This window comes from Periplaneta americana, chromosome 10, assembly GCF_040183065.1.
Source record: "Periplaneta americana isolate PAMFEO1 chromosome 10, P.americana_PAMFEO1_priV1, whole genome shotgun sequence".
Lineage (NCBI taxonomy): Eukaryota > Metazoa > Arthropoda > Insecta > Blattodea > Blattidae > Periplaneta > Periplaneta americana.
The window spans coordinates 116,967,586-117,039,674 of NC_091126.1; positions in this window are offsets into that span (position 1 = coordinate 116,967,586).

Genomic DNA, 72,089 nt, shown 5'->3' on the forward strand with positions numbered 1-72,089 from the left:
TATTACCGACCACTATGCAGTTATTGCATTATTCGAAATTGGAATTAAAAACTCTAATACATCTCAGTATCCTCTCCATATAAAAAGAAACATAAATTACAATAAGCTAATTTCGCTTATAGAAAAAGAAAATTGGGATTCCGTGCTTAACTGTGAAAATGCTGAATTATGCTTTCAAGTATTCCAAAATTTAATATCTAATTATATAGACATAAGCACAGATGTATCTTACTTTAAAGTATCTTCTAAATTAAGAAAAATAGAACCCTGGATCACCACAGGTATCATTAAGTCAATCCGTATAAGAGACAAATTAGCCAGAAATATTAGAAAAGAACCTGATAATATAAATCTAATAAATTATTACAAAAAATACAGAAATACCTTAACTCTTATTATAAGAAACATGAAAACTCAGTATTATCAATCTCAATTTCAGAAGTATCGAAATAATCCTAGGAAATTTTGGCAAACTATTAATGAAGCCACAGACGTAAATGTGAACCAAAATAGTATCATATCAGAGATTTTAAATGAAGAGGGAGAAATATTTAAAAACAAAAAAGACATAGCTAATGAATTTAATAAATATTTCTCAAAAGTAGGACATAGCATTGCATCGAACATCAACAAATCGGCATTTAACACGAAAAATTATTGCAGTGGCCATAATAAGCACGCATCTTCCTCCATGTTTTTATCACCAGTAACCGAAGAAGAAATTTATAATATTGTTAAATCCTTAAAAAATAATGTCTCACCGGGAATCGACAAAATTACAAATAACACATTAAAGATTATCATTAAACATATATTAAAACCGCTTGTTTATGTATTCAATCTATGTCTCACCCAAGGAGTTTTCCCAGAATCTCTGAAAAATGCTGTAGTTGTACCGGTCCATAAGTCAGGGGAAAGAAAAAGTCTGAATAACTATAGACCTATATCCTTGCTCTCTAGCTTCTCAAAGATATTAGAAAAATGTTTAAAAAACAGATTAGTAAATTACTTAGAGAAAAATGAAATTCTCTCCAAACATCAGTATGGCTTCAGAAATAAATTATCTACGGATGACGCAATTATTGAAGTCACTGGTAAAATTATGCAGGAGTTGGATAACGGTTCTAAATGTTTAGGGATTTTCTTAGATTTAAGGAAAGCTTTTGACACGGTGAACAATCGTTTACTTCTGGACAAATTATTTGATATAGGAGTCAGGGGTATTGCGCATAAGTTATTTCAATCATACTTAAACAAAAGAACTCAGGTAACCAAAATTGATGATAATATCAGTGAAAATGTAAATATTGATATAGGTGTCCCTCAGGGAACAATTTTAGGTCCTATTCTATTTTTAATATATATTAATGATTTATTAAACATTGATTTGAAAGTACATAATGGCTCCTGTTATTCTTACGCTGATGATACGGTGGTGATTTTCAGTGGTTTAACTTGGGAGGACACTTATAAACATGCCAATGTAGGTATAAATTTTATCAAAAACTGGCTTGATGCAAATTTGCTATCTCTAAATATAACTAAAACTACTTTGGTGCCATTTTCTTTAACAGTCTCTGGATTGAACAAATTGAAATCACTTTCTCATTTAAAATTAATAATCCACAACTCATTTTGTAAACTGTCTACAACCTGTAAATGCCCTTGCCTGAAAGAATCTGTAGATGTGAAATACCTGGGAATTATTGTTGATCAGCACTTGAAATGGGATAGACAAATCACCTTTTTATGTAACAGGATACGTAAAACAATTTACAAATTTGTAAACCTTCGCCATTACTTGCCTACTCACGTATTACGTTTGGTTTATTTGGCTCTAGTTGAATCTGTTATCCAATATGGTATAATTGGATGGGGAGGCATTACAAAAACTGCTCTTTTTCCTCTAATTATGTTGCAAAAACGTATAATCAAAATTTGTTTGAAAAGGCGACTGGATTATCCAACAAATTTGATCCATTCTGAATTGAATGTTTTTAGAATTGACCAAATTTATGAATACTCTTTAATGAAATTCTATCATAAAAATAGAACGAAATTTGTAGCTCAGCCACATGCTCATAATACGAGACGAAATGAAATTCTTAAATTAGTTGAACCTAAATATTTCACATCTGCTGCTTTACTACACAGTACAAATTATGGTCCACGGCTATATAATTCGATAATAAAATTTCATCCAGAATTGACTACTTTAAGCAATGAAATTTTCAGATCCAGAATTAAAAAATTTATATGACAGACTTCCCTGTATATATATTATGTACCATGTATTGTAAAACAAGTTTATTTCTATCCTAAGTGTATTTTTCTATTTTATCTTGGTTACTATCTCAACATGACCTGCACTAATTATACTACTAATACTAATTTAATATTAATCCATCAATCTAAACATCGTCTCTTTTTTCACTCAGTTATTATTAGTATTATTATTTACTAATTTTATTACAATCTTTATGTGAGCTTTTTTCTTAAGTATTTTGTCTACAAAGTATGTGTATCTATGTAACGGAACTGTCCCCGAACACGAGCTTTGCTCTTTCGGGGTATTTTAATGTAACGTTTTTATGTATATGTTATTATTAAATAAATAAATAAATAAATAAATAAATTAAAAAATGTTATTGTATGTTACACACATCGCAACATTATAAAATTATTATATTCTTGATCCGTTTTTTTTATGATTCTGAGTACTTTGTCCCCTTAGCTACAAAACAGGGTGCACGAAGGATCACAATGATTTTTTTTGCAGCAGATACATCAAACCGCAAGAATATGTACTTTAATGCGGATGCATGCAAAAAGACACTGCACTATATACCGACCACAGCATTCATACTAGAACTGGGGACGGAGCGAGTAGACTGTTGAGTTACTGTCCACACTTCACGAGATGATCTCTGCGAGGGGGAATGTCCTTGCGGGGTAAGAGACGAGGGTAAGGAAATGTACAATAACTCAGTGCGTCTAAAAGAGCAGGTAGATGAGGGTGGTGCCATTGACTGGCTGGGACAAAGTTCAGTGACACTCGACCTTAAAACGTTGGTTTTGCAAGCATTTTATAGTCCCGACGCTGTTATTTCCGGCGTGACTCCGCCTCTTTGTTTACGTCTTAGAAAGTGAAGGCTCTATAAAGTCTAGGTAGGTAGTATCGTTCGCCATTTTTGTTCTTACGTAGCCGAGCTACCATACGAGGAATCTATTTGCCACACCGTTAAAATTTATCATGTCGTAGCTCCTATGATAATAAATCAAACGCAATATAATTAAGCAAATAATTGAGCGGCAAATAACGTCTTCGTGTGCTTTCTGCGAACGCCAACGAAAGAACTAAAATGGCGGGCGATATTAAGTATTTATCGAGCCTTAAGAAATGAATCAGCGAATCACAAGACGCACACGTTTAAATGTAGCCGACCTGCAACGCGATTGGCTGCCGGAAATTAGAGCGACGGGACTATAGTTACTGTTGAGATTTTATTGTATGATGTTGGTGTTGTGAATACTGTGGATAACAAGTGTAGTTTACATTAAAACATCTTAAGTCAGATTTTAATTTCTTAAGTTAACTTAAAAATCGTGTCAGATTGGCTGCATTACGCTTTAATTAGGCAATTATTTTAAATTAATAATTTAGTTAGACAATGAGTTACGAAGTTGTTTAGTCAGTGAAATATTTAGTTAAGTAGTTTTAAAGCGAAGTAGAGTTCTGTTTGATTTGAATAATGTCACATACAAGTGGCCATAATGTTTAAAAAGTGTAAAAATGGAAAAACTATGCATAGTGAAGCACGACAAAGTATAGCGAATGTAATAGAGATGTGTGATGAAGAAGCAAGGCAGAAGAGATTATTGTGTCCTTTGATGAATGCTACAGAAAGGGCTGCTAAATACGCAGGTATTTATTTATTTTTTGTAATTTAATACTAATTTCATTTACACTGACTTAATAAAATTCTCATAATGTCAACATTACATTATTGAAACTTACAATAACTTCAGTTAACCACGGGCGTGACTTCGAGAGGGGAACAAATTTTGAAACTTTAGTTAGCTCAAAAGTATACATGAAGCTTTAATATTTCATGTGTGCTTTTAATTTCTATATATTATATATATATTATATATTATATTATATATTATATATATTTCTATATATTTCTATATATTATATATATTAAAAACAATCTTAATAAATTAAACAATTAAATTAATAAACTACCACCACGACCACGACCACCACCACCACCACCACCACCACCTACCTACCACCTACCACTACTACTACTACTACTACTACTACTACTACTACTACTACTATATTGTAAACTAAACATAATATTTACATTGACTGGTGTAGTATAACACTGTCACTGAATAATTGCTTTCCGTAATCAACTTAATTATATATATTAAATGTATAATTTGTAGCCTGTATGAATTAATAATCCGGATACAAAGTTAATGTTTTACTGAGGGACAATGTTTTCACTGTAGTTGATAGCGAAAGTTTAGAGCACACAAACCCGGTTCTGTCTCGATGTTTGGTTGTGAGAGTGGGGGAAAACCTTGCATTCCTTGAACACAATATAATATTTTATTACTCAGTCAATGACAAATCAATGTAAAATAATGACCTATTTTATGGCCATTAAGTTTATATACATGAATTACAAAATTGCGAACGTTTTCGCCTATTCAAGCATCCTCAGCCAGAGTTATACAATATCTCAATGTCACATACGTAGCTATTGGTGGTGAGTACTATTTGAATTAATGATGTACAAGACATCTCCATTATTAAAATGTAATATTACAGGTAGTAAACTTAAATAATGTTAAAAATGTTAAAACCATTCAGTAAATAAACTTCATAATATGTGGAACTCTTGTTCAGTCCAATGAGTGGTGAATATATGTCGTTTAAAATGTGACAACTGCAGTCCTAATAGCAGCACGTCGTCTCACGTCTACATAATTTACATTAAACACAGGATCTTTATAGTAATCCATACAATTGCTAACTAGGAAGTTGTCACATTTTAAACGACATATATTCACCACTCATTGGACTGAACAAGAGTTCCACATATTATGAAGTTTAATTACTAAATGGTTTTAACATTTTTAACATTATTTAAGTTTACTACCTGTAATATTACATTTTAATAATGGAGATGTCTTGTACATCATTAATTCAAATAGTACTCATCACCAATAGCTACGTATGTGACATTGAGATATTGTATAACTCTGCCTGAGGATGCCTGAATAGGCGAAAACGTTCGCAATTTTGTAATTCATGTATATAAACTTAATGACCATAAAATAGGTCATTATTTTACATTGATTTGTCATTGACTGAGTAATAAAATATTATATCGTGTTCATTTGTAGAAATTGACAATTTGAATATTCCATCATGCTTTCTAAGCTTGCATTCCTTGCTCGGATCATCTCGTGAAATGTGGACAGTACTCGGTTCTATCGGTTTATGTGCTTGGCAGCGGAGCACCGAAGTTACTCGTTTAACCGTAGCCGTTACCGGTCAGTTCATACAGATTTCACGTGTTTTACTTAATTCTAGCAGACAACAACGTAGGTACTGTTGTATTTAAATATTTTCTGCTGCAGGACAAATTATTTCCTTATCCCCAAGGCGGGCTTAAAGGCCTCTAGTATTGAAGAGGATTTCATCCTATTATATGATCTGTCAAGTGGGCCTAATGAACACTGACAGTCTCAACATATTACTGTAAAAAAATAATAATAATAATAATAATAATAATATTAAAGTCCAGGATAACAGAATTGAACGGGTTACATAAGCTATTAGGAGAAAATCCACAAAAAATTACGGAAAACGCGGGAATTTTACTTGAACCAAGTAAGGAGATACGTGTGAAAGTAAATCCCGAAAAGTATATGATTATGTCTCGTGACCACAATATTGTACGAAATGGAAATACAAAAGTTGGAAATTTACCTTTGAAGAGCTGGAAAAATTCAAATATCGTGGAGCAACAGTAACAAATATAAATGACACTCGGGAGGAAATTAAATGCAGAATAAATAAGGGAAATCATTTTTATTATTCGGTTCAGAAGCTTTTATCATCCAGTCTGCTCTCAGAAAAGCTGAAAGTTAGAATTTATAAAACAATTATATTACCGGTTCTTCTATATGGTTTTGAAACTTGGACTCTGACTTTGAGAGAGGAACAGAGGTTAAGATGCTTAGGAAAATATTTGGGGCTAATAGGGATGAAGTTACAGGAGAACAGAGAAAGTTACACAACGCAGAACTGCATGCATCTTATTTTTCACCTGACATAATTAGGAACATTAAATCCAGACGTTTGAGATAGGGAGGGCATGTAGCACATAATGGCGAATCCAGAAATGCATATAGAGTGTTAGTTGAGAGGCCGGAGGAAATAAGACCGTTAGGGGAAGCCGAGACGTAAATGGGAGGATAATATTGAAATTATTTGAGGGAGGTGGGATATGATTATAGAGACTCGATTAATCTTGCTCAGGACAGGGACCGATGGCGGGTTTATGTGAGGGCGGCAATGAACCTCCGGATTCCTTAAAAGCCATAAGTATTATTATTATTATTATTATTATTATTATATTAGAACGTTGATTAAAATTAAAATATTTTTAAAAAGGAAGTGCATTATATTTTTCTTCTGCTTGTGTTTATTGGATTTGTGTTACCTCATCAGTCATCATTTTATTTGTATTTATTTCTACGAATTATGTTACCTAATTAATTTATCAACAGTAATCTCACTAGATGTTTTGATTTTATCGATAAGTCTGTGAGTGGAACACGAGCAGATTTATCTAGAGAAAATAAAAACTCGAGTGGGATTTAATTGACTATTACACGATTAGAAGGAAGTATATAAAGATTAGAAGTAACGAAGTACTCCAATACAATTAAATATTAACTGACTTACGAAAATACAACTGTCTTCAAATGTATTATTGTACCATCTCAACATTACAAATATTACGCTAGATGCATGCTAGATGGTAGTAGTGAGCAATGCCTTCTCGTCGAGAAGTTCTCGATCTATACATGATGGCAATGTTACTAGTCAAGAAGGCTTTGTTGATTCAGTTTCATTTTTATTAAGACAGTTGCATTCCACTTCAATTATCCGAATCCCAGTAATCAACGTCACTTGATAGATGATTTTCAATAAATCTTAATATTAAACAATCTCTGATACGTGACTATCCATAATATCATACAGCAGAAGCTATAACATAACCTAACTAATATACACAAGTGTTAGAAAAGTTTTAATTAACGACGGTGACAAAAAATAAACATGAATAATTTTTAAAGGAATAATTATTGAATGTAAAATTTTCAAATTTGAATGTGGTTGGTGGTTCAATTGATGTTATATTGGACGCGTGCGTAATAGAAGTGGAACTCGTTGATGTAGGCCTACATGGTGTATTCAACTTATTCAGGATTTCCGAATGGTGCTCTTCATTTATTTGTAAATCGGATTTCAGAAGATGCATAGGTATGAGCAGTGAATTTTATTAATTCTTGTTCTTCAATGCCAATGCGAGTCATATTTGAAACTGCTGTGTATCGACTGAAGTGGTTTGTAATTATATATATATATATATATATTTTTTTTTTTGGCGTCCAAACCAGCGCAGTTTCAAATGTTGGCAAACAAAGAAACAAATGCTAGGGACACGATTAAATTAAACAAATGCTAGGGACGCGATAAAATTGTGCGATAAGCAGCCATGATTGGTTGAAATACGTCCTTTCGTACCGTTTTATTGGTCAAAAGTAGTATGACGTAGTAAGAGTGTAATAGTCAATAATATTACTCTTCACCAAAGAGACCATGCTTGTATTGAAGGCTAGTAATGTCATAAAATAAATAAACATTATGTTCTTCAGTTTAAAATTCCACGTTTTGTTGAATATTTTATCCACTTTCCTTAGTAGTAAATAATTCTGTGTGTTATTTTTAAGTGTTTTAGGCAGCTCTTCATGGAGCCCGTTTCTTTCTATCTTCTTTTTTACTTAGCTGCAGCGTTTAACGTCCACCTCACATGTTAATTTATTAGCTGTTAGTATTATAAATTATTTTATCAATTTTATTTCGTCTGTCATATATAACACTGGAAGGTAAATAGGCCTTTCATACAAAGTAACTCCGCAAATAGTTGTAATCACGCAAATGAAATTTGCAACCGCCATTTTGCAATGAAGAGAAGCACTTGTTTCTTTTCAATTGGCAAAGCGAAAGCGCTTTACTACAGCGCTTTTAAAACACGCTTGGTTTCACTTTCAAAGTACGTTCTAAAATCGACTCAATCTATCTAAATTTTAAATCTGCCGCCACAAATTTGTACTCGGTTCAACCGAGTAATAACGTCAATGTAACTGCTCCGAAGCGAACCGCTCCGTCCCCAGCCCTAGTTCACACTAATTCACAGACGTTCTGTACTCACTCTGTGACTCATGAGTAAAGTAATACATATCGGTACTTTTAGATTATGACGTGAATGATATTACATGAACAATTTGGCGAGACGACGGCAGAATGCTTGTCCTTTAGTTCTTAGAGCCCAAGATTTGTGTTCAGAGCCCTGTTTCACAACGTTTACAATTCTTATAAACTGTAAATTTTGTTTGTAAATTGTAACTTCTGTTTCAAAATCAGAGTTTCTCATTTTCAATTTTACAAAGAAGTTAAATCTTTGCAAAATAAATTTTGCATATTTCACATGTTTTTTGTTTCACATTGAAGGCGTAATCTTAGGGCCTACAACTGTGTAAATGTTACTTGTAAAGGTAGCAAACCTAAAATTGAAGTACACCCCCGAACAACGCTGTATAGAATATTTTCCGTTTTTTACAGTAGAGACATAAAACAATATTATCATAAAAATAAACAATAATTTAATCCGTATATCAAGGTAACAGAGCATTACAACATCACAATACATATGAGCTCTTAATCAGCTGTCTACTACTGAATGTTTTAAATTTGAAGTAGTTTTATAAGGAATATCAGGGGAACAACGGTATATGTTACTCAGTGGAACAATGCTGTATGTTTTCTATTGATGGACACTTACTAATAAGACATGGATTTGTGATCTTATAAACATTAAAAACAAAGAAAAGGCACAAAATAACATAATGCATATAACACTTTACCGTAATTACTTTTTACATCTTTATTACACAACTTTTAACAATATATCACTTCGGAAAAACGTATTATTTGTCTTTCTTGTGTTACATTTTATATTACCTTGTTAACATGTTTCAGCCTGCTATCGGCCATCTTCAGAATTGGTTGTTGCTGGTCTTGGCGCCTATTGTTTGTGTTTCCTGTTGGGGTGTGTTTGTGTAGTGTAATGGGGAATCAAAGAGTATGTGTTTTCTAAAATTGAGTTTTGTGTTGAGAATTTCGTTTGGATGTTTTTTTTTTTTTGTGTCTGTATATTTCGTGTTGTTATAGTGTGTTTAGTTTCTGGCTTTTTGGTTGGATGTGTAGAATTTCCATGTCTGTGTTAATATCTCTGTAGGTGTGATTAGCATTTGTGATGTGTTCTGCAGATGTGGAAGTGCTTTGTAATTGTGTTATGGCTGTGATGTGTTCTTTGTAACGTGTTTGAAATATTCTGCCTGTCTGCCCTATGTACAAGTTGCTGCAGGTGTTGCATTTGAGTTTGTATACGCCTGTGTGGTTGTATTTGTGTGTTTGTGTTGTTTGTGTGTTGGGATGTTTTTAGAGTAATTTGTGTTCTGTATATGATGTAGTAATTTAATTTCTTGAATGAGGTTGCTATTTTGTGTGTGTTTTTGTTTTCGTATGTTAGTGTGATGTATTTTTGTATTCTTGTGTTTGTGTTGTATTCTTTCACCTAAGCTATTGACTGGTCATTATAAGTAAGTATGTGACATTCCTCATATAATGCAACTTCCATTTCCAGTGTCATAATATAACACCCTTCTTTTCTGAATTTTTCTGTGCCACAAAACCTAGGCTGAGAATAAAATAATATGGTATTCTATTACAATTCCAAATTATTAACTTTAACCTCCTCAGTCCCGAGAATAAGTTTGAATTTTATTTTTTTTTTTTGGCATTTATTCATTTTATTAACCAAAATACATAGTTAAACACAGACAAAATATTAAAAAAAAAATTTGACCCTCATTTGTAACAAAACTTTAGTGTATCCTGTAGGAGACATTAGGTTTAAATGACAACCGACACTTATTTTGACACATGTTATTTTTTCGTAGTAAATCTGTAATTTCGAAGGCAAAATAATGTTAACTGAACATTAATTAATGTTAATTGTTAGACATATGAACAACAAAGTATTAATTGATGACTTAACAGTTTTATGAGTTATCATAATCAGAGTTTCTGAAAAGAAAACTTCATAGTTCATGGAACAATTTAAAACATTGTCTTCTTGAATGCAGAGAAATATTTTGCAAGCAGTACACCTTATTCTGGCAGAGTTGGCATTGCAGCCCGGCATTCTACATCGGTTCTTGGTGGATGGTGTTGGTATCTCTGGAAGGTGCAAAATCCCTTTTGTTCTTAGATGAGCCGATGGTATTGGAATTTTCGCATTGTATCTTACTTTCTTAGGTGAAGGCTCACTGGGCTCATATTCAGAAGTATCCTCCTGTTCAAGTGATACGTGTAGAAGATAGTCTTCTAGCTCCATTCGGAAACCCAAGTAATCCAATACATCTTTCTTTGGCGTTTCCAAGACCATCTGATGTCTTCTGTATTCAATCCAACTACTTGCGATTGCGAAGTCGATGAAATGCATTATTACCCTAATAGTCCACTTCTTCGTTCTTGCAGCAATCCTGTAGTAACTGATCAGCCTGTCTAAGAAATCAACGCCTCCCATGAAGGCATTGTAGCTTTTGACAGCAGCAGGACGATTCACTACGATGTATTCTTTATCCTTCTTAGACCAACGGCGGCATTTGTCCTGAGGATCTTTTCCTTCAAATGATGACGCCAAAACGACTGGTTTGTTATCAAACCATTTTATTAGACAAATTTGCCCATGATTGCGCACTTTTTCATCGATGGAACCTCGTCCCTCAGCTTTCATTTGGGCATCTGATTTGAAATTTGCATTAGATGGAATGTTGACCTTCTTAAGAGCTCCTGTACCCTGACAGTGAGCCTTATAGTGAAGAATATCCAATAACGCAATTGAAGTGAAGTATCGGTCCATGTACAAAGTACCTACAGCCTGGAGGAAGATTCTTTGTTAGTATCAGGACCACTTTCCCACCAATGTCTAAATTTTGTGTATCAGAATCAGGATCCGTATTGATTGTGTCTCCTTGTCCTCCATCAATAAAAAAAATCTAATGGAAGACCATCAGGGGTAGTGGCGACGAAACATTTAAGCCCACATGGATTTGGCTTTCCTTTCACGAATTGTCTTGCTGGAGCATGGTCATAAAAAGGTATCATCTGCTCATCAATTGAAACAAATGATGACCTTTCATTCAGTAAACAAGCAGTTTGAATACATTTGAGAAGAGGCCTTACTTTCCAAAATTTGTCTACTGATTTCTATTCATTAGAAACGATTAAATCATCCCTCAATTTCAGATTATTTCTTATCAAAAAATATCTATCTCTACACATATTGTCGGCAATTGCAGGAACTCTGGTTTTGTCTGCCCAGTACATTCGAATTCTTGGGTATTTCAAATAGCTCATAATTATTGTTATGGCCAAAAATATTTTTGTTTCGCTTTCTGTAAGACTTAAATTCCTTCCATTGTCTCTAAGATATTTCTGGTTTGTGTGTTCAGTCAAACATTTTATTAGATCATTAGGAATATACCTATGGAAATAATCCTGAGGCTGTAATGCGATTGCAATTGGATTATTTTCTTGAAAAGCTGGAGCTGGAGGTAAAGGGCAAAATTCTCCTGTTTTGACATTCTTCCAATATGTTCTTCTACTAGAATTAGTTTCTGGAACAGGGGAACCTGACTCTGTGACTAGAGAAGGCTGTTCCGGAGAAAATAATTTATTCTGAGTTTTCCTTTGTGAAGTTCTGACAGGTTTTCAGAATTTCTTGAAGGACCTGAAGAATTAAAAGACTCCAGTAATGTGGTATTCTGGGGTAATGGTGTGAAATGAGAAGTCATGCTGCCGCAAAGAAATGATGGTGTGGAAGAATTTGAAGCCATGTCATTTTCATCTTCAGAAGATGAGGATGAAACTATGTCCTTTGGTACGCAAGAGGGATAACGCAAATCGTCGTCATCAGAAAATATGTCACAATCTGAGACATTTCCATTGAAATGTGCATCAACAAAGTCTGCTATGTGAGGATCATCTGCAATGTAGAAACGAAAGTGTAGGGAAAATATTGCCTTGTAGTTGACTACAACTGAAGGAAACAACAATTTCTGCATCAGTCACGCAATAATAGGAAACCCATGAATATGTCACCAGTTTCATTGATGATGATGATGATGATGATAATAATAAGCATAATAATAATAATAATAATAATAACAACATCCACACAGAAGTTGTCAACCAGTTGTTATGCAACATTCCTTTCTAGGCACAGTGTTAATTTCCCAGTGCTGTACAATATAACACTATTGTTGAGAATATCTCTATCTTTATATTGTTACTATGTCTATTATTATAATTTTTGCAATTTCTGTTATATATGTTTCAGTCTTCAGATGATATTTGCAAGAAAATTAATATTTGGTGTATGAATTATGAAACTCGGATTTTTATTAATACATAATTATAATTATAACTTATTATTATTATTATTATTATTATTTATTGTTGTTCTTGTTGTTGATACTAAAATTAACCTAATTCTTGTGCAATTTCATAAGGAAACATCAACAAAACCGGAAATCATCATATTTCTGGGAAATAATTATTTACTAGCTCAGAACCTGTCGTCTCCCTGAGGAGACACTACAATGAATACTTAATAATTGGCTAAATAAACAGTGATGCAATAAAAGTAATATTATGTACATAAAAGCCAGTGTTTTGAGATAACTAATTGATATATTTAATTATATTCATAAACCAAGTGACAGAAATATCTTAGCTTACCTGCACGAATGTGTTCCTTTGACTTCACTCTTGATCCCGCCATTTTCATTACAATGTCACCAATCTCTAATTCGCTCCAGGATAGCAAACATAACTTCAAAATATGGCGTCATCTGTTGGCAAACGCTTGTACAATTTCGAAAACAATATCAACATTTCTTCTTAGATTACCGCGAACTTAAAATACATGTTGTTAGTGTCTCCTACAGGAGACGCCAGGACTGAGGAGGTTAAAATAACTATTAATAAAATAGGGTTAGGTCATTTCTATGTGGCCTACATACTGCTGATCCATTATACGAGTATTAAAATTATGATCCATCCTTCATTGTACGTTTAGTAGCCTATCAGTCATAATATTTGAAAAGAACTTAAAAATAGCACATAATTTGTAGGAACACGAATATAACAAATAGCGATCAGGCGACCGGAAATTTTGTGTACTGCAGTAGGAATCACTGTACAGCGTTGTTCCACTCACCTTATTTGGAAGGGTTTTTCCAGGCACCTCTTTGCCTTTCCGGCTTTTGTATGGCTTTCCAGAATCCCGTAGCGTCTTCCGTTTGATATCATTCCACTCAGACATGTTAATTTTGCGTTTTCTCGACATATTGAGACGTTTTAGATCGCATGCATACTGCCTGGGTCCACCATCTTGTTTGCTATACATCATTGTTCCACTGAAGTTGTTCAAATGTCTGACTATTACTGCCACTTGGGGATGGATATTCGACATTCCAGTGTGTTTTCCATGTGTAGGGTGTGCTATACATCGATGATCCATTAAAAACTCAAATTCTTAAAAAATGTGCTATACAGCGTTGTTCGGGGGCGTACTTCAATTGTTCTCACATGTCTAAAGTTTGTTTGTTCCATACAACAATACATGCCTAAAATAATTAATGAATGCATATTCACTAAATTTATTTCACGGGAAACTAGACACTATTAACAGTTAAACTAAAGCAATTCTGATGTTATTTAATACAAGATCTTAGTGGCTCAGGTAAAGATAATGAATTTCATCACAGAAGACATTTTCCTGCAAAGAACTAATCATTACAGTATACGGATATAACGCAAAGATTGAAATGGTTCCCGATTCAATGAAAGCAATGTTGCAAAGTTAATATATGTGATATACAACATTCAACACGGAAAAGTGGAGTTTAACCTCAAAACAAATTTGTATTGCTTTGCATTTAATGTCAGTTCCATACAATAGCAGATAATCATGAGCAGGCCCAGATTTTTTTTTGCTGAAAATTTGTTAAATATTTCGTGAAAAAAAATATATATAGCCTATATCGTAGGAGAGATGGAGACAGGTTGGCTACAGAGGCACTTGGCACACCGGTTTTATTTCTGTAGTTACGCGATGGCTTGAAGCAGCACTCAGACAACATGGCCCCTAACTTATAAAGCACGCTACACGGAAGCGTCAGACCTTTGTAGCAAGCGGTAGAAGAAGGAAGCCATAAAGTTGTTTTTGCAACAAGATAAGTTAATTTTCACCATTGAGTCATTCCACGTCAAATAGCACAAAATTATACAAATTTTGACCTTCATATTTCTGATTGCGTTTATAAATTTTTTTACCAACTCTATAGGTCTAATAAACCAACAAGAGCATTTTTATTTCCTCAAAAGTGCACACGTTTTTAAAATATTACATGTTAAAATTCGCTAAAAATGTCGCACAATGCAACATTTAAAGCGTCATATTTCTGAGGATATTGATGTTAAATTTTTTTTTGAAAAATGAATTTAAAAGCTTAAAGTACTGTCTTTTGTTAAATATTGACTAACTAATTTCAATATAACAATTACAAATATTTTTTTAATGATTCAAATTAAAAGTGAGATATCAATGTGAAATGGCAGTATTAAAAATCTAAAAAAAAAAAAAAAAAATGCCTACTAAGTGCACTGAAGTATTCTTAATAATCCCAGAATAAATCACAATGGGATCTCCAATAGTTTAATGGAAATTTCATTACTTACGAAACAACGTGTAGCGATCGGTGCAGCAGCAGTGGACGGGAAGCGTTGAAGCGCGCTGGGAGGTTTATCGGCGTTGGATGATCGAGTGAACGTTGCAACATTACACCCAGTATGGATCAAGTCACTCGAGGAAACACTGCTAATTTACTTATTATGTTATCTTCAAATATTTGTACATTATGCTTTTCAAAAGTTTTTTTTTAATTCACACTACACTTCAAATTTTCATTCGTCTACCTTCTTTCCCGAAAGAAAATTGTTTTACTAAATCTTCAGTTTTTGACAACAGAATGAAAGAATGTAATTTTAATGTACCAATTATTGGTTTTAGATTGTGGTATCTGGTATGCAAATTTTCAGTGTGGTTTTTGTGCTTATTCAATGGACAAAATATAAATGACACGTTAGAAATGTTTTTTGTGACCAATCAAACGATATTTTTTTGGTGTTGTTATAGGATCTTGTATAGGCTGGCTCTCGTGGCAAGTCTTTTAACAGTTCCTCCAATGCCCTCACATGGACCTTTACGGTTGCAAAGAAGTGTCATTGAATGCTAATTCCATAATCGTCTTCATGTAAGCCAGTAGTGTCAGAGTTGTAAGCTCCAATACCGGTTGTGGAGCTAGATCGGAGCTTGAACTTGCTTATATCTGTGGAAACATCGGAGCACACAACCAGTCTAGAGGAGCGCTCCGCTCCGTTTAGTTCCTGTCTGACATCGCTGATGTAAACAATTATTTTTAAAATTCTTTTTGTTTTTGTATTGTGAACTTGATCCATCGGAAAAGTAGATGATTTTTTTTTCATATCGTTGAATTCTTGCTTTAAGAAATTGATTTCTTCGGATTGAAAAAAGTGAAAGGAATCGGTGTCATGTTTCATGCTTTCTGAGATGACAACAATACTTTTGTGACGAATTTCTGCATCTTCTTTGAAATATACTACGAAAGGATGTATTGTGGCTTGGCATTTGTTCCAATGCACACCTTGTACTGAATCTTGTATTACAAATTAATAATTTTCAGAAAAGTCTGCAATAACTATGCTATTTTCAGGTTGTACATTTTCTCTGCATTCCGTTAAAAATTAAATATGGCTGACTATGGAAGGGATGACGATGCATCTTTTACGTCAAAAACTTTACTTGCTAGGGAGTCTTACTTTTGGAAACTTTTCACGGGAATATAGTTTTTGTTGTAGTTTTCTTTTCTTGATAGGGGATTCTATTGACATCAAACTTTCGTTTATTTCCTAATATTACTGATTTCTAGCGCTGTATACATATAACTGCTAGAAGAAGAACTGGGATAATCACTTTATCTGTCCGCACTTTCATTTGATTCATGTTTATTAATATCACAAGAACTACATATAATTTCACCTGACCTATCCAGAAATTGAAAGATTTTTTGCGGAACGACCCGCATATTCGCACATTCAAAGACTCCTTTAAATTGAACTTTATCAATAAATCGCGACTTACGCGTCTTGGTGTACTATTCTTTTTAAAAGCATGATTAGGAAGGTCAATTGGATTTAAACACTTGTTACATATTACGCGATCTTTACCGTCACTCATGTAGTATAGAAGTCACGTCACTCCAAGTAATTCAAACCCTGACTGATTATTTTTCTCTTCTATATTTTGTCTCCTGCCATCTGTTTACTGCCATAAAGTTTATTGCCTTACCCAGCCTTGCTATCGTTAAACACTTGGATATAATACAGTATAAACATTCAGCATTGTGAAGGGCTCCCCCTCTTAGCTGAGCTGACAATAATAAAATAACTTTAGATAAGATATTTACTGTTCCTTAAGGTATTAATCACTTGATGAATGTTTTGTAGCGTGGCGACATCAGTTATATGCAACGGGCATTTCTTAAAACTTTCCGCGGGTAACCTTCTAGAACTGTAATCCAATAAAGTATACTGGAAAAGTCTTCTCGACAAAGTTTTATTCATTCTGCTGTCGATCTGCGTTACTGAAAAAAAAAAAAATTGATTTATCAATGTGTTTTAAATTCGTTGTTGTCGAACACTGGTGAGATATCGCTACGATAATGCTAGATAAATAGTGAAATGGTATTGGTAAGGTAAAACGAAGCATTGTACTCGTAAGCTTGCACCACAGTGTTTAATGCATGAAAATCCCTCGCGGTGAGATCTACATTGGAAATGAAAATTTGATATATTACGATTACTCTGACTGTGATTTCAGGGAGAATATAAGATAAACAAGTAAGTTATATTTAGTTAATTATTCAAGAATAGTACAAGGAAACACAAACCTTTCACAAAAGGATTTCACGAGGTAAAAACACTACTTATTTTATAGCGGAAGATTTTTTTAATGCGTCTAACACAGAGCGTTCGCCATGAAATCGGTTTCTCTCAGGTAAATGTCGTCGGTCTTTCATTCTTATAGACCGAACGCGACTGCCGAGGAAATTAGTGTGTATATTTTCCTTGGATCGAGAGAGGAAATGTTTTGTGTTGCTAGTATGGACTGAAGAAACGTCAAGGGTCGATCATTTGTGTACAGCTGACTTCCATTCTATGCAGTTCAGTTCAGTTCGTGAAAATATAGCACATTACAACACCGAACCATCATTTTTTACACGTGTATTACAAAAAAAAAATTGTACAAAATTGCCGTGCTATTTTTTTACGAAAATATCCCGGCGCTCAACAACTGATTCAACAATCTATAATTTGGTGAAGAGTTACAGAAAACTGCTAGTTTTGTTAGGTACAGAAGGAGTTGCATAAATCGCGTACTAATTGAAGAAAAACTCAGTGACATATTCTACAACAGTCTCCAACTAAAACGTTAAGAGCGTTAGCTAAACAGGCAGATGAATCCGAGAAATAAGCTTAAAACTAAAATCTTATAAGGCAAAAGTCGTTCAGAAATTGAAGAAACAGACTCTGTGCCTAGGGTTGAAATCATCTATAGAAACTATACACAGCTTTTAGAAATCTTTTCAAAAGATTGTGCGTTAGATAGTATGGTCAACAGGGGAAATGTACACTACTTCCTCGGCAGTCACGTTCGATTTATAACAGTAAAGTGTCTACCGCATTTACCTCTGCGAAAACTATTTCCTGGGGAACATCTTGAGGTTCTGGCTAATATGTACATTTAGCGGCAAAAAGAATGGGCCCGCCGACAATTTCTAAGTTCCAGAGACATAACATTGCGCATGCTCGTCTCGTCAAAGCCGTAGTTCACCAGGTAACACATAATTAAACCATTTAAATTTGCTATATTTTGTTTAAGAGTCTAAAATATGTAATAAAATCGAATGGGGGGTTGATTCTAGATACATCAGGGCCCTTGAAGAGAGAAATAATAATAAAATTGATAAATACAAAATCAACCTGAGCGAATATGAAAAGGAAAACAATGTATTATGACGAACTCATATTAACAGTCACAGTAGCGTAAGTCGTTGCGGCATTGGTCTCTTGAACACGTTGATAGTAGTAGTTGAAGGTTCGAATCTCCCCCAATCTTCTTTCTTTAATTACAAATTTGCCATCATATGTGCCTCGCAAAGCTATAATTATGTGGCGATATCTCTTAGAATATGCCAAACTCTAATAAATAATAAACCTCCCTCTCTCTTTCAAGCAATACTCCTATCTGTTAATAAGTTCTGTCTCGTCATTACGCTTGAAGATGGCACAGAGAAAATAACTCATTGCCCTGGCTCGCATAGGTTATTCTGCGTATGCTACTCTCCGACAGGACTTCGATTGGAGAAATGTCATTTTCTCCGACGAGGTAATTGTCTCCAATAGCAACGATAGTACTGCCCTAGTTTATTGTATAAATTGCCACCAATACGATAAACGCTTCGTGAGACGAATTATTAACAAGTCGGAATGCGTGAGGGTCGCGTGTTGGGGGTGGATGTCATACGATGGGGCAGGACTTCTGGAACGCATCCACGGTCGGTTTACGGCAGAAGTCTACGAACACATTTTGACAAATATAATGATCCCTTCCGCCCGAAAACGATATCCAGAAGGAACACTTTCCTTCCAGCAGGATAATCATCCCATACACACCGCGAACCAGATTCAAAGATGGTTTACGAGGAGACGTGATGTCGACCCAATCGACTGGCCTCCAAATTCACCAGATATGAATCCGATTCAAAATTTGTGGGCTGCAGTCAAAAGGATCCTACGCTCTAATTGGGCAGAACAACCAGCCGTTCGGACACCTGAGGAATTGTGGAACAGAGTTCTAGATGCGTGGGAGGAGACTGCCAAGAATTTAGACCTGTTCCATAATCTTGTGGACTCCATGCCGCGCAGAATGAGGACAGTTGTTGACGCAGTTGGTTGTGGACGAGATACTAGTCCCCACCACAGGCCTTTTTTTGTTAATATATTAAAAAATGTTTGTTTTTGTTTATTTAATTATTTATTTCTGTTTGATATGCGTCCTGTTTTTTAGGATGTGAAACAAGTATTTTTCTTATACAGGCCAGGTCTCACCTATTAATGGCCCACAGGTGATGGGCAATAATATTTTTACAAGGCAGGCATAACGAAGTTTGTTAACAAATGCCATTTCACATTTAAAATAATAAATTAAGTAAAAGTTAAAATAAAAATACAATAATTTACCGTACCGGGAGGCGAACTGACAACCTCTGCTACGGATGTCACACTTCTTACCACTGGGCCACACACTGCTGGTAAGGTTTACTACATTATAGACGGCCGACTTTCAATGAAGAGACACCAAAGCAATGCCTTGCAGTGGGTTAAGTTTACACGAGTGAACCGCGCGTTAGAACTTAGCATTTCTAGCGACCAAGAGTCGGCCCATTCTTTTTGCCGCTAAATGTACATCTAGGCTATTATCAGGCAGTACACCTCACTTGACGATATATGTCAGAGAAAAACAATTGTTTGTATGCATCTGAAGTATGATTAGTGTAATATGTGGTTAATCGGCGATGTATGCAATGGAGGGGGAAAGGAACTGGCCACCCTATCCCATTATCTCCTGGCCTAATTGCCTCATAAGTGGTGTCATGTTGGGTATAACTTGTGAGGTTCAGACCTGTCTTCGGACAGTAGATTAAACAACATCCCGTGTTATTTGAAAAATAATTTCAGATATGGTAATGCGTTCATTCCTTTTACACATAATCATATACCAAAATCAAATCGGAGTGTTGAATTTTTTACTTAAGGGTAGAGGATGATAAAGTATGGTGAAAAACCAGTGAATTTTCAGAAATTGTTCTCTTTAAAATACACATTCATATGTGAAAAATAATTTACATAAAATTTGGCGCGCATTTATGTTCTTGTCAGCTGATGTGACGCCATTTTTAGAGCTCTGGCGCACAGTGTTTTTAAATTACTCTAACTTTCATTGCAATTTCCAATAACTTTGTCATTATTTCTTTATTTTATTTCTTTTTCCATACAGAAAGGTATAAATCTTCGGAATACTACAGGCATAATGCGAATATTTGGTTTAAAATTCTTTTGGTTGTCAGGAAACTTTTGCCTATAGCATGTGTATAAAATTTCTATTTTTGCATTTTAAAAATGTCCCCATATTTCTATAATAATAATAATAATAATAATAATAATAATAATAATAATAATAATAATAATAATAATAGTAATAATAATAATAAATTTCCTTTTGATTATAAAGATACGTAGCCTATAAAATTAGTACACCTAAAGGAGCAAAGCCCGTGCTCGGGTGCAGTTCAGTTATAATACTTATATAATACAAATAAAATGCCAAGATATATTATAGTGCATAAAAAATTAATTAGAATTATATATATATATATATATATATATATATATAAAAGTAAAAACAGAATATAAAAATCCGCCGTCGTAGTTCAGTTTGTAGCGCGCCTGCTCGCCGATCCGGTGTCGCGCCCTCGCGCGGGCCTGACTCCCTCCTGACTTTTTATAAAAGTATCTCTAAAGTCCATTATTATAATGTAATTGTTTATCTTAAATGTTTGCAAAGCAATATTATAATTCTGTTAGACATTTCAAAGAGCCTGCCTTTAGGAGTAAAATGTCTAGAAATTTTGAGTTTACCTTTGAAAATGAGCCACCTTAATCTTTTTTTTTAAATTTGGGCCCCACTTTTTGTTTTTCCTAAAACTAAACTAGCCTCCAATTTAAGTTCTTTACAGCACTGGTACCTAGAAGAAACGAAAACTGTACATCCATTTGGGGGAAAAAAACAATCAAATCTAAGCATCCTCTTCCCTTAAAGGGAATAGGGACAATTAAGCTCGTTTTGGCCTTACTTAAACTGTGAAATAAAGAGTTTGGAAACATATGAAATGGCTCAAATCTTCCAGAATTCGAAAGTTCGTCACGACGCAGGGCTGAGTCACATAGCCCACATGGGCTCAGTGCATAATACGCATCTCTGGGAGAAAATACAACACGATATTCAAGCGATAGTCGCACTGCAAGAAGCATACCATACTGTAGGTACCATAATATTCAAATATTTGTTCTTTACGACAGAACATTAAGCATGTGAGATCTGACATCCCAGTAGGTTTAAGCACATGGAAGCATGACTAGGATACATTTCCACGTGTTTATACGTATTTGTGCTTTCTCTGTGTACAGGTGAGTTGAGGAGGTTTTATTTCCTTTTTTATACATGAAGAGCCACATCACGTAATTTCTATAATTATTTCAAAGACTGTGCAGACAGTGGCGCATGCAAAGCTGTAACGCGGCGTGGAAATCATGGCTGGTCGTCGAATGTCGATGAGAGCGTGGATGTAGTCAATCACACGTCCTGCGTTACTGCAGATGGAAACCCGGCTTCATGCTCATCCCAAGTCACAGGAGTCTGGTCAGTGTTCTACTCTTTAGTCAATGTCATATGAAAACACTAATACAATAAAGTATTAAAAAAGGAGTACAACAATGCAAACAATTTGTCAACAGATTCTAAGGACCATCGATCGAACCTCACGAAGATCTTATACACACTGTCTCCTATAGAATTCTACGGATAAAGGCAGATGCGCGGCAGATTATTTCGGTTAGATTATTCTATTCAAATGAATATTTAAAAAGCAAAAATAATGTCCCAAATGAAATATAAACGTAGAAAAATCAAGTATTCAAAATGAGGAACAAAATTACGCAAGAATTAAGTAATATTATTACTTTTGGACTGTTGTTTAATCAACAAGTCGATAATTGTGTGCTATTTCGTTTTTATTGAGGACCCCGAAAGCTAGCACAGCAGCAGGAAATGACATTTTAAAGTCCGAACAGTCTCACTTTTATAGGTATCGTGCGGTGTCAACTGTCGATTCAATCCGCACGCTTCAAGATAAATCAATCAATCAATCAATGTGGGAAACGGAGGAAGAGTAACCTGAAAGATACATGAATGCGCTTCCTTGCAAGAGGTTCTGGAACTGATCTGCGTGAGATCCTAGGCTAAAGGCCACTTGCCTCACTTCGTTCACAACGACCCACTGAATGGACTTGGCTCTTCTAGGGCCCTTGCACTTAGGCATGCTTTGGCCCATTCTGCGTCCTATATACATACGATGATTTTCTAAGTCCATCATGTGGCTGGGCAGCATCCGTGAAACTGATGCAGACAGGTGGCCATCCTGCCTCAACCACCAATAAAGCCAGGTCTCGTCCGCAGACAAATATCCTGATAAGCCCCAGGGCCCCGGAGCCCCCCAGACTATCCTATATCAGCAATGGAAACCCTCACTACCTACAAGAATTCACTCCAGCCTACTTTTGCTATTGCAGATGATATATGAAATGAGGAGAGTTGAAAAGTATTGGAATTATAGGGCGAAACTGAAGTATACCGGAGAAACCCTCTGTAAAGTATATTTTGTCCACTACAAATTCCATTATGACCTCGCCTGGATTCGAACTCGGGCCACCTGGATGGATTGGGTTATTTTACGACGCTGTATCAACATCTAGGTTATTTAGCGTCTGAATGATATGAAGGTGACAATGCCGGTGAAAATGAGTCCGGGGTCCAGCACCGAAAGTTACCCAGCATTTGCTCGTATTGGGTTGAGGGAAAACCCTGGAAAAAACCTCAACCAGGTAACTTGCCCCGACCGGGATTCGAACCCGGGCCACCTGGTTTCGCGGTCAGACGCGCTGACCGTTACTCCACAGGTGTGGACACCTGGATGGAATACCAGCGCTCTGGAACTTGACCCACAGACACAGCGTTTAGTTATTTTACGGTTTATACTCGTCCTTTGGATGGGACAGTGTGGACGAAGTGAGGTAAGTGGTCTTTATGTTACAAGCCCACATGAATTTTAAAATTAATTCTAACAGTCCTTGTAAGGGCGAACACTCGTGTGCCTTTCAACTTACTCTTTCTCTTCTCTTCCTTATTGGTTGATGATAGGTTGATTCATTCATTCAATCTATACAGAAGCAGATCTGCGAAGTAATGATATAACAGAAAATGATCTTTCATTCCTGGTAATGTAAATTACTACAAGAACACAAGCGCAACAACAATAACACAATGCGTGAAATGCTATATTATCACTACCGTTTTAAGATTAATAAAGTGAAATTATCCCAATTACAGGCCATGTAAGTATGAAAGCCCATAGCGTAGCAGGAGGTTAAGACTCTCATTGTGATTCGTTTTTTACCTTTTAAACATCTATCTCTGTTGATCTGTTGTCGAAATATAGGCATCCCGATTTTGATTAAAGACTGATTATGAAATATACTCTAAAACACTTAAATCATGCAAATCAAGCTTCCAAGTATAACTCCCTTAACTCACTTAAATCATCTTTCTGCTCGATATGGTCTATCAATAATTTAGGCTACATTAATTAACGAAATACGAAACTTTTATTTTCAATGTTAGAAGTGACTTCATTTTTAATGTTGGAAGTGACTTCACTCTTTCATGTTAGCCCCAGTAAGGCTGTAGCTTGAGTCGCAGGCTGTGGACATAAAAACCACAATAAGCCGGGAGTAATGAACCTCGAGTTCACGAAGTTTTTACAACATGGCCTCCAGGTTTTCGACTCAAGGACAAGCTCGGAAATATCTCAGTGCAATGAAATACTTCTCGTGTCAAGTCAGTGTTCTTTAGACCTTAATGACAAATATGTTGCGATGATAAGTACACAAATGCACTAATGAGTAAATTACACCGGAAAACGCAAGTGCAATATTATGGAGTACCTCAACTAATACATCCGGGGTTCACTGCCGGCTCTGTTTTAATACTCACTTAATCAGTCTTCTTTTCCGTGAAGTCATTAGTTTTCAATCCCGAGGGCTTTGCTGTTCAATTAGCGCCGCAAATACGAAGCTCAACGTAACATTGCCGACCCGCAATTGATAGAAAACACAGACATCGCTATTCCAACAAATCAGGTCGGCATAGAGAGAGCTCTGTAGCAATAAACTGGGAATTTTTGTTCCGACTGCCAGGGATGGAAGTGCAAATTCTTTGTATCTCTTAATACAAATGGGTCTAAATCTCCATCACATTAAACACATTACTACAGAATTATATTATTGAATAAAACAATGTGGTTCTCAAATAACTAAAGGACTGCAGACCCCTGTTATTTTTTAACAAACCACCCCTTGCTTTTCAAAATGTGTGTCTGATGCTTACTCACTTCACTTGCGTGATTCGGGTTCCCCATACTGTGGATATATTGCAGGACTGTGACCCATTTTCAAGTTGCACACCACTTCGGCGGGCCACGTCATGCATGATGTGTATCTGTGAAGAGTTATGCAATGTACTAGGGTGAGCGTATGTGTAAGTGTAGTATAGGGAATGGGCAAGAATGATGATGAAGGTGAGGAAGGAGAAGTGGAAAACCAGTGCCGGCACGTAGCCTACTCCTGTCGAATAGCACAAAAGGGACCGTCAGGCTTAACGTTCCCATGATCTGTATAAAACAATTGTTTTCTGGAGAAAATATTATAAACTTTATTATCAAACTATAGAAATGAGATTAATTTATATTACAAGTGAACAAAATCAATTTCATTTTGATGACAGATATGCCTGTTTTTGCCCTGAACAATCTTTTCTACATCCGGCTTAACAGTGTAGTTTATACATTTTTATTTTTTTATACGTTGATGACACCAGAAATGATCTAGCCCAGAAGAAGAAGAAAATTATATTAGTGTCTAAACTATTTAAATAATTATTGGGAATTTTATTTTTATTTAAAAAATCCTGCGTATTTAGAGAAATTTAAATTGCGTAAATACGAAACAATCTGTCCGAAATTAAAAAACTCTGGATATCATTTTTTTACGTAAGATAGAGAAGAACATGAAGAATTGTTACACCTAATTCGAAGTAACCGGGATTTTGGCATAAACTTTTCAGATGAAGACCATTAACTCTAACAAAACGAAATATCTATTTTATTATATATTAAACTGAACCGTAGACAGTAATTTATACAAATACAATATGCCGGATAGGCAGGAATCACTTTTTCTGTATCAGGGAGGCGTACTTCCATGAAGAATTCTAAACAATTTTTGCAACGTTTCCTTTTTTATGGGGAAATAAAAGAGAACATCAAATATCTATTTTAGTAACTGTGCACGAGGGTTCACATGTTTCCACTGCAAAGGATCTACAATATGGCAACACTGCGAAAGGGGTTAAATACAATACCAACATCACTAAGCTCCCTAAGGCAAGTCATATTTATTTTAGACAAGACTACTGCTAGGCGACAGAAACGGTTTCGGGTCGAGAGCCATTGTGCTGGCATGTTCAAGTAATGACTCATCTAAAGATACGAGTGACGACTTAGTTATCTACGAATCATTTATCGTGCCTTTTTGGGGTTATATCAACAGTAATCTCACTAGAGGTTTTGATTTATCTAGAGAAAATCAAAACTCGAGTGGGATTTAATTGACTATTACACGATTAGAAGAAAGTATATGAAGATTAGAAGTAACGAAGTACTTCAATACAATCAAATATTACATGACTTACGAAAATGCAACTGTCTTCAGATGTATTATTGTACCATCTCTAAATTACAAATATTACGCTAGATGGCAACAGTGTGTTATGTTTAGCTGTTTTCTTGTTATCAGTTGTGCCAACTATGGAATTTTCATTGAACTCTGTGGACGGTTACTAGTCAAGAAGGCTTTGATGATTCAGTTTCATTTTTATTAAAAAGTTGCATTCCACTTCAATTATCCGGATCCCAGTAATCAACATCACTTTACAGATGATTTTCAATAAATCTTAGTATTAAACAATCTCTGATACGTGACTATTCATAATATCATATAGCAGAAGCTATAACAAATCCTAAATAGTATAACCAAGTGTTACAAAATTTTTAATTACGGATGATGAAATAAACAAGAAAAGTTTTAATTAACGATGTTGAAATAGAAAATAAACATTAATAATTTTAAAAGGAACAATTCTTGAAAGTATATTTTTCAAATTTGAATGTTTTAGTGGTTGGTGGTTCAGTTGATGTTATGTTAGACGTGTGCGTAAAAGAAGTGGAACTCGTTGATTTACATGGTGTATTCCTAAACTTATTCAGGATTTCCGAATGGTGCTCTTCATTTGTTTTAAATAGGATTTCAGGGAAGATGCATAGCTATGACCAGTGATCTTTATTAATTCTTATTCTTGAATGCTAATGCGAGTCATATTTGAAAGTGCTGTGCATCGACTGAAGTGGTTTGTAATTTTCTGTTTTTTTTTTTTTTTTTTTTTTTGACGTCCAGACCAATGCAGTTTGAAATGTTGGCAAACAAAGAAACAAATGCTAGGGTAGTGATAAAAATAAACAAATGCTAGGGACGCGATAAAATTAAACAAATGCTAGGGACGCGATAAAATTGTGCTATAAGCAACAGTGATTGGTTGAAAGACGTCCTTTCGTACAGTTTTATTGGTCAAAAGTAGTGTGACGTAGCAAAAGTGTAATAGTCTATGTAAAATGGGTTTTAGAGAGGGAAGAAGTGACATATTAAAAACGTGTGGCTTAGGTTGGAACTTACTACGGCCAATGATATGTACTTAAATATACAGTGAATAACAGAATTATTCGGACACTTAATATTCCAAATGTTTATGTATATGTTACTAAATATGTTTGCAAAAACGCAGAAATTACGCTTGCGGTTACGTCAAATAAACCAATTTGCATAATATGGACATAAAAAGAGCTTGCTAATGAAACGGTATGTTAACATATTTATATAAAAATAAAAATATATACAATTTACTGCGTAACAAAAATATTCGGACAGTCGTGTTAGTCCTATTTTGTACACCCCTGTTGATCACTTACATTGCAAAGTAGGTGGAAGTACCGAGTTTCAATAATGTGCGAGAGTACTTAGTCTTACTTGTGCTGTCGTTTCAGCAAGACGGAACACAAAATGGGGCGTAAAGGTAAGCAAACAACATTTAATCAGGCAGTTAGTGATATTCCATCACGAAAAAGGGAAAACCATTCGAAACATTGCAGATTTGATTCAGATGAAGAGAAGTACAGTGTCTGACATAATTCTCAGGTATAAAAACAAGGACAGAATAGAGCTGAGAAAGCAAACAGGTCGCCGAAAAGTCCTCACAGACAGTCCTCTTATTATCAGATAGATCAAAAAGAATCCTCGTATAAGTGCCCCGAAGTTAGCTTCTGAAATTGAATCGGCTACGGGTAAAAAAGTGCATGCCGAAACAATTAAGAGGGCAATGCATAAACGGGGCTACAACGGAAGAATAGCACGAAAAAAGCCTTATGTTTGTGAAAGGAACAGACGTAAACGACTTCAGTTCGCTAAGGAATGTGACAATAAAGGCGAAGATAGGTGGGAAAAGGCTATTTTTTCTGATGAGAGCAAATTCAATGTTTTTGGCAGCGATGGTAGACAAATGTTCTGGAGAAAGCCTAAGGAGGAAATGAAAACCAAGAATTTGCGAGCTACTGTTAATCAAGGTGGAGAAAATGTGATGATATGGGGGTGCATGTCAGCTTCTGGGGTTGGTGAATTGGTGTTCATCGAGGATATCATGAAGAAGGAAGACTACCTACACCTCCTGCAACATAATTTAGTGAAAAGTGAAGAAAAGCTTGGAATTGAAAAGGAATTTATGTCTTAACAGAACAACGATCCCAAGCATAACTCCTCTATTGTACAAGAATTTCTGCTCTACAAATGCCCTAATGTGATTCATCCTCCTCCACGATCGCCGGATTTGAACCCTATTGAACATTTATGGGGAGAACTTGACAGGAGGGTTGGATCAAGGCCTATTTCTTCTAAAGAAGAGCTTAAAGCAAGACTTCAAGAAGAATGGGTGAAAATTCCTATAGACATAACAAAAAAAATAGTACATAGCGTGCCACGCCGACTGAAAGAGGTTATTAAACAGAAGGGTGGTCCTACAATGTACTAATAATGAGCTGGAATAGTATTCTTTGTTTTCAAAAAGTGTCCGAATATTAGAAATCAAATGTTTTCCTTTATGTTTTAATAATTAGAAGAAAATTAAGTTAATTGGAATTGTTGTGTTGAAAATGTTTATATGAAATGGGATACTTTTAGGGAAAAAATAATTAAAGCTTATTTTTTATATATTTATATGTAAATATATGTCATTGAATTGTTAGTTGACGGATGTCCGAATATTTTAGTTACTCACTGTACGTAAACGGAGGAGCCATATAAATCAATATATCGTTGGCTTACTGCAAAAAAAGTCCGCGACTCTATAATATAGCAATGTGATTTACTGACATTTTGCTGTAAATCAACTATATCTTCCGAAATATCAAACAGGGACAGTGGGGTCATAATATGAACTTCATATTGAGCAAGATATGAAAACAGATTTTACAAGTTCTGAAAACATGGAAAAATAATTTTGATATATTATATAATTTTAAACAAATACGTTTAACAATAATAAATCAATACATTTTACTATTTTATATGCACTTAACCCTAACTCCATTAATTTCCGTCCCTCTTAATAAGCTTCACTCTAGTTTCCTAGCATTATACGCCAAATTGCAAGGCAGCAGAGGCTATTCAATGCACCATGGATAACACTACGCAGACCTACTTATTTCTGAGACTCAATTATTTCTTATCATTTTTTTTTGCTAATAACAATATTAATAATTTATTTTATTAATCCCGCACAAATTATTTATAGTTCTCTTCTACACACATATATATTAATATGCATGTTGATGTTATTCATGTATTTTATTTGATTCCAACAATTAGTTTCCTCATATAAACAAAAGCCGTGAATTATACAGTTATATGCATATGGATTTACATACCAGACATTCTATACATCCCTCTTTCTGCTATCTAATAAAAACTATAACAATAGGACATTTAAGGCCCAGAACCAGGAGGTATTCCCACTTGTGGGATAACATAACAGCATACTTATACCGTATTTTCTCGAACACCCCGCGCACTTTTTTTCTCCCGAAATATAAATTAAAAAATACGGGTGCGGGACTTATTCGAAATCAAGTTGACAGCATTGCACGTTTTTCCTCTCGCGCAACTCCTAAGGCGACAGCGCATGCCATTATCTTCCCGTGCGGATATTTAAATTATTGGTAACATTGTTAAATGGTGTTTGGATTAGCAATACATATTATGTCAGAATGAACTAAAGGTGTGATAGGTATATAGGCCTACATTGTGCGACTTATTTTTCAATTCTGAAAATGAGTACCACTGAAGGTAGTGTCATACAAAATAAAGGTACGTAATTTATAGATACCTACCATTAATGTTGCAGGATATCGCGTAAACAGCCAATTAAGGCAGATGACGGGTGAAATTTCTATTTTATACATTTTTCAAGCAACATTCTTAGTTTCTTGTACACATAATAACGGTGTGACAGATAATGATGTCGTGAAGTTTCATTTTTGCAAGTCAATTACTTTCTGAATTATTAACAAAAGTATTTTCAAAAAATTGCATAGGCTATTTCAGAATGAAATGTATCTCTCAAATTTTCAATAAAAGATCTGAATTTTTTTCAAGACCAGTGGCATATTTAGAAAAACATTAGGTATTTACTTACTTACTTACAAATGGCTTTTAAGGAACCCGAAGGTTCATTGCCGCCCTCACATAAGCCCGCCATCGGTCCCTATCCTGTGCAAGATTAATCCAGTCTCTATCATCATATCCCACCTCCCTCAAATCCATTTTAATATTATCCTCCCATCTACGTCTCGGCCTCCCTAAAGGTCTTTTTCCCTCCGGTCTCCCAACTAACACTCTATATGCATTTCTGGATACGCCCATACGTGCTACATGCCCTGCCCATCTCAAACGTCTGGATTTAATGTTACATTAGGTATTAGTTTTCCTAATTTTTTATATATACTTTTGTATCCATTGCATACCTAAAAATAAAATTTTTCCACTGTCACTATAAATATTTAATTTGTTATTTCAAAAACGATTTCACTTAATCATAAAACCCATGCGCTATTTTGTTAACCACAGTGTATAGAACATGCAATAAAAATTTCATATTTCCTAGTATCAAAATTGTAACAGCCTTTACACTTCGAACCTGACGAAATGCGCTGAAAAAAGTGTGAGAAAACAGCTTGTAAATTTGCATGGAATTAGAATTCAAGGGTACAGCCATTTACATATTGCGTAATTTTTATGATTTCAAGCGCCGCAGACCATTGGAGTGCTCTACATATAAATAAGAGAAAAAACACGCACGAACGCACGCGCACACGCACACACACGAAAATGCGACTTTTAACTGAAAAGACCAACATTTCACCCGCCTTCCCCTTGACCCTTGCAACCTATCTGGGGTCTTTCCTGACCCCATACTTTTTACATACGCTTGTAAGTTGGCAGAATGTAGTTGTATTCATTCAATATTCTATATATACTTCTATTACACATTCTAAATTAGTTTGTATATGTAATTGTATTTTTAATTATGCAGGGTGGGCGAGAAGTCTCTTTATATGTTACTTTTTAGCATAGTATCATTCGGGACAAATAGGAATACCGCTACTGTCCGAGGGCGCCACTATCTTGTTTATATGCGAGCTAGGCTGCAACGGGGAGTGGAAGGGAAGAGAGAGTGCATGTACACAACCTGCAAAGATGCAGTAGCCTACCTACACGAGACACGTATGAATAATTCGAAGCGTGAGCTTAAATTGAATATATAATCGCAGCAGAGAAGAGGGCCCGGAGGAAGATACTACATACTACTACATGTCAAAATGTTATACATAGCTGGGAAGATGCGCTTTGTTATAGGCATACAATGCGTGCCCGAAATGCTGACTTTCTCGCATTCTTTTGCTATGTTCCTCACCGATTTTTCACTCTCTCCCACTTTTAAAAATTACACACACACACACACACACACAATTGCACACTACGTATAAATATTTCCGAAGCAGTGTTGCCAACCATACAATATGGATAGTACATGTGCGACAATTTAGTAACATAATTTAGTAGGTGACCACTGGTCACATTCTTTAGTTAGCGGAGGTGAGGATAGACATAATAAATAAACGGAATAAGGCAATTTGCTGTTCAATGTAAGTATTCAAGAACATTTATTTAGAGTAAATCTCTTAATATTAATTATAAATAGTGACACATGTAAGAACTGTAATACCATCCTGAGAAGTGAAGTGTTCACGAAATCACATGGTGAGACCCAAGCATTTCAACTGCCAAGCCAGTAGGTACCTCAGAGTCTAGTTCTAGTAGCTACTATATCCACACGAATCTGAGGCGAATGTGTCGTAAATAGTCCAAGAATTCGTCGATGTCACCCCTCGCCCTGCAGGAAAAAACTTTGCTTTGCTTCCTGTCCGGCGTCTCTGCCTTGAATTTATAGTTACCTTTCCATCTCCTGAATTCCTTATGTATACAGCGTTTAAAAAGTCTGTATGGATGAATCCACTCTAACGACACGCACGCAAAACAACTTTACGTCTTCTCCCATTCCCTAGCAAGATTTCATCTCATTACCGTAACCCTTACATTCTACGACTACGTCCTTTGTGCTAGACATGCGATACTCCAAACATCTTTCGTAGCGAATTTGCCTGATGTCAGTAACTCTAACATTCCTTGTTTTGAATCCCGAGTAGTACAGTGGATTCCGCGTTTTTTTCTAGCAGGAGCAGCTGTGTATTAGGTCCAAGCTTAGAGGGACAATCTAATTCCGGTTAAGAACAGGCGTTTTATTGAACCAAAACGCATGGTCCCAACGTGGTCCTATTAAGCGGAATCCATTGTATATGCTAATATTTAGGGACCGTATTTTTTAGTTTATTTTACGACGCTGTATCAACTGCTATGGTTATCTAGCGTCTGAGTGAAATGAAGGTGATAATGCTAGCGAGATGAGTCCAGGGTCAAGCGCCGAAGGTTACCCAACATTTGCTCTTAATGTTGTCCCAGAGCGTACGGAGATAAGGTTAGTAGTTCATAGGCTATATTGATGTAACGTTATGTTTTGTGTGTGTCACAGGTACTATCAGGGAACACTTGCATCTTGTTTGTGCTACAGTTGACGTTCTACTCAAAATTCAAAACTAGAACCCGCAGTCTGTTTACAATGCAGTACAGTGGTAAGTAATGATAATATAATGACCTTTCCTAAAATTTAAATTATTGGCTAATTTAAATGATTTGTGTTTACTGGTAAAGTAAGGCCATAAGACCTTCTCTTCTAGTTGTTGTTTAGTCAACTGTCCAAAGACAGGTCTGAACCTCACAAATAATACCAAGAATGCACCACTTATAAGGCAACTAGGCCAGGAGATATCGGGGTAGGGTAGCCAGTTCCTTTCCCACTTCTCTTCTAGTTAACCAGTATAAAAATACATAGCACATATTATAAATCATCTAATAATAAGAGTAAAAAGTAGATGTGTTTAGATGTGTAATTTCTACAGTTAAACAATTACAATTTAGTGATAAATAAGATACTTTTTGACAAGATAAATTATTAATATCATGAGGGAAAATTTATATATTAAAAATAATAATCATATTCTACGAAGTAATATTTAAAGAAAAATCATATTCTAGAAACGAAAAGCAGTTTTTTGACAATCGACTTCTGAAAGCTGTCAATGTCTGACAGCCCCTTTACAGCACGTACACTAGAATAAACTATTTTTATTATTTACATCAGGTATGCTCATTCTCTGAATCCCGATTACGTTCTGTAATCACAACCTTCCAATGTAGAGCGTGCTGTTCCTCGTTCGAAGCTCGACGGATGACTACGGAAGGCAGTTCAAGTACTTAGTAAACGTACGAATAGTGCGGGACAATGACACAGTCAAAACCTTCTGTAAGCAAACGATCATTCCGTACAGTTTGGGAGGAAGACTATTTGTCTTGTACGTTCTGTGCAAACGTAATGGGTGCTATGCATAGACACTTCACTAGCCCGCGCTACGAGCGTGCTAAACTAGCCCCGGCTATCGACTGATTACTTGTACAGGATTCATATGATATATCGCTAACACTGGTTTATGAATACGAAAAACGTTACTTCGCTGATCATCCACCGGAAGCCTGCGCTAAGAATGACTATGAATATGGCCCAAAGTGTTTACTATATTGTAAGGTACTGTCAGGAATACTACTGAGCAACATAAAACTACATTATAGGCTCTGCTACCGAGAACATGACAGAGAAGCTCTTTTCTGTAATATAGTCTATTTTCATATACCAACGTTATTACTATTATTATTATTATTATTATTAGACCTATTATTATTATTATTACTATTATTATTGTTATTTTGGTGATTTTTTATTCCAGCAGAAATAGATATTTTGATAAAATAATTTTTCAGGGGTGCAACGTGCACTACAGCTTCAAGAATTGAAAGTACTTCATGAAAGGCCAAACATTGAAGAGAGTCGAACAATTCAGAGTCTATGTTTTGGAGCAAGTTAGCCTATGTAGTATGTTGGGAATTAGCTAAGGCAGTAAAACCCTTCACGGAAGGTGAACTTGTAAAGAGATGTATGGTGCCTGAACAAAATATAGTTAATTATGTCTCTGTACTGCAACAGTCAAATGTGAATTCACAGAACATAGATTCAGTGATTTTAGACATATGGAGAGTATTATTGGTCTTTTTGTTAATCTTTTCATAGTAAATTTAGTACAGTCCGTGAGAGTGCAGTTAAAAAATGAACAAAACGAAATATCCCAAGATGAGCTGAGTCGCTGCCACTATGTTAGCTACCTTCGCCTCGACATATGTGTGCGAATAATTATTTTCGAAAATAAAGGTTGCTAAATCCAAACATAGGTCCCGATTAACAGATGAGCATCTTTAGCGCATTGCGGTAAATTCGTTGGAAATAGATTCCCGGTTACTTGCAGAAAAGAATGTAGATGTTGAATAGACCGCAATGTAGACTAAACTTACATGGCGAAATATGAAAATGATATTTTCTATGATATTATTATATCATATTTATATTAAATATAATAAATAATATAATAACTGAATATTGCAGTGTATACTCTATCCCTTTTCAAAACCAGTTTATTATCCGTATTTGTAAGAGTGCAAGAACGATGCTACGGGCGGTGCTGCAATGTAGTGTGTGTTATGCAGTGCAGCATCATCAGTGTAATCGGTGCTTTTACAATAAGAGCATACCTGATTTACATTATCACAAATAATGTAGGCTTACGTTGATCAAATATATTTACACTAGTATACCTATTCACAAAATAAGTAAGCTATAATAATATGAAATAAAATACCTTTCATTACACTGCACAACACTATACATAATAGTGTAAATAATGTTTCATCAATTTAGGCCTAGATTCTTTATGATAGTGCAAACCGTAAAAATTAGCATATTCTAGTGTACATAGTGTAAATAATTTAAATTTTAAATAGTACTGTAATATTGTTAAAATGGTCCATATGTTGCTCTGCCCAAATTGACCAAATAGGAGTTGCGTGAGTAGTATCTCAATTACTTCACTTGCTAGATGCACGTGAATCATTCACTTAAAAACTCCAGTAATACTTACTCTTATAGCCTCATGGGACAGAGTACGGTCTCTACTAATATACTTCCATTAAATTCTACTGCCATTGAACCATGAACTTCACTCATGGCCACACATTTATTAACTTTCTTCCCTTGAACACTAGTGTCTAGAGACGAATTTTTCGGCACTTTGAGATGACAAAATCGTGAATTGTGTCAGTTCAACAACGTTAAATCTGTAAACGTGCGAAACATTTCACTACCTTGCAGAATCGGCACCGTATTTGAAGGTAATATGAGTCGAGGAGTTTACTAGTCGCGTAGAATAAAACAATACAAGGTCACACTACTTCCTGACATTAAGAATGAGAAGGCTATCTCATACAAACCACGTACGCTGCTTTATAATTCACTCCTATTTGCCAATTGAGTAACTCGTGACAAAATGGCGCGTAAGTTTATATTGTCACAAATATTGTAACGAAGTTACAGAAAATTCCTCCTGCGAGCAGAGATCGATCCCTGGCAGGGAAATACAAATTTGTATAACTCCCTGCTCTTTACGTTTAATCGTATACTCTGGGCTAAAAAGAAGAGAGATTTCCGCTGGTTTTAAAAATGTTGATCCCTATGTACAAGTATTGAAAATAAATATTCAATGTTTCGAAAGGTCATAGTACGCACCTAAAATTAATATCTTCCAAGATATGAGTACTTGTCTTGTTTTGATGAATTTTACCACCACTCAGAATATTCAATGCTCTTTTTTTGTAATCACAATGAGCATATATGGGGCGTTCTCAGAGGAGGAACAGCGAGGGATAAGTCAAATGAAGTGACGGTATCCTCGCCCAATGGCAGCTAGATGACCTTAACATCAGGACGGGAAAACAAGAGCTACAATCTCAGGAACTGGTGTACGCCTGGAGATGAAAACACAAGCAAAGGTATGAAAAAATAGGTAGATAACCTGGGCAATGAGATAATAAATTGCGGATTTATTAACATTGAAGGGGTCCGGAACAAAATACAAAATTAAGATCTGATAAGCTTGTTAAGTGATCATGATGTACTAGGCTTAGCGGAAACATGGTTAAAGGGAGCGTCGATATGTGCACCCAAGGAATTCTAAATATGTCAACAAAAATGTTTGGAATATGCTACAATCGGACGTGAATAAATTAAGAGAGGTACTACGAAGTGGAGGAAATAATATTAATGGGGGATTTCAACGCAAGGACAGCAGAGGAGGATATTGAAAGCATAAGTCTTTGGGACGAGAATAATGAGAAAATTAGGAATAGTAAAGATAAAGTAATTAACGAAGAAGGAAAGAAACTAATAAGATTTTGTGAAGAAGAGAATATTTGACTTGTTAAACGGGAAATATGGGAAGGGAATTTCACGTTCGTTTGTTCGAAAAGCCAAAGTGTGATTGATTATATGTTAATAGCAGGAGATCTTAGATATAAGGTAAATAACTTAAAAATCGAAGACCGATCGTTAAGCAATCATATGGCTTTAAGTATCCAACTAAAAGTAGAAGCTCCTATTAGACACTGAAGAGAAGAGGGTAAAGATATCAAATATAGACGGGGAATGAAAGGGAATAAAAGAATTGTGTGGAGAGAATAGCAAAAAGCTAATTTTAATAATTTACTAGAGGACAAAATGAGCGTATTACTAGAAATGGGAATACAGGAAACAATTGATAATAACTTTGATAAAACAGTCAAACTACTCTACCACAGTATCGAAAGAGCTAGTAGAAGTATGATGCACAGCTCAAATGAGCAAAGGAAGATAGAAAAGGGGAGTAGGTACGATTTGGAATGTACAGAAAGCAAAAAAGCGATATAAGAAGGCGTATAGGAAGTGGAGAGGGAGTAACAGTAGAGAGGATAAAGAAGCTTTTATAAATTTGAAAAAAAGAATACAAAGACCTACTCTTAGTAAAAACGAAAACCTTCACAAAGAATGAGCTTAACAAGCTAAATGTATTGATTAGCAATAATAACATATCAGCAGCGTGGAAGGAAATTAAACGGGTGGCGAAGTGGGAGAGAAAGACGAATGCTATTGGGGAAGATGATTGGCTGAGACATTTTAATAAATTAATGAGAAAATGTATGGGTGCTGAGAGTCCATATACCTCTGTTGCGGGCATAAATGAGAGATATAATGAAATACTCGATGAGGATTTTAAATTAAATGAACTTAGAGACTTAATATTTAAATAAAAAAAAAAACAAGAAATCAGCGGGAGTAGATGGAATTCCCATTCAGTGCTGGAAAGAATTTACTACGAAAGAGAGTTAGTTAAAAATATTAGTGAAAATGTTTAACAGAATGAGAAAAAGGTTCAGGACCCCGGATTCGTGGGCTTCAGCAATGCTTGTGCCAATTTACATACGGAAAGGGGATGAGAAAGATAACTATAGGGGCATATCACTCTTATCGTCCTTAGGAAAAATTTATACAGGTATGCTAACAAGAAGGTTAAGATCATGGATGGAGAGGTATGATATCATCTCGGACTTTCAGAGCGGATTCAGGGAAAAGAGAAGAACAAGTGATAACTAGACTACGATTTGTATGTAATTACATGTTTTTTTCCCTTTGTATATACATAACTAAAAATGATAAATGTTCACGAATTAGAACTTTACCCACCATATATGAAAATTTATCATTACATATTTTACATATTTGATAATAATTACATATTTTTACATATTTTTACTTTCTTTTATGTAAAATTACATATTTTGTCTCTTAATTTAAAAAAATGTCGTAAGAACAATATGATTTAAAACAGTCTGTATGACAATATTTGTTCACATTATAAACTCTGGTACCTGACACTGAAACTGATTTTACAAGCTATTCAAAAGCTGCTGAGAAACGGTCAGGGAAGAATAATATTCTATTCGCTCAATACCGTAGATAAGGATAACTACACTACTGGTTTTCCAGCATTCCAAGAAATTGTAAAGGGACTGGCGAAGGAAAGGGTATGGGAATTTACCTCACCACCTGCTTTCCTCGTTCACAGTCACAGACTTACTAAATAACCGCTAGACCGCTCACTGGCGCTAGTGTTATGCTCCCAAATTGAACAGTCGACCAACGAGCACAGAATGCATAGAGTAGACATCAAAGAGTTTGTAATATATAACTAGAGACACCAACGGCGCTAGTTTCGCGTACAAAATTGAACCGCTGTTCGGCCGCCATTAAAGGGAGTTGATGCTTCGCCGGGAGTGCGAGCAGTTCATGCTTATTGAGGAGTACGAATAAATATAAGTACACTTGAAGGGAAATAATAAGAAAATGGTGAAATACTGCGCCGCAAATAATTGTTCGAACATAGCTACTATTGTAGGATGCTCAGGAAAGCATGCATATCTTAATATTTGAAAGAATGTTCCAAATGCAGTTCCTCCTTTGAATGTGTTTGCAGAATGTCGGAATATTTCTTGGATAAAGTTTTTCCAGAAACAAATTAATCAGGTTTACAAGGTTGGTTTCAACAATGTCTGTAACGGTTAGGTGCCATTATATTACAGTGGATTATAATAGCAGAGTGCATAAGAAAATCCTCAGACTATATCTGTCTAAAACTGTTTTGTTTCACAATAAATGAATTAATAATGTAATTTCCGTATTGTACAGTATGTACTTCTAGTTTTTGATTGTATTAAATGCAAAGAAATTAGTGAAAATATAGCTGATGGCCTAGTTACGCCTATTATTACCACTATTACTAGGTCTACTATGACTACTATTACTAGGCCTACTATTACCACTACTACTAACTAGGTCTCACTACTACTAGGCCTACTAATACCACCAAAACTAGACCTATTATTACCACTACTACTAGGCCTACCATTACCACAAACACTAGGCCTACCATTACCACTACTACTAGGTCTACTATTACCACTACTAGGCCTACTATTGCCACAAAAACTAGACCTACTATTACCACAAAAACTAGACCTACTATTACCACAAAAACTAGACCTACTACTACTGCACCTACTATTACCATTACTACTAGGCCTACTATTACCACTACTACTAGGCCTACTATTACCACCACTCCTAGGCCTATTATTACCACTACTACTAGGCCTACTATTACCACTAGTACTAGGCCTACTATTACCACTACTACTAGGCCTATTATTACCACTACTACTAGGTCTACCATTACCACAAAAACTAGGCCTAATATTACCACTACTACTAGGCCTACTATTACCACTACTACTAGGCCTACTATTACCACTACTCCTAGGCCTACTATTATCGCTACTAATTGTATTAAAAAGTCTGTACTCACCTCTAACTTGGTGGTCATAAACTACACAATGAATAGATTGTTTTATGATAAAATTTATTCTCATTATATTTTAAATCAGTTTCCAGAATTTTTATGATCTCATATTGCCATGCACCACTAAATATTCTCTAAGCACCATATACCTTCCTCTTCCTTTGCATGAAAGGACTGAAATATAGATCACTTGAAATATTACAGTAAATATCCATTATTATGTCCTTAAAACAATACTAGTAATACTGAAAATTAATGCTGACATTGCCATTATTCACTATTTCACATACTTATCCCAAGTGTATATGGGTGATTTAATTTATTTTTTAGAATATCGCCAAAGCTGAACCATTATAACACTTTAATAAATATAGCGCTCCTCTGCCATTCATGTTTATTTTATCACGACTCATCCTTTGTAAAAGATGTTTAAAACAGTGTCTATCACCAGGCTACATCAATGTATTGTGGTACTGTTTTCGAATTTTGCGCCGCAAACACTCCCTTTAATGGCGGATGCTAGCCGATTCAATTTGTGACATTTTTCTTGCTTGCCACTCACGGGTATGTGTCTCTAGTAAGTATTACAAACTCTTTGGTAGACATGAACAGCTTGAAGATGAAGCCGATTTTGTGGACAGTCGCCATTATGATGCTACCAAAACATTGAGCTCCCGGTTAGCACATGGGCAGTTGATTGTGATGTTGCATCGTTGTTTTAATTAATAAATGAACTAATTCCAATATGCCTACATGTGCTGCGTATGGCTGCACAAACAGGTTTTCAAAAAAAATTCCTGGAATAACTTTTCACAGGTAAATATGCATGTGTGAAATCTACTTAGCCTATTACCGGTAGATAATGAATGATTTAGCTTAGGTTAGTCGGTTAGATTCGTATTGTTCACGTATTAGTTTGATTAAGAGAAAGGATTGGTGTATTGATATTATTGTAATTAATTTTTATAATCACTAAATCAGACTTACGCTTTGTAGACTTAGCATTTACGAGCGAAGCTAACCTAACAACCCAAGTTGGAAGTTTGTGTCGGGTGCTATAGAAAATGGGTGTACCGGTACCGAGGTTTCTTTTCGACCGAATGCACGTATTCGTTTGATGGAAAAGAAATAGTGTATTAATATTATTGTAATTAATTTTTATAATCACGAAATCAGACATGCTTTGCAGACTTAGCATTTACGAGCGAAGCTAACCTGACAGCCCGTGTTGGAAGTTTGTGTCGCGTGCTATAGAAAATCGGTGTACCGAGGTTTCTCTTCAACCGAATGAAGAAAAATGAATAGTGTATTAATATTATTGTAATTAATTGTTATAATCACGAAATCAGACTTATGCTTTGCAGGCTTAGTAGCTTCATTAACTCGGACATGATCTAACCTGACCCACTTGGTAATAAAACTTCACTTTTGTTCGCCGTAGAGTAATGTAATTATATACTATAAACGAAGAGCCTATCAAATATTGTATGGTTAAGAGCATTCCACTTTTTCTCTAAATAAATCGGGACATCTATGCAAAATACTGGCAAAAGGAAGAGAATGATAATTTGCGTTAAGAAGCAAGATGCATTATTAAATCGAAGCAAATGGACCAACCTATAAAAGTAATTATTATAGGCTAGCATTTTTGTTGGACTAGTAGCAAAATAAGATCAAAATGTTATCTTCCTTTTTTATCATTATTGTTTGTTTAATTTTCCAGAGTACCTATTAAATACCATACTGCAATTTGAAGAGCTGTCAATTTAAATATGTATAGCCCATATGTGATTTATTGATGACAGTTTAGCAATTTTTGCTAAAAATACGTGCCTAGCGATTCTGTATTACGAAACAAACAAGAAAGTGTGAGTCCTTCAGGAAATTAGGGACATATGGAATTCCTATTATCATAAGATCTTCTATAACGTAATAGCTATTTTGCAATGTTTTGGTAGCAACAAGATGGCGTCAGGTCCATCAAACCGGCTTCACTCCGTCCAATGGTATTAAGATGCTAGTGTCTACTCTATGTATTCTGTGCTCGTTGCAGTCGACGAGCGGCCATTTGTTTGGTTGAGCTGAATAAGTACAGGTTCGTTCGTGTGCTGTTTTTAATTGCAGCAATGCACACGGATGTAAAGATAAAGAAGGAAGGACTGTTACATTTCACTGATTCGTTAATCTTTAATTTCTACAATATTTTTGGCCCGTATTATGTTACAGAAGACAGACTATTGTACTTATACGACTGTTTGTGCTTCACGTTTCCTCTGAGTAAAGATTCCCTTAACCGGAAATGGGTAGGTGCAATCCGCAGAGGGAATTTCTACCCTACAATGAATCATTCAGTGTTTCAACTCATTTCGAAGATAGTTGTTACCTCCCAAACTACGTTATTACCGTATACATTTTTATTGTCTTTCATCCACTCCATATCCTTCCCTTTCTTCAAACAGCTGTTGTTTCAGTGCATACATGAATAATAAAATCATTCGCCGAATTCGAAGACACAGAATTAATAATAATAATAATAATAATAATAGTAATAATAATAATAATAATAATCCGTGCTGCTACAGCACGTGAAGGCCCCAGACCGACCAGCCGGCTGCTGGCCTCACACCGACACGCCGAAGCAGAGGTGGACGATTATCCAACCAGAATGGAGGTATCGTGTGGTTAACACGACGATCCCCCCAGCCTTTACAGCTGGCTTTCGCAACCGGATTTTGATACCTATCGTAGTTCCCCAAATGAATCACGATTCTGGGTGGGCACCGGTCCCATAAACTGGCCGAAATTTCATGACAAAATTTCTTCCCCCATGAGGACTCTAACCAGCGCGCATTCCGTAACGCGAGTCCTAGGCAGCATGCCTTAGACCACAACGCCACGGCGAGGGACGGTACAAATAGAACCTGTTTAAAAAAAAGTATATAAAAAATTTCAGAGCCTAAAAGCATGTACTATCCACTCATTAAGTAATGGCATAACACATTTCAAATTCATCTCCCAGAACAAGTATTAGGCCACATAGCCTGTTTAGAGGAATTTTCACACCATACAGTAGTTCCTTTGAACGAATCAACAGAAACTGTATAAACTACAAAAAGTTAATTTTCTAATATGCCTGATTGAAAGTAACTCTTGTCTTAGTTACGGATTAATGAAACAGTTTTTTATACTACTACTACTACTACTACTACTACTACTACTACTAATAATAATAATAACAATAATAATAATAATAATAATAATAATGCTTTTTGATTTTATACAACAGTTTAACCTACAGATTAAATTAAAAAGTCGGCATTATTAACCTTGGTTATGAATATTCACATTCGGAGGTCTATGAAAACGATGCAAGCCTGACAGCCTGGTTGAATCCTGATAAAGCGGATCGAGATTGATAAAAATCCCGATTTGAGGGATAATAGCCTAGAACGCTTAAACAAGTTAGTCTGCATTTCCTATTATCCGATATTTTTATTTATATATTGACTCAAATGGTTACATTGTAAACATAGAGGTAACCCGCGGAAATTTAGTAAGTCTGTGAGGTAATCCAGCTGATTGCCGTAAGGCAACTCTATTCGCAAGATAATAGTCCCCTAGTTCTACCGCTTTGTTGATTAATCCGTTTCGGTATCAACATTGTGTATTTAGGTGCGTTGAGTGCCAAAACAAAAGAGCGTTTTGATATCGTATTTTACACTAATAACAGACACATACAATTGCTACGTTTTGTAGTGCAGTGAACTATGTTCAAACATGGACTCATCGTCAGATGTACTGTTGCAGTACCGGTTCCGAAAAAGAAGAGTTGCAAAGTTAATTTAGTAGCGAATGGTTAAAACATATTCGTGGTTAATAAAAGAAAAAACGATTAGCCTATAGTAATCACTGTACTGTGTATCCTTCGTATTTTAGTGTTTCTCAAGGAGACGAATATTACATTAAAAGCACGCGAGTACTACTTTGCAGAAAACAACTATAAATCTTATGAAAAAGTGATGATAAATCTATGTCTTAAGTTAGCTTCTGATATCCCGATTTCCCTCGCAGAAAACCTAGCAACTCTGCTGACAGCAGACACACGGTATTAAAGGTATATCGCAAAGGAAGTATTGTTCCTGTAAACAAAAACATTTAGCTTTCGGATACGCAATACAAAACGTATTCAAATAGCGGTTTCGAAATCCCGCGCGTTTTCTAACAAACAAATGGCGGCTTTCTGCTGCTTCAATTTGGGAACATATTTCTCAGTTCTCCGCTACGGCGTGGTAGGGGCTCGTTCACAGTTTGCATTACTGTAGAAAGGTCATCCACCCTATTTTATTTTAGTTGTTCAGTGAGTGCCTGAGGCACTCCTTTTCTATCTGTTGTTTGGAAAGGGCGTTGGTATCTTTCCTCCCTTCCCGCAAAGAACAAGTGCACCTCACAAAATTTATTCTTAAATTTGTACATTAGTATTGGTTTGGCAAACACAGCGTTTCATTGCGTTTCACAAGTGATGGCTCCTGTAGCGTCAAAATTATCATCGAGGTTAAAATCGTGGGTTAAAATACACGATTCGTTCACTACTGACGGTGATGTGGTTCTGTGTCAGGCTTGTAATAAGAAGATAGGATGTTCAATGAAATCCCAACTTGAGTAACATGTCCGCAGTGCCCTGCATACTAAGAATAAAGCACTGCAAACATCTAAAAAGCAAGTGGTTCTGTCTCAAATGCAACAGTCTTCAAATGAAAGGAATGAATTCTCCCATGACATGTGTAGTGCTATGGTTGCCGCAAATATCCCATGGTACAAATTCCAGGTACCTAAATATCGCGCATTTTTAGAGAAGTATTGCAGGAGGCAGATACCTAACGATTGCACGCTCCGAAAAAATACCTGCATTTGTGTTACGAGGAAGCGCTTGCATATGTGCGACGTTATACAGTATAGGCAGTAACTATATATGGATCGCCATCAATGAAACTACCGATATAAAAGGGCGCTATGTTGCCAACCTTGTGATTGGTAAGCTGGATGGAGAACTATCCCCCACACCTTTTCTGATTTCTTCGAAAGTATTGGAACACACAAATCATGCAACAGTGGCTCGTTTTGTGAATGATGGACTTAAAGTGTTGTGGCCTGAAGGCGTTCAAGAAGATAAAGTTCTTGTTCTTCATTCTGATGTTGCTGCGTTCTATCAAAATATGATCCATTTCACCTGTCTCGCCCATGGACTGCAACGTGTCGCCGAAGAAGTGCGAAGTAACTATCCACAAGTGAACAGCATTATTTCAAACACCAAGAAAGTGTTCGTTAAAGCCCCCCCATCGTGTGTTGTACTATAGGGAACAATTGCCAAATATGAAATTGCCCCCTGAACCTGTCCTGACTAGGTGGGGTACGTGGATCGAGGCTGCCTGCTTTTATAGTGAACATTTTAAAGAAGTGAAGTCTGTGATAGATTCGTTTCCAGGGAAATCGGCAGTTTCAGTGAGAGAGGCCCAAAGTGCCTTCAGTGATTCTAAAGTACAGTGCCAATTAGCATATATTCAAAGCAATTTTTTATTCATTGCTGACAGCATTATAAAATTAGAAACTCGTGGGATGCCTTTGAAGACATCACTGGACACTGTGGAAGATGTTAAGTCAAAGTTAAGTGCTGTTGAAGGGATTGTTGGAATAGGAGTAATGAAGAAATTTGTGTCTGTTATGGGAAGAAACCCTGGCTTTTCGACATTGACTGCAGTGTGCAAGATCCTCAGCGGGGAAGAAGAGAATCCTCCAGACGACATCTCTCCTGAAAAATTTTATCTACTTAAATTTTCACCAGCAACGTCCTGTGATGTGGAAAGATCATTTTCTGCGTACAAGAATATCCTCTCTGACCGACGGCATTCCATGACAATGGAAAGCTTGGAGATGTATCTGGTAGTTCATTGCACTTCGAAATGAAGTAAGTAGATTCAGTTCTGTAAAATAATGTTTATTGGACAGATCGCTTAAACAGTGACTATGAAATTAATTGTGTAACGTCTATTATATATTCGCAATTTTCATACAGAATAATGGAATTTATTAAATTTTACATATAATTTCGACATGTTTAATTAATTAAGTAATTACTGTATCACACTTTATTTTGCAAAAAATATAATTAATGAAATGAAGGTCGCTTGAAGTAACTTAATATTTAATGTAAAATTTATATAAACATTGAATTTTAATGTACTTTAATATTACATAAGATTTTCAGAAATTGTTGTGTAATATTACATATTTAACTACATATTTCACGTAATATTGTTACGTAAATATGCACATATTTTGCATGTTGATATTACATAAAAATCCTAGCCTTAGTGATAACATTTTAATCATTAAAAACATAATTGATAAATATCTAAATTCTAAAAGAGCTGTATGTATTGGTGCTTTATTGATTTAGAAAAAGCTTTGATTCAATTAACAGAGAGAAATTGTGGTACAAAATGGAAAATATAAAATCAGTGTATAGAGATGTGGGTTTTAGGATTAGGCTAGCAAATGGAAATCTGTCCAAATTGATCGAGCAAACGAGAGGAGTGAGACAAAGGTGTATCCTGAGCCCTTATTTATTTAACATATTTATTAATGATATTTAGCCACCGGCGTGACTCAGTCGGTTGAGGCGCTTGCCTGTCGGTCTGAAGTTGCGTTCGGGCGCGGGTTAGATCCCCGCTTGGGCTGATTACCTGGTTGAGTTTTTTCCGAGGTTTTCCCCAACCGTAATGTAAATGCAAGGTAATCTATGGCGAATCCTCGGCCTCATGTCGCCAAATATCATCTCGCTATCACCAATCTCATCGACGCTAAATAACCTCGTAGTTGATACAGCGTCGTTAAATAACCAACTAAAATTAATGATGTTTTAGATAATGTAGCAAATGTGAATTCTCACTCCCCAGTGTTAGATAACATCCTATTCCGGGGCTACTTTTTGCAGATGACTGCGCTATTGAAGCATTTTCGGTCAACGGGCTTCAAAAGGCGATTAACGAAATTAATAGCTTCTGTAAAACTTGAGATCTGAAAATAAACGAAAAGAAATCAAAAGTCCTAATAGGGTAACGTGCACAGTAAGAAAGAGAAATGGTACGTGAATAAAATTCCAATTGATTGTGTTTCCAGATTCAAGTACCTAGGAGTGATAATAGACAGTAGGGGAAATTGGAAATTGCAAAATGAACTGGCACTGAATAAAGGAAAAAATGCGCTCCAAGCAGTAGACAGATGCTTAAATAAATTGCTGAATATTGGGGTGAAGAATTTTCTCAACATCTATAATGCACTAGTTGAATAAAAAATATTATATAATATTGAGATCTGGGGTAGTAGGTTATCCAGCAGAAACATCGATAAAGTAAGAGCCAAAATGTGTAAAAAAATTTCTACCGGAGAATGCTTCTAACCTGGCAGCGTTACTAGAGATGGGAACCGATTCGAGTCTGGGAATTATTCTAGAAAAAAAAATCAAATATTTAGATAATATTCTGTTTAGAAATGATACAGCAATTATGAAAATATGTAGGCTATCTTTTGTATGGAAACCGCTAATTGGAAATCGAATTGATTGAAAGAGCTGGAACGAGAAATAAACAGATTAGGTCTAAATTGACTATGGAGAGAACTAAGGTCTCTAAACACGAAAACTGTTGGAAGAATAGTAAAAGAGAGGGCAAACGAAATTTCGAGGAAAGATATTTTTAGTAATATTAAAGACCTAGGATCACTAAAATACTACAGGGAGATTAAACAGTTTTGGAAACAGGAAGAATATATTAGACTAAATTCATGGGAAGAGAGAACAGGAATGGCATGTTGGAGAGTAGGTATCTGGAGGCTCAAGAATAAGAGAGGGAACGCAGAGAAGGATAAATGTGTTTTGTGTGGACTAGCGGAAGACGCAATGCATATTGCGTTAAAGTGTCAGGCAACGAATGATTTGAGAAACAGTTGGGTGGATAAAAAATTTCTACAAATAAACGCTATAGTAGCTTATAAAAAAAGAATGGTCCCCTTAACCCATTAATGCCCGTAATTCCCTGTGTGAGATTTTGGCATCATATTTCTGTTATGTGATCGTGGAAGAACCCTAATCACTATAATTTTATTTCATTCATGTACCTGTAACCTAAAGGTCCATTTTAGGCTGGCAACTTTAGTTGCCACTGGGCACTTGCGTGTCTAATATTTTGTTATTGTGAAATAAATGCATCTTACTTCAATAAAAAACTTTTGCTTTATTTAGCACTTAGAAATTTACACACACTACATAACTTTAGACTATTACTTTACACTCTGTCCATAATTTTTGTGTGAGATATAAGGGAAATGTCGATTTTATTCAATACAAAATAGTCCTTATGCATCATGAAATGTTCTGAAACACGAATCAGGGTGAAGCGCAGCATCACTCTTATTGCAAACGAATTTTGTACGAGAACGACATACATGACATCTTCGATACTTGGATAGACCTTTCTCGACTATATGGCCTTTATCGTCCTTACGCACTTCATCCAGTACTGCGGAAAATGATAAGGAGCGACGGATTCCTGGTGAGTTTGCTGTACAACCATATGACTTCAGGAGATGAATGACGCATTGATGTTTGTATTCTACAATACAGAAGCCATCCTTGAACACTTATTTATTTTATTGGGTTATTTTACGACGCTGTATCAACATCTAGGTCATTTAGCGTCTGAATGAAATGAAGGTTATAATGCCGGTGAAATGAGTCCGGGGTCCACCACCGAAAGTTACTCAGTATTTGCTCGTTCCTTTAACACAAGTTACATCCACTGCCCATCGGAAATATGGCTACCATCATTTCTTAGTATGGATGCTGTAACGAAAGTAGCTATAAACTAATCACCAATAACAACACCACCCATGTTGGTATTATACTGCGCTACAGGTCCTGGAACGTTGACAGAAATTTTCTTCCTATCAGCTCTGGAATATCTGCTTGCCTTTCTCATGGGATCAACAGGAGAACTGTAACGACACTGTTGTTATTCCACCGGACTACCAGCAAATCGTTGCAAGTAGAGGATGCCATTTCACCTCGGGACACTTTCTTCCAGACTTTTTTTTCAGGCAGATTCATTGAGTCAGTGATTCTGTTTTCCCGTAGAGTTCCAGTGGCTCCGAGACTTCTGTTAGTAAGTCCTTGCATCAGTCCAACAGTTGTGAAGAGATTATCGAAGTAGAGTTATATTCCTTGTGGTAACTGCACATGAGCAACCAATCCCAAAGCAAGATTATTTCCTTGGCCAAGACCTGTTTCAGGAAGGCGAGTTGAACTTCCACAATATGGTTCAGCATGAAAGATAAACCTAGATGGATCAGCAGCAACCCACAATTCGAATCCGAAGCACACAGGCGTTTCCCTTATGAATTGATGTCCATAATATGGAATCATACTTTCATCAATGCTTACACATTTGCCAGGAGACATCTGTTTGAAGGAAGCGTTCAGTATATGGAAGAGTTGACTCACTTTATAGAGAGAATCAGGACCATATAATCCGTCATTATTGGTCAGGTGAAGGAATCTCAGGAGTTCATCAAATCGGTTGCGTCGCATAAATTCTGACACTATTGGCACATGAACATCCGGTTCGCTTGTACAGTAAAGCCTTCTTGATGGCAGTTTGTGGTACCCAGACAAGTAGAATACCGATTAGAGTAAGAATCTCTTCTCTTCAGGCATTGAAATTATGCATAAGATGCTGAGCCACATATCTATTGGTTTTCATAACTATAAGGTCAAGTAATTCTGTGGAGAAAAAGGTTCTGAGAGCATCTGAAGGAGATTTTACTGTTTCTCTAAGTAGATCTTCAGCGTTGCATCGAATATCAGGACTCCTTTCCTCGATTTTGAAGTCTGTCGCTTTGCTGTCTTTGCTCCATTTTAGATTTGAAGTAGTTAGCTTCAAATTTTATTCCAATTATTTTATAATAAATGTATAAAACCTCTATACCTAGTTAGCCTATTTACATAACGATAATACAATAAGGGATGAAAATCAGATATATTATTACCAGATATTACGTAAATAAAAATGTACTACAGCACGGAATCGAACTACGAACTAGTCAGTAGTGAAGAAAAGAATTGCTATAATAAATTGATATTATGTCATTGTTCGTTTTCGGAGTTAGCAATGGTAAAATTTTGAAGAATATGTAAAATGAATAAAAAAAATAATCGTAAGTGCCCACTGGCAACTAAAGTTGCCATACAAATTCAAACCAGTCTAATGAAATTGTGATAAGTTCTAAATTAAAAACCTGTTAGTACAATAAAATTGCACATATTCTTATTAGATTTATGTAATTGAAATTGTTGTGCAGCAATTTTTAGATATAAATTTACTTACATTATTGAAGGAATGTGTAGCAGTCCAGAATCTTGTGTGTGCACTCCTTATTAATTTCTTCTGTACTGACGACATAACGAACGGATGCGATAAAACTCAACTCGAACTAGAGGAGGATAGTTGAATCTTTACACCAATTGTTGTGAACAATGAACAAATTTACAACTGACCAATCAATAAAGCTTTTTTGCCTTGGCAACTTTAGTTGCCACTGGGATATAATGGGTTAACGCCAACAGTCTGCATAAATTAGGAAAATTTCTTTTTAGAGTTAAAATTAGATGGGAAGAGAAAGTCAAAGCTCTAACAGATATGGAATTATAAATGTTGAGTAGTCGGACACGATAGGAAACTACGAAAAGTAGTCAATGAAGTTAACAGAATAATTTTTAAGAGATTGAGTATAGAAGTGAAAAAGCTAAAGTAAGAGTTTTAAATACAAGAGCTATTATTATTATTATTATTATTATTATTATTATTATTATTAGGGTGTACAGATGATACTTATAGGTTCAATATGTAGTAGTTCTTGTAATGTTTGTATAGAGAGTGATGGCAGATTAAGAACTGGAACACATCTAATCCGCCATGACGTGAAGAAAGATTGATGAAATAAATAAATAAATAAATAAATAAATAAATAAATAAATATGGGGCGTTCAGAGCACAAGGGAATCAAGTCCACTTTTGTTAATTGGGAGTTATTTAGTCTGTACAGTAGTTGCAAAAAAACCGGACCGACCCTTGTAGCTGATTTCAGAGCCTTGTTCACTCCAGAGCATGATAGACTGGTAACTAGGATTTTAGTGGTTCGAATCCTGCCTGGGAAGGAAACTTTTTTTTGTTCGTTATTCAAATTTATTCCCAATAATTTTCGATTGGAGTGAACAAGGTCCCCATGTATGGTGGGTCCCTATAACCACGGCATGGCGCGTCCTCAGGTTGCGGATAGAGGAGACGGCCTCCAGATATGGAGGGTAGCTGTGAATATATTGAATAAGCAGTCGTGGACAGCCGATAAGGGGTGGTCCTCCAGCTTGGGGGTTGGGCGAAGGGCTAACAACCCATCACCGTAAAAAACAGCTTGTTACGAATTCCTACAGTAAGCCTCGGAATAGGACTGATTCTCTGGCACGACCACAGCAAAGGAATAAGGTTTTGAGATTTGGCACTTGGAACGTAACTAGTCTTTATAGAACAGGAGGGGTAACATTAGTAGCAAAAGAACTAGCTAGATATAGAATAGACTTTGTGGGAGTACAAGAGGTTAGGTTAGATGGGAATGGCATATCACAAATAGGAGATTACTTGTTGTATTATGGGGAAGGAAACAATAATCACCAATTAGGAACAGGATTCTTTGTACATAAAAGAATAAAATCAGCAGTAAAAAAGGTCGAATTTATCAGTGACAGGTTATCATATTTAGTACTTAAGGGTAGATGGTGCGACATCATAGTTATAAATGCTCACGACCCTACAGAAGAGAAAGACGACTATATAAAGGATAGCTTCTATGAGGAATTAGAACATACTTTTGATCAGTTCCCTAGATATCATATGAAAATTTTATTGGGGGATTTCAACGCTAAAGTAGGACGGGAGGATATTTTTAGACCAACTATTGGAAAAGAGAGCCTACACGCAATTAGTAGTGACAATGGAGTTAGATTAGTCAACTTTGCCACATCGAAAAATTTAATTGTCAAAAGTACAACATTCCCCCATAAGGATATACATAAATATACTTGGACTTCTCCAGATGGATTGACACACAACCAAATAGATCACGTCTTGATAGATAAACGGAGACATACTAGTATAATAGATATTCGAACTTTCAGAGGTGCAGACTGTAATTCTGACCATTATTTGGTGATTGGAGAATTAAGAGAAAGATTATCAGTAGCCAAGCGAGTAGAGCAACAAGTTAATATTACTAAATTCAATATTTTGAAATTAAAGGACGAGGAAGCTAAGCAAAATTATCAGGTCGAAATTTCGAATAGGTTTGCCACTTTAGAAAGTTCCGACGAAGTTGAGAAAGAATTAGATGTTAATAGCGTGTGGGAAAATATCAGAGATAGTATCAAAATTGCAGCTGAGCAGAGCATAGGTTATTATGAAACTAAGAAAAAGAAACCGTGGTTTGATGAAGATTGTTGCATGGTAGTAGAAAGAAGGAAACAGGCAAAATTGAAATTCTTATAGGATCCAGTTGAGGAGAATAGAGATAATTATTTCAATGAAAGACGGGAAGCAAGTCGTACACTTAGGAATAAAAAGAGAGGTTACTTGAAGGAAAAACTGAATGAGGTAGAAACAAATAGTAAGAATAAAAACATTCGAGATTTATATAAGGGTATAAAGGAATTTAAGAACGGATATCAGTCAAGGGTAAACGTGATCAAGGATGAGAATGGTGATTTGCTTGCAGACTCTTCATCAATCCTAAACAGATGGAAAAACTATTTTGCGCAACTACTAAATGTACATAGGCCAAATAGAAATGATCGGGACGATATTGAAATACAAACTGCTGAGCCATTTATACCCGAACCCACGATTTCAGAAGTCGAAATTGCGATAGAAAATCTGAAAAAGTACAAGTCTCCAGGTATCGATCAAATTCCAGCAGAATTAATACAAGAGGGTGGAAGTGCATTATATAGCGAAATTTATAAACTTGTACTTGCTATTTGGGAAAAGGAAATTGTACCAGAACAATGGAAGGAGTCCATAATTGTACCTATTTTTAAAAAGGGGGACAAAACGAACTGTGGTAACTTTCGAGGAATATCACTTTTGTTGACGTCGTACAAAATTTTGTCCAATATTCTTTTGAGGAGATTAACTCCGTACGTAGATGAAATTATTGGGGATCATCAGTGCGGTTTTCGGCGTAATAGATCGACTATTGATCAGATTTTTTGTATTCGGCAGATAATGGAGAAAAAATGGGAGTATAAGGGTACAGTACATCAGTTATTCATAGATTTCAAAAAGGCATATGACTCGGTTAAGAGGGAAGTATTATATGATATTCTTATTGAATTTGGTATTCCCAAGAAACTAGTTCGATTAATTAAAATGTGTCTCAGTGAAACATACAGCAGAGTCCGTATAGGTCAGTTTCTATCTGATCCTTTTCCAATTCACTGCGGGCTAAAGCAGGGAGATGCACTATCACCTTTACTTTTTAACTTCGCTGTAGAATATGCCATTAGGAAAGTTCAGGATAACAGGCAGGGTTTGGAATTGAACGGGCTACATCAGCTTCTTGTCTATGCAGATGACGTGAATATGTTAGGACAAAATACACAAACGGTTAGGGAAAACACGGAAATTTTACTTGAAGCAAGTAAAGCGATCGGTTTGGAAGTAAATCCCGAAAAGACAAAGTATATGATTATGTCTCGTGACGGGAATATTGTACGAAATGGAAATATAAATATTGGAGATTTATCCTTCGAAGAGGTGGAAAAATTCAAATATCTTGGAGCAACAGTAACAAATGTAAATGACACTCGGGAGGAAATTAAACGCAGAATAAATATGGGAAATGCCTGTTATTATTCGGTTGAGAAGCTCTTATCATCCAGTCTGCTGTCCAAAAATCTGAAAGTTAGAATTTATAAAACAGTTATATTACCGGTTATTCTATATGGCTGTGAAACTTGGACTCTCACTCTGAGAGAGGAACATAGGTTAAGGGTGTTTGAGAATAAGGTGCTTAGGAAAATATTTGGGGCTAAGCGGGATAAAGTTACAGGAGAATGGAGAAAGTTACACAACACAGAACTGCACGCATTGTATTCTTCACCTGACATAATTAGGAACTTGAAATCCAGACGTTTGAGATGGGCAGGGCATGTAGCACGTATGGGCGAATCCAGAAATGCATATAGAGTGTTAGTTGGGAGACCGGAGGGAAAAAGACCTTTAGGGATGCCGAGACGTAGATGGGAGGATAATATTAAAATGGATTTGAGGGAGGTGGGGTATGATGATAGAGACTGGATTAATCTTGCACAGGATAGGGACCGCTGGCGGGCTTATGTGAGGGCGGCAATGAACCTTCGGGTTCCTTAAAAGCCATTTGTAAGTAAGTTGTAAGTGAACAAGGTCCTGAAATCAGCTACAAAGGTCGGTCCGGTTTTTTTGCCACTACTATACATACCTTAGATGAGGCTACTTTCAGAGCATAAAAGAATCATGTCCTCGCAATCTTTGCAATGATGCAGATGTTTAAAATCACGCTCACCTTTAATGGGTAATTAACTATACATAAAAGACTTTAAGTCTAATTTTCTGAAAAGTTTATTTTTGTGGCTGGATTCCCCTGTGCTCTGAGCGCCCCACATAATAATCGAACAAGCACGGTTATCTCGGAAGATATTAATTTTAGGACTCATGTTTATTAGATTTTTTATGAATACAATACTAGCATTTTCAAAATAATGAATGTTTCTTAAAGCAATATGAACATAATAAAAGGGATCAGAATGGGTAGAAGGAAGAAGTGTAAACAATTATGATGATGATAATGATGATGATGATGTTACAAGCAAATTATACCTAAAATAAAATAATTCCTGAAGTGGAATGCTTCTAATAGGTCAGAAACTCTGAGAAATTGACGTAAATCAAATGTAATTTAAAGCGAAGCCAATGGATACTGTTATCTGCTTATCACGTCATAAAACGCATTACATTAACACATCATCATCCGTCCCAGAATAGAAGTTTTATACTCAGCCAATCGCTTGAGTTTCAAATACGAATAACACAACAGTACAGTAAAATATATTACAGAGACTACTAAACTGAGAACGATTTTGACAAAAGAAGCCCACCGCTGTGGAGTAACGGTTAGCATGCTTGAACGAGAAAAGAGCGGACCCGGGTTCAAATTTTGTATGGGGAAGTTACCTGGTTGAGGTCTATTATCACCTTCATCTCATTCAGACGCCAGGTAACCACAGCAGTTGATGCAGTGTCGTAAAATAACATATTTAAAAATAGACTGGGAATTGGAGGATGTCTATGAATACAGGAATAATTATGATAATGAAATTTGAATAAATAAGTGCAATTTGCTGTAAGACATAACTTCAGTGTTTCAAATGAACGGAATGAAATAAGTTGGGCCTGAATTATGATTACCTAAAACTTAAAAATTGCAGTAAGTGTACAGTATATGAGTCATTCCATGTCAAATCGAACACCTACGAAACATGACAACTTAATATTTGCTCCAATTTTTTAAAATATATTCTATTGATGAAATTAAATAACCCATGTGTAATTTTTTCGGGCTGACACCATTATTTAGTCATTTATTAAATGTTATATTTTCCGTAAATTTGGATGCAACGTATTGTGAAAATGGTTATACTGAAGATTCTATAAATCGTAGAAATTTCGTATTTATATCATTTTAAAGTGCAATAATTGCAGTATTATATGCTAATTTTTAGAGTTCAATCAAGATATAAAATGGGCCCCTTTTAGGGGGTTATATTTTTTAAATACGTTTTCATATATCAGGGACTTACTTCTAAAAAGGGGGAAAAAACATTATATTCTTTGAAATGTTTTACGTAGAACTGCGTTGGTTTTAGAACTCTATTCGAATCAGAAGTCGCTGTGCAAATAATTTACTGATGGTGTGTTCGGGTCGGATTGAGCGAGACCGCGCGCCGGAGCATACAGCTGCGATAGCCGCAGCGAGAGTGAATAATACATTATTAGAGTTTACTTTATGTAAATAAACAGATAACCTCTAGTTCTAAAAGCACGTAATGTCCCTTCAACACTTAGCAGTTTCCCTTTGATTTATCTAACAATAATTCCTAAGTCTTTCGAAGTAGGTATCGTGTTGTGTTGTGTGCATGTCAAATCAAACACCTGTATACGAAACGTGACCATTTAGTATTTGCTTAAATCTTCTAAAATATGTTGTGCAGATCAAAATAAGAGGTCTGTAATTTTTTATGGGATCATACTTTAAAATTTTACTATTTATACTCTTTTAATTATATGACAAATTCATCCACGACGCAGTATGAAAATGCTCATTGTTAAGATTCTATGCACCATAGACGTTGTGTGTTGGTGCCATCTGAAATGGGAAGAAATGAACTATTATATTAATTCTTTTAAGTATAAGTTGAAATACAAATGGGGTTGTTTTAGAGGGTCACTTTTTAAACATAACTTAATATTTTTTTATAACAGCTTACTTTAAAAACGCAAAAAAATATACGTACAATCTATTATATTTTACATAGAACTACGTTGGTTTCAGATTGATTTCGAGTAAGAAATAACTTTAAAAATAATTTTTTGAAGATGTGTTCGCGGTGCGCCAGTGGTGCTACGCATACTATATCGAGTGACAAGAATCTGACCTTGGACCTTGGTAAGGCGAGCATGTTGAAGGGTGTGAAAGAATATTAATAGCTTGCAAGGCGCCCTCCAGCAACCCCAACAGTTTCTGTATCAACAAACGATCCAGTTGAGACTCTGTAAGATCAGAAGTGTGTTGTGTTGCTGCAATCATGAGTGACGTGGTAAAACGAAGTTACAGTTACTGTTTTAATCCGTTCAAACTGCTTAATCACAGAAAAATAAATAAAATATTAATGTGTGTGACCTCTGCAATGCTTGTGAAACTGAAAATGCAAGACGTAAACTTGTCATCTGATCTGAAAGTGTGTAAAAGTTGCAGTGTTAAAATTTCAAAACTTCCTAAGGAACAAAGTGTAAGTGAATTGTGTGCGCCTGGTACTAGTGATGTGATCGTGGTAATAGAAAGTGAGAAGAGTGATACCCCTATCTCATCTTCTGGTAGTTCAGTTAGTATCGTAGACTTAGAGAAACTAAATAAGAGCTTAGTGACGATTGGAGAATCGCCAATAAAGGAAGAGAAAATTATCTAAAAAAATATCCAAAACAAAAAATGCAAAAAGTTACAGATACACTTAAACATAAAATATTTCATATCACAGAAGACTCAACTTTAGCTGAAAATTCAAATAACTCCGATATAATACAAAAACAATATTTAAATACAGTACTGTGTTATGTAAATTACGTAAAAGAGTGATATTCTGACCGTGGAACAGTGTAAAGTGGTCACACGACTCTCATCCGGAACTGCACCTGCACATCATCTTGCAACAGTACTTATGCAGCCTGCGACCTCAAGACGCACAGCTTGGTGAGTCATTTAATTATTCTTCAACGGCTCGAAGTAGAGTTCTGATTTTTTTAAGGGCGGTTAAAATAATTTCAAGGTAATTAAGGATTTTTTCTGTAATTTTAAAGGAAGTCGCTGCCATTAAAACATATTTTTATACATTCAAATGCTTTTTAAAACAAAGTTAACAAACTTAAATTTTTATATTATTATGCGAAGAATAAAGTGTGTACTGTCACCTTCAAATTGAGACAAAGAGCAAAACTCTGTGATGATTATTAGTGGAGATAATCACGTTTAACAATAATGATGCGCCACCTATTTCAGAATCTTTGATAACACATATCTACTACAATAATCGATATAGACAACAATAATAAAACCCGTATTTATTTTTTCAAACCATAGAATGTGTAAAATTTGTTTTATCTAAATCGGAGACATGAAAGTCAATTCCAGGCTAAATTTGTGCGATTTGACTCATATCATTCGTTGTGTCTCAGAATGTGTAAGGTATGCGCGTGGTTCACACTGCTTTGCTAGACACATATTACAAGTGAAAAGAATCGTTTTCTGCCTAAATTACGCGCTACAATTTTTTCCTGCTGGAAGGATACTCTAATCATTTTACGTTCACTCTCAAAGAATTAGTGAATATTTTTCGGAGTCAATATTCACCAGATCGGAACGAAGTACCAAGTGACAGTGGATTCTACTTGAAAAAGAAGAAATGTTTGCTGATCTTAAAATATAGGCCTACTATATTACAATAATAACTTTTAGATCATCAAAATTCGAGTCCTAGAAATAACCCATGAATAACAGTCTTTCTTCGAACGAAAATAATAATAATAATAATAATAATAATAATAATAATAATAATAGACCTATACATGAAAACAATGTACTTTAAGAAGACAAATAAAAAAGGAATTTTTTAGCTATAAGCAATTAGCAATTAACTGGTACGCTGTATATAAGCACTTAAGAATATTCGGTACATTTTGTTATTTATCTATCTGTATGTAATGTCAAGCTTGTATTAACTGACGTAATCATTTCCATGTCAACAGAAGTTGACACTCCAAAATATCTGTTCACTCTTACTATTACTGTAGATCGAACACAGTAATTTCTTCCCTAGTACAAGTAATATTTTATTTAACGACACCTTCGACTGCAGAAGTTATTCAGCACCGAAATTCAATATTAGTGAGAAATGGCCGATAAAATTTTCCTGGAATTCTCTTCAGGGATAGGGTTCCTTTATATGCCACAAATATTCGACACGAAGTGATATAAATAACACAACATATTAACCACTTCTTTGGAAAATCTAAATATATTTATTTCTTCACAAACATACTGTGAAATGAGACCGGTTGAATGTAACCATGACACCAAATGCTTCTTTGGGTATTCACAAAGTTAAAAAAAATTAAGTTCAAAACTAGTTATCGATAATCTTAAAAGAGGAAAGTCAAACATTCGCGTCCACCTTCACTTCACATAGTCTGTTGTCATGAGTATTCTGTACTTAGGGGCTCGAGATCTTTACTATGTCCAACTGCAACGTAAGACCGAAACATAATATTTTCAAGTTGTGGCTACATTTTTAAACCTGGGTAAGTTTATTAGCTAAAAATGAAACCTTACTACAGAAATCTAACTACTTCACAATCTTATTTCCGGGTAGGCTATATACAAAATGACACTATATCGAGTCTTCAAACTTGTATCGAAATCAAACCACATGCAAAATATACAAGTAGATACATTTTTATCCCCTGACAATGGATAGACATGTCAAGTTTTCTTCAGCACAGCACAGTAAGAGAATGTCACTGCTTTCATGTAAGTGTATGCACTCAAACAAATATAGTGTATTTATGATTTATTTCAACACTGAAAGATGTAGTGACAATATTAGTTTGTATTTTGATGAATGTGTGAGTATAACCAAACAGAATTTTTGGTAGCGTTCACAACCATTAAAATTCGAAACACCAGTAGCCCTCGCAATTCTTTCATCCCCACGTCTGTGTAGATCTTTCCGGTTTGTTCGGAAATAGGTGTAATATAGCGGTATTGTCAGCCGTTAAAGCGAAAAAAAATAGTCTATTGTGGAAAAAATCACGGTCTACAGCTTGCAAGGTCAACCCTACTGAAATGGGTGTTGACATACATTCCAGAATTATTTGGATGAGTTGGAGAAGTAAGAATGGAAATAACTGGTTTCTTCCAAACATAGGGATGTGGAGATATACAGCTCATACCGTGAGTCACTTTATGCTACAAATTTTTCAGAAATTGGTAGATTCGATTTGGAATAAACCGCCATTCTCTACAACCTTCTTCCCTTATAAATACCCTTGATATCCTCTTTTTAGGAAGAAAAATATATTTCATGTATATTATTCCCGGCTGAATTGATTAGCTGATAATGAACATAAAAATTTCATATAACAGTTTATGATAAATTGCCATAAATGTGTATTATGGTCTACCGATAACTATATTGTCGCTATAAAGTGTACTTGGAATGTGCATTTCCATCAGAATCTTTCAACAAATAAATCGCACTATCACGATATTCATTATATGAGCCGTTCAGAGCAGAAGTGCTGTAAGTCAAAATTGGGTAATGAGAGTTAAATAAAAAATTCTGTAAAATACAGCGCAAAGTAGCAATTAATATATCCTTCGTGCTATCCACTGACTACTAATGGTTTAAATAATTTCAATATTAATTGCTACTTTACGTTGTATTTTACAGAATGTTTACTTTAACCCTCATTATCCATTTCTGACTTACACCACTTCTGCTCTAAATGGCATATATATATATATATATATATATATATATATATATATATATATATATATATATATATATATATATATATATATACATACATACACCTTGTACAATCAGGAAATAATAATTAAATTAATAATTAAACTTGATTTCTAATGAAGGCCTATGTAAGAATTTGCGAACAAAGGGATATCAAGAGCAATATACGTACAGTATATGCCAGCAGAGTTAACGGAGCAGACTGAGTTAAATACAATATTTGAAGCGAGATACAGCCGTAGAACAAATGAAATTAAACAATTTTCAAATAGAAAAAGAAAATCCAAATAGAAAACAAACATGAACTTGACGAATATTTTTTTTGGTTCATTTAAATTCGTGAAATACTTGAACACTGGATGTGCCTTCCACTACAGCATTAAAAGAAGTTCTTCAAATGGAAAAAGATGAATTTTCGGAAACAAGTTAATGATAGTAATAAAGTATTAACTACGACTTCGAAGTTAAAACACCAGTCGGGACGTCACAGGTTAACTGATAGCGGAGTATTGGGTGGAGGTGGGGAAACAGGCGAGGGCTTGTTTACTTTTTTCGTCTTCTATCCACAGTGCTGTCTGTTTAGGTATGGTTGACATTGAAAGTTTCGTAGGCACTATCACTAAAGCTGTGACATTTGAAACGACGTGAAGTCATTGCGATGTCGAAAACGAAATGCAATTGAAATAACTGCCTAAATATATATTAACTTTATTCCACAATAAAATAAAATAAAATAAAATAAAATAAAACCTTACAATAAGAGGCTAAATGCATCATACTTACTGGCAAAAAAAAAAAATAAGGCCTTAACCTTCCATCGGGCGCAATGTATCTGAGAGATCCGTTTACCGGGTTTTTAAAAAATAACGTCATTGTTGTAACGGCGAAACAGCTGTACTTCACAGTAGCTTCTTAGAATCCATTGCTGCATCACTCGTTTCATTACTGACCATCTGCTGTTAATCTTTAAATCATTTTTAATCAGAAGTATCTGAGAGATACATTGCGCGCGTTCGTGTAACTCACTGTTTTAGGAACTTCCAGTCAAATACTCTCCAATGACAATACTGGAAAGTTCACGGTAACAGTGGCGAATGACTCACCAGGGCTATCTAGCGGCAGGGATTGTAGGCAGCGAGGATGACGTGACGATTAGCGCGATGAAATGTGATATGAGTTTTGGTCCGCAACAAACACGTGATGTCGTAAGGATTATTCTCATCATATTTGCACACAATGTCAGTTAAATGTGGAATTTGTTTGTTTTAGAAACTACGCTTAGCTGCTGGATCTTTCATCAGATTTTCAAAAGATAGAGATAGGGTGTAGTCATGTAAATACCAGTAGAATGTTAATTTTATATTACAAGATTATTATTATTATTATTATTATTATTATTATTATTACTTCTACTACTACAGTTATTTGCATTTGTCTTTTAGGTGTGCCATGCCCACATAGGTAAATAAATGCAAAGGACAAGGACTGAAGTCCTAGAAGTTAGTTTAGTGAGGTTTAATAGGGCGCGTCAGCTACTATCGCTATTTGCGGCCTTATCTAAAATTCTTTAAAAAACAAAACACAAGCACTATGCTAACACTAATTAAAAACATTGTCAACAGATATTGACGAAACGTTTAGATTAGAGGGACAGAATATTTGTACAAAAATCACAGAATATATTCAGATCACTTTAGATTATCGGACTTCAATAACCAACACTTTGGAACATCAGGAATAAGTAAAAATAAACTGTAATAAATTGGAAAAAGTATACTGAGTTTCAAATCAGTCGTAGGGCTGTTAATTTTTAATATTTTGTTTTTAGTAACAGACTGAAGGTATTCTTTCACTAAATTTAACAGCTCCTTCCGAAAATGTGGGTCAAAATCAAAACACAATGAAAGAACCGCGAAGGCCCCAGAGAAACGTATTAGATCTTGCATCGAGGGGGCTGTTGGTTGTCTGATATCAGACAGAAATGACGGACGATACTTCTCTACCACCTAATTAGATAGTATATTAGCAATTAAATAGTATTCTCTATGCTAACTGAATCAGTTACCAAACTGCATAAGTCTACTTTACTTTCTTCACACAAACACCATTTCTTTATAGTTTCTCCGTATACAAAAATTGAAAATCTTGACTTCTTTTTTAACCAGTGTGCGTTGGGATGCGTAACATAAAAATGTGAATTGTTGATTTTGTGAAGAAAGTGGGCTCATGTTTTTTCATAAGTGATTCAGGTAGTTATTCGGACAAAATAATTTGCTCTAGACCTATACTTTACAGGCATTATTAATATTTCACTAAATAAAGTTCTTTTTTTTTTACAATGCAAGAATTCCTAAAAGATGAAAAATTTCTCAAGTGTAAATGACAGCTCCGAACACACCAAATTCAAACGCTGATTTAATTAAAATTCTTTAAGATGGTGAATTCATTAGCCCCAAGTGCGCTTAAAAAGAAGCAAATGTGGAGACGGTATTCCAGTTACGACAAAAGTTTTGCCGCAACATTCCATTATTGCTCACCTCAAGGCTAAAGGTTTTTAAGAAGAAAATTATGTTTGTCAACAGTTAGATCTTTCCAAAATTGGTATAGGCCCCGGTATAAATCCCACCATTTTACAATTCATTATTAAAAATGAAATCGGATATTTTGTCACTGAATGAAAAGGTTCTAACTATTATTGTTGTAGATGAAATGTCTTTGAAGGAAAATATAACTTATAACGCTAAAGCACACACTTCGAGGGATTCATTGAATTAGGCATAAATAGACCTAATCAACAAACTTCAACTGACGTAAAAATTTCAAAAGTACCACTTGCAATGGTTTCATTATTCGAGGAATGTGCAAAAATTTAAAGGTTATTTTCTATCAAAAGGTACCATGCCTGCAGAGATTTTAAAATCACATCTGCTTGATGTAATAGATAACATACAAGATACATCCTTTATCCCTAAAGCAGCAACAGTGCCAGTATCTTCACTGACAAATATTTTAATGTACTAATAAATCGTTGCATCAAAAATAAAATGTTTAACCATTAGCTAAGAAACGAAATAGGCGAATCATGAAAGCTTCTAAAGACATGCACAACTAAATCGTAATTACATTTGAAAATTCGAGAATTGTGTCATTTCATTTTTATTCCAATAACTTTGTAACTTCTTATTCATTAAAAATGTTAACACTGTGACCCTAAATAATGCTATTGCTTTACATTTTATTATTGACATCACATGCACACCTCTCCGCTTTTCCTCACGTAACCCAGCACGCCGCACGGAGTGTATCAACAATCCAAGCCGCTAGATAGTAGCACAGTCATTTTTCGCCGCCGCTTGCAATGCTAAACGGGGAAGCTTTCCAGTATTATTGTTAGAGAGTATTTGTTGCAGTGCTGAATGCTGTATTATTGTTAACAGTATATCGCAGAAAGAATAAATGAAACATAAAGTTTATGATCTTGACGATCCCAGGAGTGCCCACCGGAGTACCTCAGTCATCTAAGGTGCTTGTCTGTCGATCCGGAGTTGAGGTCGGGCACGGGCTCGGGCTGATTACCTGGTTGGGTTTTTTCCGAAGTTTTCCCCAACCATAAAGCGAATGTCAGGTAATCTATAACGAATCCTCGGCCTCATCTCGGCAAATACCATCTCGCTATCACCAGTCCCATCGATCTGGTTGGGTTTTTTCTGAAGTTTTCCCCAACCATAAAGCGAATGTCAGGTAATCTATAACGAATCCTCGGCCTCATCTCGCCAAATACCATCTCGCTATCACCAGTTCCATCTATATAACCTAGTAGTCTATACAGCGTCGTTAAGGTAGCCAAGTAAAAAAAGTAAAAACTATCCCAGAGATGTGTCAAGGATGTAGTGAATATACTGTGGGACATTTTTCATATAGTAATAGTACTGAAATGTATAGTTGTCAAGCACTTCTAGAATGCATATTATTATTTCAGCATTAGATTGTATATTGAAAACAAAACAAAAATTTAATTATTCTAAAACACAAAATTAAGTGAAAACATATTTATGTTTTTTTTTCTTTTAATTACAAATGTTTCTTTTCTGATAATAATGATATTAATAATAACAGTAATAATTATTGTTAAAATTACCTTTTAAAACAGTGTTGTTCTGTAGCCTACTTACAACTCTTTATAGGTCTAAGAAAGTATTCTGTTTCTACACCTGAGAGACGATAATACAATACATTCTGGCCAACATAATACTTACGTTTGTCCTTCAGGCGAAAGTTTATTTACTATTGTATTTACTCGACCTATAATGCGAAATCTCAAAATCATACGGTGTATGACGGATGAGTACCAGTGGCGGCTTCTGCCGGATAAATTAGGTGAAGGCCAATAGAATTCTAGGTAATTTCCTGGAATCGTTGTATAGCCGTGACGTCGTTGATGACGTCGCGAATGCTTTTGTAAGCTATACGATGGCCATTTTGAATTAATGTAATATATTCACCATTTTCTTAAGTTTTATGAAAAGCATAGCATATAAATTATATAAATTTTCAATATTTTCGGAAGCTACGTCCCCTTAACCGCGAAGAATTTACTGTCCCAACAAAACTTCCACACAATGCATACCACAACATAATAAACCAACCACAAGCCCACATGATATAAAAATGACAAAATCTAACACACTTTATACAACAAATCAAATTAAAAGAGTACACAAGAAATATTACCCATAACAAAATTCAAAATCACAATTATAATCGTAAGCTGTATTCATATTATAAATCAACTTCGGAACATGCAACTTCCAATATACCTATCCAGTAAAATCAAGAAGCTACGATTAAATTAAAGCAGTATTCTGTTGAACAGAAAACTTACAACAATAAATCCGAAGGTATAACATTACGTTTCTTAGATACCTTTCAAGTCTTTTACCTTACACTTCGCTCCACAATCTACACAAGTCTTCACACAATGGAAGAATAATTTCATAATCTTCAGAAAGAAGTGAAATACGTCTCCGCATTCCTCCAAGTATAAGATAAACTGAACGAGCAATTGATTGATTACACTCAACATAACATCTGTTGCCATGTGTGACTCGTAACTAATGAACTACCCAACTTTCAAATTTTAAAATACTATATAGGCCTACAACAACTCCATCTATCGATCCATAAATCATGATAACGCTATCTCACGACGTAATAATTTACATCACGTTCACACACTGATAATAGGAAATAACGCAGAGGGGCTGACATCATAGTTTCTATGAAATTACTGGATTTTCTACTATTTTATAATAATTATGTACTCACCTATTTTTTGTAGATAAGGTTGATTCTCCTATCCTTGAGAGCGGCGTATTTTTCCACAACGTCCTCGTGAAACGGCTGCTTCTTGGATATTTTTTCAATAACTTCCTTTTGAATTGATATATTTGCCAATGCCGAAAGTCTTCGTTGACACATTGTAGCCCGTAGGTCAGTTTTTATTCGACGCAGACAGGAGAAACTCCTTTCGACAGATGCACTAGTAGATGGTAATGTTAAAATCAAACAGAACAGCTTGTATGATTCTTCAAATACGTCCTCATGAACCTCATTTTCTCGAAGAAGAGAGACTAGTTTTGACACAGAGGTATTCCAATATTGTTCATCTGCATACAGAAGCTCAAGTTCAGTTGTGAGACGAAGGACTTTTTTAAAAAATGTTGGAAATGTGTTTTGCAAAGAAGAGAGAGCATCAAATGGGAATGTTTCAGAATAGGATTTAAATTTCAGAATAGGATTTAAATTTCGAAGTATCAGAGAGGCAGATAAACAAGAGTTTGTTTATGTCCTCAAATCTTGTATGCATCTCCATCAAGACAGTATCAATTATTTCAAAATAAAGTGCTTTGTATCTTTGGAAAATTCCATCATCTGTAACTCCTGTATATTTTCTACCCGACATGTCGCTTCGACATTTCGCCATCTCAAATATAGTGGTGAACTGTTCTTCATTTCTCTTCTTGCTGATCAGTTGGCAAGTGTTTTTTATCTGAACATCACAATAATTGAGATCTAAAGATTTCTTCTGCAGCACGTTATACAATATTTCTGTCACATGGAAAAGTTCGTTAAAAATAAGAGACAACAATGCAAATTCAAAATCATTCATTTCATTTAAGAAGCCCCTTGCAAGTCGAATAGCTGTTTGATCTGACTCCCTGTCATTCATGACGTTTTCGAATACTGTTTTCAAGCTGTCCCACTCCTCAGTAACCACGGAGATAAGCTTTGAATTTGAGAGCCAGCAGGTATCTGTCGCAGATGGTATGCGCCTCCCAACAACTGTATCCATCACGTAAGTGCGTTTGGCTGAATGGTGGAAGAAAGAAGGTATTCCGCTGATATTAGCAAAGAATATTCGACACTGCTGGATATTCCTAAAACTTTGTTGCAAAACAAGATTAAGCCTATGACCCAAGCAATGAATGAAAACAGCTTGTGGAGCTTCATCTTTAACTCTTTTCTGAAGTCCATTCAGGTGCCCAGACATCACACTAGCACCATCATAACATTGGCCGATAAGTTTGTTTTTATAATTCAAAGGCCCCAGTACTGTATCCAGTACAGAAAATAATGCCTGTGATGTCCGATCAGAGCTAACATCATGGAAGCCAAGAAAACGTTCCACAAGTTCGCCCTCCATATTTACAAATCTCACTATGAAAGAACACTGAGATTTTTTAGAAATGTTGGTTGTATCATCCACTTGGACGGAAAAGAAAGGGGCATTGGTAATTTCATTTCTTACATATCCATTGATGCATTCAGAAATACAATCAATTATTTCATTTTGAATCGTTTTAGATTCCCCAGAAAAAACAGGCCTAATTTTTTCATAGTGATTTCTAATTTCCTGAGGGCTTTTCGAAATGAGGAGAGCCAATAATTCTTTGAAATTCCCCCTGTTCTGTGACGAAATACTCTCATCATGACCGCGAAAAGCCAACTCCTGCTTGCTTAGAAACAATACCGTATCGATTACAGTGTGCATTACTACTGGGTGTTCAATTCAAAGTGTGTCATGGCTCGCTGTATGTCGTCATGTGGCTAGTCGATGAGCCTAGAGAATTCGATCTTCCTACACTTCCGCAAAGGCGAATTACCTATGTGGTAGACAAGTTGCCTAGCAAGTACGACGTTCATTCTGAAGAGTACGTACCGATACGTACGGTAACACCAGTAGTGGCAGGAATTTGAACTGTTTAGAAATACGTAGTCTACAGAGGTGAGTTTTTTTTTCTTACTGTCGGGATATGGGGAGAGAGTCAAAACGATTACTTACGTATTTGTTGACATTAACTTCGACGGTCAACATGGACACGGAGCATTTGATTTGTATTGTGGAATGTTGCCGTACGCAACCGATGATAACAAATACCCTGCGTACGACTTGCCCGAGCAAAACACAGTTCGAAAGAGGTTATGGTAGCACACAGACCGTACAGACCGCCATCTGTTGCTACGACGTTCAAGTTATACCGTACACGTTCTCAAGTTCAGATTGAACGCCTTAAATATAGGCAACTTCTCTGACATAAAAGCTGAAACTCGCTTCAAATCGCTGACTCACAACAGTGACGTCATGATACATTTTGAAATGAACACCCAGTAGTCTATTTAAACGTACGTTTTCATTAAATTGACTTACGTACAACTTGGAACTTTCCTTTAGTGCATCCGCAATGGTGTTCATGTTCTTCTGTAGTGCCTTTAATTGCAAAATACATTTGATGTGTTCAGCAGAATCTGCATGGCTGTGAAGACCGCGATTGACATTTTTGAAATCGCAAAATCCAGTTGAATTCCAAGCGAGTTTCTTGTTCCCCAGAAGAAGACAAGGCCAACGATATAACTTCTCGTTATAGTGACTCCCACATAACCATCTGTAATCGGCATACCACGAATCCTGAAACTGAATATTGTATGACCGACCACCACTTTTCACTTTTTTCACAGTTATATTAATATGAGGTGTTGGTCTGCCGTATTTTAAAATATATTGCTTATCGTCTGCACAACAACGAGAGAAAGGTGTCTCCAAAAGATTACAAACGAAATCGTTTAACGGATTCATGTTTTCATCGTATTAATAACTTGGTAACACTTTCACACTTCACTGCACTTGTCACGACAAAGAATACGTATAGACTAAAAGCGAAATCGTTGGTCAGCGCGGGTCAAATGTACAACGCAGTTTCAAATGTTATGCCAACTTTCTTTATTACAGGGTACTCAAAATATTTCAAAATCTATGCAAAACATAATATTCAAGAGGTGCTAACGTTAAAAAATACCAAAATATATATGTTATATACTAAATTTAAACAATATTGAACTTCTTTACACAATATTTTATGTTTTCTTATTTAGTTGCAAAATATTACGGTTTGCCACCCTAGTCCAATGTTTGGACGAGAGAGTGAATCTGTCTTTCAAGAACAGAGAAAGGAGATGAATGCCTGCTCCACAGGCCTTCTTAATAGCCTCGCGAAAGGGACCGGTAATTCATAGTAAGCAACTCGTTGTCATGGCAACCGGGTGTGTGTACTGAAGGCAAAAGGAAAGTCTCATTCGGGCCTTCAGCTGGTCTGCTAGCCACGTGGCCTGGCTGGTGAGGGGTTCACGTGAAGTGCTGCAGTGAACGTTAATTGAGCGGATTAAGCCGAACAAGATATTGAAAAGTAGAGCAAAATATGGTTTAGTGAAGAATTCATTTTATTTTAATTTATTGATAAAATACATTTTATTAATGCACGAAAAAAGGGGTGAAGGTGGCCTTCATGTACGTCACTTGAATAACCGCTACTGATGAGTACTACCTCCCCACCTGCTTTATCCTGTGTGCTCGTAACTTCAGAGTTTATGTGCCTCAACTTCGAAGTCTAATTATTGCTATCATCATCGTCAAGGATTTGTTTCTTTTGGATCTGTTCCAACTCCAAACTTGTACCAATATAATTCATTTGTCTGCTCGTCTTTTCAACGGTCGTCTCAATCATGTCTCATTACAATAATTTGTGTGTCGTGTAGAATTATTGTTCTTGGTAACCTCCTGTTCATCCATAATACATGCTGTGTTCATTGTGTGTTTAGTCCGTTTATTGACACTATCCTTTTTAATATCATTTATTTTCTGTCAAGCAATTTGTAATCTATTATTATTATTATTATTATTATATTATTATTATTATTATCATCATCATCATCTCATTATTTTAGACATCCACAACTGCGCCAGTAAGCTGTAGAAAACTATCTATTTAAAGAAAACACATAGGTCCGTCTATTCCCGTTTACACGCCGTGAAGGTTTATGTACGGTATGGAGGTAGAGCACCAACCTTTCATGAACTCGATCTTAGAATAAGTTTCTATTGTTGGTACCATGTTCCGACCGATTTTTACACCCGGAAAAGATGCGGTATTCGATTAAATTAATAGTTACCTTTAATAAACACAATATACAGAACGTTTTCATCTTTCTACTCATGTTTATTTGCTCAGGGCAATAAAAATAACTCTTGCAGGATATACTGCATCTGTCCAGTAGGTTACAATTTAAAATAAAATAAAAGTGAAGCAGGTTACGACTTCGTACGATTTTATTCTTGTTAAGTACACTATTACACGGATCTTATTGTTGACCCTTGCACAAAGAGACTATTCATTCTTGTTTAAGGCAGAGAGTTTCGACTCAAGACCTTCGGGACTTCGCTGCTGTACACAATGTAATACATGTAATAAACCCAGACATACTCATGTTCCGTCATTAAAATGATAAATATAATAAGTGCGATGTAATATTCACACACGTATGTCTATACAGCATAAATATGTTAAAGCAATAATTCGTAACATTGTTCTACATTAGCAAAGAACACTTAAAAGAAATTGCAACATACTCGTATTTGAAAGTCAAACGTGGATTATGTAACTACAAATTAATTTGGCGCTGGAATATTTTTCAGTACTGAAATTCCTCAGAAGTATACAACATCCTATTGTCATAGTAATAACAATATCTTCCTCGGCCAATTGCGTCAACATAATTTATGAGCAATACGAAACTACGTAACACCCTTATCCTGTGGTCAACTATGTCGATTTCAAATTCCAGCGATATTTATTCTTAAAAACCGAAGTCATGCTTGGTACAACCCTATGAAGGTAAGTCGATTTAAGTTCCACACATTTTCCTAAAAAAGTGTACAAGCGATTGACTAGACTCTAGATCTAGAGCGACAATTTTGCACTCTGTACATTTGCTTCAAAACCCCGGAGGACTTTTTTTTTTACGATGTTGGACATAGACGGTGTTAGGCGCAGATTTCCCTGGGTACTCTTTTTCCTTAGGAAACATTCGACCTGTTCCCTTTCCAACATTATTCTGCTGATAGCGTCGGTTTTCAACGCTAGTAACCAGAGTTCGGATCCATGTGGAATTTGTGGGCAAAGACTGTGTTCGTTACAGGTTTACAGGAAGTACTCCAGTTTCCCTCACCGGAATTCCACAATTGCCGACTTGGGACTGATGTAGTGAACACCCACAAATATAACCATCCTTCCGTAGAGATCTTCCTTCCATAGTGCACCACGGGCACTATCTATCACGGCGAAGTGATCCATAACCAGCAGTGTGCTATTAGATTATTATTATTATTATTATTATTATTATTATTATTATTATTATTATTATTATCATCATCATTATTAGAGGTCAATTTCTGATTACTTGAATAATTCCTTCTGTCGCTCATACATTGTTCTACGCCAAGGTGCAAGATAGAATTCAAAGCTGTCTCCCCGTGAATGAAAATCTACGGACCTGAAGTAGTAATGGAAAATAACGTCGACCGATTACTGAACAGTGCAAGGAGGGTGAGTAAGTGAGCATTTTCTACCTTAATAAATAGAACAGTCCTGTAACGGATTATACCGCTGATTATATTCTGAAATTTCCGGTTTCGGCCTGTGAAGACATCTGTTTTACAAAGTATTTTCTGTTTCGTCTCATTGCTTGGAGTGTTATTTCAAATGTGCAACTCATCCTTCGTCAAAACAGCTAATATGCTAATCAATCAACATCCTGCCATCCCAGAAACCATGAATAAAATGACTGCTCTTCAAAGACATATTAAGGAAAGGAAATCGGAGTATTTCAGTCTCCTCACGTATCGGAAGATCATTTTAGTGGAGGTACAGAGATAATTATCGCCGAAGATCTTATTCTTCTGTGAGAAAGAAAAAACAATTCTTTCATAGGTAACTTGTCTGACTTCAGAAGAGTAAACTTAAGTTTCAAACGTTGAACATGATGATGATGATGATGATGGAGTGGAAAATTTTGAAAGCCAAGCATGAGAAACTGAAGTTCTCGGTGGAAACCTTTCGACAAATTTTGCGTTTACTTTCAGACTTTTCAGCCCAGGCCTCGTGCGTGTAAGACTTTCGACTAGAGGTGCATCTTTGCTCGTAACTAGAGCTCGGCCACGGATAATGATCTTATATTATACATCTGTCACTGTGCAACGTCACAGTTTAGGGAGACGGAAATAGATAATGGCAAAAGTTTGTACTAATTTGTGACAAAAGGTATGTCTAAAAGCTCAGCAAGCAGTGACCAGAAGTGGAATGAAGGTAACCTAATATATATTTTTTTTTTGCTTTTTAGTAATACTCTGACGCCCACGACCAAGTAAGTTGTTCGGTGAATGCTATCAGAAAACAAACAAAACAAAGATACAAACAAATTTTCTTTATTGCCCATCAAAATAGTCGCCACTCGTTACAACACACTTTTGACAACGTTCGTACAGCTTCTGGAAACTGTCAGCAAAGGTCTCCTGTGGAATCGATCGCAGAACGGCTGTCACACGATCTTTGAT